Raw genomic sequence first — 63,062 nt, forward strand, 5'->3', positions numbered from 1 at the left:
TATTATGTATTGAATATGAAGGCAAATAACATTAATTATTCGATAACCAGACTTATTTTATTTTTTTTGAGGGGGGGAATAACCTGACTCTTGTGGGGCAATAGTATTTTATTAATAAATTAATGGGCAAAGTAATGTTTAATTTTTATAAAACATTTATATTGGAGGGACATTATTAATTGTTCATTTTTTACGGCGAGCGGTCAATATTAATTAATTTATTATGTAAGCACTATTTATATTACCATCATAAAAAAAACTTCTTAAATAATAGATATTGCTTCATTAATAAAATAATAATGCTCATTAAGAAAAATAATTATATTGGCCCCCTTTTTTAACGAATAATGCTTGTTCACATTATTTGCATTGTGACTCCTCACATTCTGAATGGCAGATACATTATATGCTGCGGCTGTAAGGCAGTTTTGTGGCATTTTACTCCATTGGTTTTGACCCATTTATCAGCTTTTTTTTCCATTTGTAAACCAATAGGCATCACCAGTGGTTTGAGAATGAGCCTCTTAACCAATGAATAATAATTTCAGAGCCGATGTGCGGGTGATTCAGACAAAGCCTCTGTTTGTTAAATTTATAAAAAGAAATCCACTCCGAGGGGAGAAGCGCTTCTGTGGTATTCAGAAATGTATTATTATGTTATTAATACATCAATAAACATAAAATAATTTGTTATAACATAAACAAAAGAGCATAATAAAAACAATAACAGATAATTACCAGCTGGTAAAAAGTCCCAATAGTGTTCTGAAGATATTAATAAGCCATTATTGAGGAATAAGGAGCAGCTTTAGATAATAATAATCAGATGTTTAGAAACATTTATCCATCCGACGTTAGTAAAGCCACAAATAAAGCATAAAGCATATAGGTGACATGCATTTATTACCCATCAGCGGTATTCACAGGTTACTTAGACCTCCCGGCCACTGATTCTTTATTCCAAAGTTGTAGCCTTATCCAGAGGACTGTTGGCATAACGCAGGACTGATGGTAGCGCTCACCTTTCCTTCTCCGGACAAGCGTTTTTACAGATGCCCCTAACAATCTCATTTATCAGAGAAAATTACTTTACCCCAGTCCTCTGCAGTCCAATCCCTGTACTGTTTGCAGAATATCAGTTTGTCCCTGATGTTTTTCCTGGAGAGAAGTGGCTTCTTTACTGCCATTGTCCAGAGGAAGAAAGGTGAGCGCTACCATCAGTCCTGTGTCATGCCAACAGTAAAGCATCCTGAGACCATTCATGTGTGGGGTGGCTTCTCAGCCAAGAGAGTGGCCTCACTGACAATTTCACCTAAGAACACAGCCATGTATAAAGAATGGCACCAAAACTTTCTCCAAGATTAACTTCTACCAACCATCCAAGATCAGTTTGATGAGGAACAATGCCTTCTCCGGCATGATGGAGCACCTTGCCATAAGGATAAAAGTGATACCCAAATGGCTCAAGGAACAAAACACTTTTGAATTTTGGGCCCATGGCCAGAAAACACACCAGACCTTAATCCCATGGAGAACTTGTCGTCAAATCTCTAGAGTCGGGTGGACAAACAAAAACTAGTGATGAGCGGGTTCGGTCAGTGGTGGGATTCAAATAAATTAACAACAGGTTCTATGTCCTAATGACCATTTTAACTATACCAAAAGATATACCGAAAGGTAGTTTAATAATTCACGCATTAAATACTGCAATAAGAACAGTAAAAGAGGTACAGACAACTAGATTATGTTTAAAGGAAGATTTTTAATATTAAATACCTGACAAACAGTTATTGAAGATATTTCCATATTGCTGTTTGATTGGCGTCCTCACTTGCAATTTTCTTTGCTTTTATCCGAGCATCATCAGCTGTGTGATTTACCCTTAACCATCTTTGCACGGTAGGAGTAGGATTCCATTCCTTTAGCGGTAGGCCGATTAGACTGATAATCATTATGTTTGATATATTGGAAACAGTTAGGCGACTTCTCTTCTCAGAACATATAATGTTCATCTTTGAAAAACCCCTTTCTGCTTCAGCTGAACTTACAGCAATTGTTCTGACAATATTTTTAGCTCTTTGAACACTTTCAGGAATTGAATAGTTCTGGTAGTTTTTTAAAACATTTTCCACAAAATCTCGATACTCATTAATATCAATTTGGTAATTGAAATATGTATTAAATACATGCAATTGCTCTTCAGCTGCTTTCCATGGAACTATTACTTCTTCAATATTCCAGTAATCTGGCTCCAAAAAAGTGAGAAATTTAAATGTATTACTATCATTAAATTGGCTACAACTTGCTTTTAAATGTCCACAATCCATTAATATTTTTTTCAAATTCGTTACAATGCCTTCTAAAAGTGTTTCCCGAGGAAGGCCAACAAATCGATGATTTTCTACAAAATCTATATTTTTGTAGCTTTCTGAAGTAATTAATTCATGAACTTTTTTTTCGTATGGACCCTTTTCTTTTTCAAGCATTTCAAATGCTTTAATAGATCGTATCACAAGTTTTTCAGCCTTAATTATGTCTGTATTTCTTGCTTGCAGTGCATTGGAAAGTAGAGAAATTTCGTTTAAAATATCAATCATCAATGCCAAATCAGTGAAAAAAAATATATTTTTAAGACGGGTAGCCATACCCAAGTACTTTGCATTTGAAGAAAAATAGTGATGTAGCGCAGGATAAGCGCGCCACACAGCTAGGGTTGACCTTAAACTACAGGCAGCCCATCTTGGTCCCAAAACTCTACCAATCTTTATAATTTCAATTCCGAGTTGTTCGGATATTTTGTTAAGTTCAATCTGGTTCTTATTGGATTGATGAAAAATAGTATATATCTTATCAATGAATATTTTGAAATGATTTACTTGCTTTATTTCCTTTATTGAGTCATCTAAAACAAGTTGGAGGCGATGGTTTAAACAGTGCCATAATATTATGTTTGGAAAGTCTTTTGCTATCCAAGTGCTCACTCCACATTTTCTCCCAAGCATAACACTTGCACCATCAGAGCAAAATCCTATTAAATGTTTTTGTAAGTAGTTCTTAGTAAGCCCAACTTTATTTAAACTTTCCATAACTGAAGAACATATTGTCTCTGCATCTTGTTTTTCCAATTCAACTAGCTCAACAAAAATTTTTGGAGATGAAACTGAGTCCTCAACTTTTAAGAAAAGTATAATAACTGGTTTGCAAGATATCGTTGAAGCTTCGTCAATAATCAAACATATTTTCTTATCATTTTCAGTAATTTTAGTAAATATTTCTTTTTTAATTTCCTTTACAATAAAATCAACTATTTTCACAGCAGTTTTACGTGAATGCAATCCTATTCCCATATCTAATCCATTTTTCATTTGCAGTTCAATCTCATCTTCTATGTCTGAAAATGGTTTACATCTTTTTGACAGGCTGTAAACTGTATTAAATACTCTACAAGTAGTACTGAAATATTTTTTATTCATTGTATCTACTACGTTTGTTATAGTATCCTGCTCACGTATTTTGAAGTTGTCTTTACAAATGTTATGAGCCTTTGATGAAAAATGTTCTTTCATTTTTTTCCTTAGAGAAGCTTGTTGTACCACTCTGTTTTTCCCTGATGCCTCAATCTGAAAACCTTTCCACTCTTTTGACGTATGAACACTTTTCTCTTTTATGAAATCATATTTTGCACAATACTCACAACCTAACTTTTTGTTAGAAATTCCCAGCCCTTCAAATTTTACTTTATATTGTTGCACTGACGAGCATTTAGGAAGACTATTTACAATACTGGAGTTGTTGTGATTTTCTATTTCAATTGACGTGCTGCTTTCTTCAGGCTGGATTGGTTGTGCTAGTGACTGTGTTGAACCTTCCAAGGCCAATTCTGATACAACAGAAGAATCTGACTTTGTTTTCTTATTGAAAAAATCTGTCAAACTGTGTTGCCTTTTCATCCTTAGTTTCAAGGGCTAGGTAAAAAAAAATCTTTTAAAATATAATTATAACATTTATTTATGGACATGTAAGTAGAAGCATACATCTCAGTCTCACCCTAAGTACAGAAATCATGGTCCCATGGCAGCATGAAGAATGGTATTGTACATCCATACAACAAGGATACAAACAATGTGGCAGATGTATTAAGCACGGTGATGACATAAAGTGGTGATAAAGTGTAAGGAGATAATTCAACAGCTAATCAGCTGTGTTTGAAAAATGACAGTTGGGAGCTGATTGGCTGGTGCTTTATCTACTTCCATTTTATCTCACTTTTTGTCCACTTTATCTCTTCACCAGGCTTAATACATCAATCTGCTCCAATGTGAATGCTCAAATATTCTCTGTAAAGCGCCATTATCAAAATGCAGCCTCTCTGACCACTCCCATCTCCCTCAGCACCTCAGTCAGGGGCCCTTCCTGGCAGTCTTCCCTCCTTCATACTGCACCATTTTGATGCCCCCCTCCCTCCTCCACCACTGCAGGCTAATAATGGCTCCTCTCCTCTCTGGCCAGCCCACAGCCAGCCCAGCAACCGAGTCCAGCCATACTGGCTACTCTCTCAGTCTCTCCCCAACAGCATTGTGCTGCTGCCTGGCAGCCCCTGAGCTACTCATCCTCGGCAAGCTAGCAGCAGCCTCCCTCCCCTCGTTCATCATACTGCAAGCATAACTGCGCCATTTTGATGCCCCCAGCGGGCCCGCCCGGCCCCTCCCTTGCCACATTAAACACTGCATTGACAGGCTCAGCACAGCAGCATAACTCACCCAGATGCCGACGGTCGGTGACCCAGTACTGTCCGTACTCCCGGGCTGCCTGTCTCTGCTCTGCTCTTCTGGCTGCGCCACAGTCTCAGCCTCAGACGCTGATGTGATGTCACAGACGCGGCCGCCGGGCCAATAGGAACTGGCTGAACAGTGTTGTGCCCGTGCCGTGCGTCTGTCTGTCCCCGCTCTGGCAATCCCGAGTCACGACTCCGTACCGACTTGTTGTAAGTTGTTGTCTTCCAGGCTGCCCTTCTGTGCACCGTCCGCTGCCGCGTGATGGCTGATGGTTGCTCCGCCTCTGAGTCCTCTCCTCTGCACAGTCTGCACAGAAGTTCAAAACACGTGTGCAGGGGGATCCAATCCTTGCCAACAACAAGGGAGGCAGGGTGGGGCTTACACAGGCTGACTGACAGCCTGGCCAGCCCTGCCCAGCCCAGAAGAGCAGAGCCAGGCAGGCAGCCATTATATTAATTTATAATCATTGTCCCGGCCAGGGCAAGCTGCGGTGGACAAAAAAAGTAATAAAAAATAACAGCAGGCGCCCGGGTTGTATCAGTGGGTCAGTGGTGGAATTCAGCAGGCCAGCAAACGGTTCTGCAGAACCGATAGTACATTAGGTATCGGTTCTGTAGAACCGGTGCGAACCGGCTGATTCCCACCACTGGGTTCGGTTCCTCGGAATCCGAACCCCCCATGAACTTCACCCATTTTACACAGGTCCGAGGCAGACTCGGATCCTCCCGCCTTGCTCGGTTAACCTGAGCGCGCCCGAACGTCATCATCCCACTATCGGATTCTCGCGAGATTCGTATTCTATATAAGGAGCCGCGCGTCACCGCCATTTTCACTCGTGCATTGGAGATGATAGGGAGAGAACGTGTGCAGCGTTCTCTTAGTTGTGTTCAGTGTGCTGCAAATATCTGTGCTCAGTGTGCTGCAAATATCTGTGCTCAGCGTGCTGAAAATATCTACGTTCTCTGCCTGAAAAACGCTCCATATCTGTGCTCAGTGTGCTGCAAATATCTGTGCTCAGAGTGCTTTATTGTGGGGACTGGGGACCACCAGTATTATATAGTAGAAGGACAGTGCAGAGTTTTGCTGACCAGTGACCACCAGTATTATACTTTCTCTGCCTGAAAAACGCTCCATATCTGTGCTCAGTGTGCTGCAAATATCTGTGCTCAGTGTGCTTTATTGTGGGGACTGGGGACCACCAGTATTATATAGGAGGAGTACAGTGCAGAGTTTTGCTGACCAGTGACCACCAGTATTATACGTTCTCTGCCTGAAAAAATGCTCCATATCTGTGCTGCATTGTAGTATATAGTAGGAGGACAGCGCAGAATTTTGCTGACCAGTGACCACCAGTATTATATCAGTACGGTACAGTAGTCCACTGCTCTACCTACCTCTGTGTCATCCATCCATACCTGTGGTGCATTTTAGTTGTTTTGCGCAGTATATATAGTAGGAGTACAGTGCATAATTTTGCTGACCACCAGTATATAATATATAGCAGTACGGTACAGTAGGCCACTGCTCTACCTACCTCTGTGTCGTCAAGTATACTATCCATCCATACCTGTGGTGCATTTTAGTTGTTGTGCGCAGTATATATAGTAGGAGGACAGTGCATAATTTTGCTGACCACCAGTATATAATATATAGCAGTACGGTACAGTAGGCCACTGCTCTACCTACCTCTGTGTCGTCAAGTATACTATCCATCTATACCTGTGGTGCATTTTAGTTGTTGTGCACAGTATATATAGTAGGAGGACAGTGCAGAATTTTGCTGACCACCAGTATATAATATATAGCATTACGGTACAGTAGGCCACTGCTCTACCTACCTCTGTGTTGTCAAGTATACTCTCCATCCATACCTGTGGTGCATTTTAGTTGTTGTGCACGGTATATATAGTAGGAGGACAGTGCAGAATTTTTCTTACCACCAGTATATACTATATAGCAGTACGGTACAGTAGGCCACTGCTCTACCTACCTCTGTGTCATCAAGTATACTATCCATCCATACCTGTGGTGCATTTTAGTTGTTGTGCGCAATATATATAGTAGGAGGACAGTGCAGAATTTTGCTGACCACCAGTATATAATATATAGCAGTACGGTACAGTAGTCCACTGCTCTACCTCTGTGTCGTCAAGTATACTACAAAAGTTCAGTAAAATGACCCAAAAAGCAAAATTAAAAGCGTCTGATGAGAAGAGTAAACTTGCCAATATGCCATTTACGACACAGAGTGGCAAGGAACGGCTGAGGCACTGGCCTATGTTCATGGCTAGTGGTTCAGATTCACATGAGGATGGAAGCACTCATCCTCTTGAGAGAAAACTGCAGTGCCACTCCTAGATGGGCCAGGTGTTTGTGTCGGCCACTTGGGTCGCTTAGCTTAGTCACACAGCTACCTCATTGCACCTCTTTTTTTTTTGCATTATGTTATGTTTGGGGAATATTTTTTTAATCTGCCATCCTGTCTGATACTACAGTGCCACTTCTAGATGGGCTAGGTGTTTGTGTCGGCCACTTGGGTCGCTTAGCTAAGTCACACAGCTACCTCATTGCTCCTCTTGTTTTCTTTGCATCATGTGCTGTTTGGGGACTACTTTTTAAATCTGCAATCCTGTCTGACACTGCAGTGCCACTCCTAGATGGGCCAGGTGTTTGTGTTGGCCACTTGGGTCGCTTAGCTTAGTCACACAGCTACCTCATTGCACCTCTTTTTTTCTTTGCATCATGTGCTGTTTGGGGACTATTTTATAAATCTTCCATCCTGTTTGACACTGCAGTGCCACTCCAAGATGGGTCAGGTGTTTGTGTCGGCCACTTGGGTCGCTTAGCTTAGTCACACAGCTACCTCATTGCACCTCTTTTTTTCTTTGCATCATGTGCTGTTTGGGGACAATTTTTTTAATCTGCCATCCTGTCTGACACTGCAGTGACACTCTTAGATGGCCTAGGTGTTTGTGTCGGCCACTTGGGTCGCTTAGCTTAGTCACACAGCGACCTTGGTGCACCTCTTTTTTTCTTTGCATCATGTGCTGTTTGGGGACTATTTTTTAAATCTGCCATCCTGTCTGACACTGCAGTGCCACTCCTAGATGGGCCAGGTGTTTGTGTCGGCCACTTGGTTCGCTTAGCTTAGCCATCCAGCGACCTCGGTGCAAATTTTAGGACTAAAAATAATATTGTGAGGTGTGAGGTGTTCAGAATAGACTGGATATGAGTGGAAATTATGGTTATTGAGGTTAATAATACTATGGGATCAAAATGACCCCCAAATTCTATGATTTAAGCTGTTTTTGAGGGGTTTTTGTAAAAAAAACATTCAAATCCAGAACACACCTGAATCTGACAAAAAAATTTCAGGGCGGTTTTGGCAAAACGCGTACGAATCCAAAACACGGCCGCGGAACTGAATCCAAAACCAAAACACAAAACCCGAAAAATTTCCAGTGCACATCTCTAATTATGACACACACCGCAATGTCCGTGATACATTATGCCACACACTGCAATGTCCGTGATACATTATGCCACACACTGCAATGACCCTGAGACATTATACCACATACCACAATGCCCGTGATATAGTATACAACACACCGTAATGCCTGTGACACATACCGCAATGGCCTGTGACACATACCGCAATGCCCGTTATACATTATGCCACACACTGCAATGCCCCTGAGACATTATACCACATACCACAATGCCCATGATATAGTATGCCTCACACTGTAATGCCTGTGACACATTATGACACACACCGCAATGTCCGTGATACATTAAGCCACACACCGCAATGCCCAGTACACATTAAGTTCTACAGTAAGGCTTCTAATTACTTTTAAATTACCTGCTCATTGCCAGGATTTTCATGCTCTTGGTTCCATACACGGTGCCAGGGGTTTTCATGCTCAGGGTGTCATGCTCGTTGCCAGGGGTTTCATGTGCTGGGTTTCAAGCTTGTTGCCAGGTGGTAATATTCGTTGCCAGGGGTTTCATGCAGTGGGTGTCATGCTCTCTGCTAGGGGGTAATGCTCCCAGTGCCACATATGCCCCCAGTGCAAGATATTCCCCCACAGTGCCAGGTACACATATGCCCCCCCCCCGTGCCAAATATGCCCCTCCAGTGCCAAATATGCTCCCCCAGGGCCAAATATGCTCCCCCAAGTGCCAAATATGCTCCCCCAATGCCAAACATGCCCCCCAAGTATCAAATATGTCCCCCCATGCCAAATATGCTCCCCCAGTGCCAAACATGCCCCCCCAAGTGCCAAATATGTTCCCCCAGTGCCAAATATGCCCTCCCCAGTGCCAAACATGCCCCCCAAGTGCCAAATATGCTCCCCCAGAGCCAAATATGCCCCCCCCAGTGCCAAATACGCCTTCCCCCAGTGCCAAATATTCTCCCCCAGTGCCAGGTAGCCCCCCTCCCCCCCCCCGGCTCCCCCGCTGCTGTTCTGTTTTCGGGAAGAGGACACGGAGGGCACAGCGCGCGCCTCTCCTGTGTGTCCTTCCTGCGTCTCCGGCGGCAGCGGCGTGTCAGTGAAATAAATTGCCCGTTCGTGAGCTCTGATTGGCACTTCATTTAACAGACATGCCGCTACTACCGGAGACCCAGGAGGGACACACAGGAGAGGGGCGTGCTGTGTCCTCCGTGTCCCTTCTTACCAAAACAATCAGTGGCGACGGCTAGGGCACCCCGCAGCCCTGCATGCCTATAAGCGATCGCAGGGGCTGCGGGGCCCCTGGTTACGTTACTGGCTGGAGCATGAAACCTGGGCATGCTGGTCCTGGCTGTTGCTAGGTGCTCCTTGCAGTTAGGAGCTGATTGGCTAGTACTTTGGGGGTCATTCCGAGTTGTTTGCTTGTTGACGATTTTCGCAACGGAGCGATTAAGCCAAAAATGTGCATGCGCATGGTACGTAGGGGGTAATTCCAAGTTGATCGCAGCAGGACATTTTTTAGCAGTTGGGCAAAACCATGTGCACTGCAGGGGAGGCAGATATAACATTTGCAGAGAGAGTTAGATTTGGGTGGGTTATTTTGTTTCTGTGCAGGGTAAATACTGGCTGCTTTATTTTTAAACTGCAATTAGATTGCAGATTGAATTCACCACACCCAAATTTAACTCTCTCTGCACATGTTACATCTGCCTCCCCTGCAGTGCACATGGTTTTGCCCAACTGCTAAAAAAATTCCTGCTGCGGTCAACTCAGAATTACCCCCGTAGTGCGCATGCGGTAAGTATTTTAGCACAAAACTTAGTAGATTTACTCACATCCGAAAGAAGAATTTTCATCGTTGAAGTGATTGGAGTGTGATTGACAGGAAGTGGGTGTTTCTAGGCGGAAACTGGCCTTTTTCTGGGAATGTGCAGAAAAACGCAGGCGTGCCAGGAAAAAATGCGGGAGTGTCTAGAGAAACGGGGGAGTGGCTGGCCAAATGCAGGGCGTGTTTGTGACATCAAACCAGGAACGAAACGGCCTGAGCTGATCGCAATCTGTAAGTAGGTCTGGATCTACTCAGAAACTGATAAGAATTTTCTATTCGCAATTCTGCTAATCTTTCGTTCGCTATTCTGCTAATCTAAAATACACTCCCAGAAGGCGGCGGCCTAGCGTGTGCAATGCTGCTAAAATCTGCTAGCGAGTGAACAACTCGGAATGACCCCCTTTATCTCCGTCCAGTTTATCTCCATTGTAGGCTTAGTAAATAGACCCCAAAGGGTCTTACGCATTTTGCCAGGTGTTCCATAACAGTCCCGCAGAGTTTTTCTTTTTATGATCTAATATGTTTCTTTTATCTTAGACCATCTATACAGCTAATAGCAGTTAGCTTTATTCTTAAAGAGGCCTCATTTCTTCTTTTGCACCATTATGAAGTCTCTGAGTGCCGCTTCCTCTCATTTGCTATACATGTCGTGGTGCTGACCCCTGTAAGAGGGCACCGGAGCAAGCATAATTTTCTATTCTTGGAGTGACGGATCTAAAGCATGGATAGATATATATATATATATATATATACTTCAATAAACAACTTAACTTGTTAAGTAGATAGGCTTTTAATGTCTCAGGACTACCGCTGATGTGTACACTCACTCTGCAATATCACCAACACCTGTACACAGATAGGTTGTGGGCCCAGGCACACAAACCACAGTTGCACAGGTCCCAATCTAATAAAATGCCCAACAGATGCCATCTTAGACACATGTAATGCACATACAGTACTGTACTGCTATTAGACACATGGATATATGTACTAAGCCTCAAAGAAAGATAAAATGGAGAGAGATAAAGTACCAAACAATCATCTCCTATCCAACATTTAAACACAGCATGTAACATGTTTAGGAGCTGATTGGCTGGTATTTTATCTCTCTCTCTATTTTACCCTTTCCAAGGTTTAGTACATCTGTCCCACAGAGCAAAGACAGCACACAGTGGTTCCAGCGCAGTACAGAAGCTGCATAACTAAGTCATTGTGAAACAAGCACACAGGAGTAACAGCAAAACTGCAAAAGATCACAGATAGCTACAGAAAATGTTGTTGGTGTATCGATTCAGGTCCTTCAAGGCATTTCTGTTGCAAAGAAGAGGAGCAGTCCATTGTATCAGTTAGAGAATTTGATTAGTAACCATATCTGAAAATAAACTCTCAGTTTTGCCACTCATCTGAAATCCCCCCCCCCCCCCCCCCCCCCAACTTGCCACTTCAGGGCCAATTGCAGAATTGAAGGTGCGCCAGCTGCATAGCACATCTTTCAGTGAATTTGCACTGCTCATACTCAGAAATCAATTGTGCACATCGGGGCTGATTCAGGTTGGATTGCAGAACGTGATCCAACTGCAAAAATTACTTAAAAGACGCGGGTGCATGCACAGCACCCATTCTATGCATGCACCCACATTTTCTGCAGGCGAGTCACAGAAAATGCGATCGCCTCTGCCTGGGGGGCAACACTCCGTTTCCTATGCGGAGACGGAGTATTGCAAGGGCGGAGGCAGCCAAACGGGGACAGTGTCGTTGAAATGAGGGTGTGGTCTGGGCGTGATTGTGGCGGCTGCATGACGTCATACACAGCTGCTGCAACAGAAAGTTGGTGGTGGGTCTCCTGCAGGTGCAGCTGAGCTGCGCCGGCAGGAGGCAACCCTAATTTCTAGGAAAAGGCAGAAATTGTGATGCAATCGCAATTTCTTTTTCATCAAGGGGGGAGGCGGTGGTCAGCATGCTGGATGACCTTGCCCTGCGATGGACTGCCCCCAGCATGCGATCTCATGAATTGCAATCTGCAGAATATGCAATCCAGCCTGAATCAGGTCTATTTGCAGCTATGCAGACCGACGTGTATTTTACAGGTATCAAGACTTACTGCAAGACAGGTGTAATGAGGGCGGAAGCATAATGATGATGATGATGATGATGATTACAATAAATGCCGTAGTAATTATCAGTCATGCTGTGGCTACATAGTAAATATCAGTGGTGAGTTTGATCAATGTGCAAATATAAAGTATAAAAAGCAATTGCATAGTACATGCAAATACGTCTGATATCTTGTTTCACTTACAGCATTAGAAATGTTTCCATGTAAAATGATCCTTAACCCCTCAATGACCATAAGACTTTCTTTCCTTCTCAGCCAGACACATTGGGGGTCATTCCGAGTTGATCGCACGCAGCATATTTTTGCTGCTCGTGCGATCAACTAGCTGCCGCCTATGGGGGGAGTGTATTTTAGCATAGCAGTGCTGTGATCGCTTGTCCACCGTGTTATGCTTAAAAAGTTTCATGCAATACAAGACCAGCCCTGCAGCTATTTACCCAGTGCGACAGATCCAGCGATGAAGATCCCAGCTCTGACGTCAGACATCCACCCCCCCCAAATGCCTGGACACACCTGCATTCACCTTACCACGCCCAGGAAACGGTGACAAGACGCACTGATCCTCCTTCTCGCTGTGCTTGCGATCGCACCTGTAATCGCTTTCATTGGACCTGGCGTCATTGCTCGGCAACGGCCGTAGCTGGGCAACGACGCGGGTGCGCAATGCAGGCGCCATGCAGCTGCAGTTCCGAACCGTTCACGCCGCAGCGAAAAACCACTGCGTCCGAACGGGTCGGAATGACCCCTTTTGTATTGTTCTGTAAAGGATTTGTTGGGAAAAGGACTTTCAGGCAAAATATCACAACTCAGAACTCTGACACAGAATGTAGCGCGCTGGTTGTCATGAGATATACTGTATATATTGTATAAATATATTTCCCATGTTTATGATTCAATGTTCTTTTCTAACACTGTACAGTGCTACATGATTGATGTGGATGCATAGAATGATTGGCTGTGTAATTATCAGTAATGTCCTGCCGGCATCCCTCCCTGCTAATGGCTCCACCATGGAGACGGCTGGAAGAGAATTGCTGTTCAGGATGTTTTACTGACTTGTTATCATTCATATCCATTGAAGTGGGAGCAAAACACCCACAATGCCAACACTATTGCAATGATACACACGAATCACAGTCATTTTCTTGTCTATCTGTGCAGGGAATGGTGAGGTTTAATGTTACATGTTTAGGTTTTTATTAGTAGTATGTGTTTTGAGATAAAGGAAAATTGCCAAGTAGAATTCTCAGGGAACAGGAAGCTTAATAGACTCTCTATGTTGTACTGTGTGTAACCATAGTGTCACATATGTTCTTCTGCGCAATGCATCTCTTTTATCCTCATCATTAATACTCTTTCCGGTGTCTTCCTTCTTCTTCTCAAACTCAACTATGTCAGCTGTTAGAAGCCGACTTCCAGGTCCCAGTCATTGCTAGAAGACCGGGATGCTGGAGCCAGTGGCGTAACTAAAAATTAATAGAGAAAAAAGAAAAAAGAAGCATTTTCCTGGACGCACTCTACCACTAATTGTTTACTTTAAAATGTCAATTCTTTATTAGATATGCATTAAAAAAAAAATTCAGGAATTTGGTGAAATATTAAAATATAGTGTGAATAAGAAATACAGTGTGATATTAAAAACTACTCGTTTCCGAATGGTGATCCCTCAAAGTCTTGACTTAATAAAGGCTATATTGCATATGACATAATATCCGTGTCTTTTATTGGTGTTGTCCTATAAACTGCTTTTGTGAATACAGTAGGCTGCCTGTATTGTTGCTTATCCCTTTGCAACAATTTAGAATATTCTCATACAATGTAGCTACTGTTTCCTGTTCTTATAAATTGTTGCTTCTAAAGGGCCCTACTCACTGGCCGACCCGCCGCCGAGCTGCCCGACGGCGGATACGTCCGACGAGCTACCCGGCGGCGGGGGGGCAGTGACGGGGGGAGTGAAGTTTCTTCACTCCCCCCGTCACCCGGCTGCATTGAAGTGCAGGCTAATATGGACGAGATCGTTCATATCTTTCAGTATATCGGCCAGTGTGTAGGGCCTATAAGTGTGCTAGCTTTATTTCAAGGATATGTCTCTTTAGTCTTTCACATAAGGAAATTGCTGCCTTCAGTAATTATCCTTGATAATCACATGCAAATATGTTCTTATATAATGCAGCTGCTTAAATAGCTTGATTCTATTTCTTGTTGTCTAGTTGTCTGTGATTAACACACTGTCCTTTACAGGTTATAAATAATCCATTAGCCTGTATCTAATAATCATCACATTTCCATCATATCCCATCAAAGTGATTACATATGTTTGAACAGCCGTGCACAATGCTATTATTGCATTATACTCTCACAGTATCAATATTTTCCGTTTGTCTATTGTATTGTATGATGGTACTATTTATTTCTTAAATTTAATATACTACGATCACAGCACTATGTACCTTATAGGCTGTGATCGTAATTGACACGTGTGAGCACTGTATACCGGCCGCCCGTCTCTATACCGCTGGCCGTACTGAGCTCAGCGTGTGTGCGGGCTGACGCCGGGACTCCCCGCTCTCTCTCTCCGTCTGACGGCTTCAATCACTTACGGGTGGTGTAAAAACTCAAAGTCAAACCTCAAATAATGTGTCTAGATATTTAATATAACTGTGTTGTCCTCCATCAGTGAAAAACAATAGAGAACAGACCTATATCGCTCCCTCTCACGATCTCCGCTGCCGGCAGCGGCTTTGTGATTGAAGCCGTCAGACGGAGAGAGAGAGCGGGGAGTCCCGGCGTCAGCCCGCACACACGCTGAGCTCAGTACGGCCAGCGGCATAGAGACGGGCGGCCGGTATACAGTGCTCACACGTGTCAATTACGATCACAGCCTATAAGGTACATAGTGCTGTGATCGTAGTATATTAAATTTAAGAAATAAATAGTACCATCATACAATACAATAGACAAACGGAAAATATTGATACTGTGAGAGTATAATGCAATAATAGCATTGTGCACGGCTGTTCAAACATATGTAATCACTTTGATGGGATATGATGGAAATGTGATGATTATTAGATACAGGCTAATGGATTATTTATAACCTGTAAAGGACAGTGTGTTAATCACAGACAACTAGACAACAAGAAATAGAATCAAGCTATTTAAGCAGCTGCATTATATAAGAACATATTTGCGTGTGATTATCAAGGATAATTACTGAAGGCAGCAATTTCCTTATGTGAAAGACTAAAGAGACATATCCTTGAAATAAAGCTAGCACACTTAGAAGCAACAATTTATAAGAACAGGAAACAGTAGCTACATTGTATGAGAATATACTAAATTGTTGCAAAGGGATAAGCAACAATACAGGCAGCCTACTGTATTCACAAAAGCAGTTTATAGGACAACACCAATAAAAGACACGGATATTATGTCATATGCAATATAGCCTTTATTAAGTCAAGACTTTGAGGGATCACCATTCGGAAACGAGTAGTTTTAAATATCACACTGTATTACTTATTCACACTATATTTTAATATTTCACCAAATTCCTGATTTTTTTTTTTAACGCATATCTAATAAAGAATAGACATTTTAAGTAAACAATTAGTGGTAATGTGCGTCCAGGAAAATGCTTCTTTTTTCTTTTTTCTCTATTAGTTTCATATGAGTCTATGACTCAAAAGCATTTGGAGAGCACCTGCATATAGAGTTATATAGGGTCGAGAAAACCCAAAATATTCTAAGCAACGCAGAAGGTACCACAGCACAATCAAACAACATACAATAGAAAATTATAAAAAACTGGTGCGGGATTACACAAACTATATGTACGTGCGTAACTAGAAATGTTTCTCCCCCAACCCAAAAAATTCTCTGGCGCCCCCCCCCCCCCCCCATAATTGGCACAATTAAAGCGATGAATCTGCACGTGCCGAAGGCACGCAATGCAAAAAGGGCTGTGGCCTTGCTGAAATGGGTGTGGGCGTGGCTTTGAATAATGGGGTGTGGTTATGCAGGAAAAGACTACCTTATACCCCAGTTTTGCAGCCTGCACACCTAGACGTTGGCCACCACAGAAAAAAAAATTATACTGATTCATGCCCCTCACATTTTTTGTCATTTTTCTTCTGTATAGTAATGCCCAGTATACAATATCCCACAAACTGCAATGGCCCTTAGACATTATGCCACACACAATAATGCCCATGACACAATATGCCACACACTGTAATGCCTGTGACACATTATGACAGGCATCGCAATGCCCTTTATTCATTATGCTACACACTGCAATGCCCCTGAGACATTATAGCACATACAATGCCTGTGACACATTATGACACACACCGCAATGTCCTTGATACATTGTGACACACACCGCAATGTCCTTGATACATTATGCCACACACTGCAATGTCCATGATACATTATGACACACACTGCAATGACCCTGAGACATATACCACATACCACAATGCCCGTGATATAGTATACCACACACCATAATGCCTGTGATACATACCACAATGACAGTTATACCCTATGCCACACATCACAATACCTGTTATACATTATGCCACACACTACATTGCCCCTGAGACATTATACCACATACCACAATGCCCGTGATATAGTATGCCACACACCGTAATGCCTGTGACACATTATGACACACACCACAATGTCCGTGACACATTAAGTCCTAAAGTAAGGCATCTAATTACTTTTAAATTACCTGCTCATTGCCAGCGGTTTCATGCTCTTGGTTCCATGCACGCTGCCAGGAGTTTTCATGCTCAGGGTGTCATGCTTGTTGCCAGGGGTTTCATGTGCTGGGTTTCTAGCTCGTTGCCAGGTGATAATATTAGTTGCCACGGGTTTCATGCAGTGGGTGTTGTGCTTGTAACCAGGGGGTAATGTTTGTTGCTAGGGCTGTGCTACCAGTGCCATATATTCCCCCACAGTGCCAGGTACACATATGCCTCCAGTGCCAAATATGCCCCCCCCAGTGCCAAATATGCTCCCCAAGGCCAAATATGCTCCCCAAAGTGCCAAATATGCTCCCCTAAGTGCCAAATATGTTCCCCCAGTGCCAAATATGCTCCCCAGTGCCAAACATGCCCCCCCAAGTGCCAAATATGTTCCCCCAGTGCCAAATATGCCCTCCCTGGTGCCAAACATGCCCTCCCTAGTGCCAAATATGTTCCCCCAGTGCCAAATATGCCCTCCCTAGTGCCAAACATGCCCTCCCTAGTGCCAAATATGTTCCCCCAGTGCCAAATATGACCCCCCAGTGCCAAATATGCCTTCCCCCAGTGCCAAATATTCTCCCCCAGTGCCACGTAACCCCTTCTCCCCCATGCCCCCCCCCCCCCCCGCTGCTGTGCTGTTTTCGGAAGAAGGACACAGAGGCCATAGCAAGCACCTCTCTTGTGAGTCCTTTCTGCATCTCCGGCGGCGTGTCTTTTAAATGAAGTTCCCGTTCATGAGCCAATCAGAGCTCACGAATGGGCACTACATTTAACAGACACGCTGCTGCTGCTGGAGACTCAGGAGGGACACACAGGAGAGGCGCGCGTTGTGCTCTCTGTGTCTCTCCTTACCAAAACAATCAGAGGCGACGGCTAGGGCACCCCGCAGCCCTGCGTGCCTCTAAGCAATCGCAGGGGCTGCGGGGCCCTAGTTACGCCACTGGCTGGAGCATGAGCCCTGAGCATGCTGGTCCTGACTGTTGCTAGGTGCTCCTTGCAGGTAGTAGCTGATTGGCTCGCACTTTATCTCCGTCCAGTTTATCTCCATTGTTGGCTTAGTAAATAGACCCCAAAGGGTCTTACGCATTTTGCCAGGTGTTCCATAACTTTCCCGCAGAGTTTTTCTTCTTATGATCTAATATGTTTCTTTTATCTTAGACCATCTATACAGCTAATAGCAGTTCGCTTTATTCTTAAAGAGGCCTCGTTTCCTCCTAGTGTCCATCATTTCTTAATGTATCAGAAGAACAGTTTTCTGTTACTGCTGTATGATAAGTCTCAAAAGATCAAAGGAGCCCTGAACACAATAGAATTTGGTCGATTTATTACATGAATAGACAGGTAATACAAGGTGTAAAAATAATGAGTAATTATGTAAAAATAGCAGAGGAATACAGTACAGTATATACACACAAGGCATGTAACCAACTGATGGGAATAATATATTTTATTACTTTAATGTTAATTCTATAACACAGGTATCCCTATTGGATACTACTGGACAAGGGGATGTGATTGCCTGGAGTGGGATGTAGATAAGTATGTATTAGTGTGTAAGTGTGTTTGAATAAAATTATACTTTCAAGGTGTGTGTGTGTGTATTGTTTTTATTTGGGTATTTTTTTGTTGTAGAACTACAGGTTCCAGCGGTCCTGTTATTTGCCCACATGCTGGTACCGCCCAGGGATGGGTGGGGACAGCTTCGGGTTTCACACCTGGTCCTTGGGTGCCTGAAGGGGGTACCCCTTGATTTAAGGGGTCCACACTCCTCCAGGGAACCCCGTCCAGTGGTGACTCTATGGCGGGTAATGCCACGGCCGCAGGGACCAGTATAAAAGTGTTCCCCGGCTGTGGCATTATCTCTCTGTCTATTGGAGCCCGGTCCTGGTTTTAAAACTATGGGGGGCCAATACATCTTTAGTCCCCCATATTTTTGGAACCAGAACCGGCCCTAGAGCCCGGTGCTGGTTGACTAAATACGGGGGAACCCCAGGCAATTTTGCCCCCTGGTATTTAAACAACCAGTGCTGGCTCAAAGAGCCCGAGGCTGGTTATGCCTAGGAGGGGGGACCTGATTTAACTCTTTTCATACTGTACACAATGAAGCCCTGCACAGATCTCACTGATCCGGCCAGGCTTCATTGTGTTATGTCAGGCAGTGTTTTACTCATCACTCTCGTAAAACACTGCCCAAAAATACAAAAAGCATCGACATCGGAAAATCTAAAAATCTAAAACTCGGCAGCTTAGTAAATTCCAGTTAATGATTAGAAAAAGTTGCAAAAAATATGTTCAATAAAATTTGAGTTCAAACTCCCACCAATTCGTCAGAAACATGAATCTTAGTAAATAAAGCCCTGTGTCTGAGGTTTAGGGATGAAATACATGTGAGCTTGCCCCACCTCTATTGCTGCATTGTTTAGTAATGATTTTCAGGAATTTGACAGGAATAGATAGTGGAGGCTGTGAAAGGAGCTAATACTGTATATGTAAAGAAATTCACCAGGTGTTTATTAACTGATATGCTTGGGTGTGGTTCCTGTCTCTTTAAAAGAGTGAGACAGGGCCAACTGCAGGTGTCCTCAGATCCGCTGGCTGTATCCAAAGACACAGCATTGGATCCAACTGCATGAACATTGGACATCTGAGAAGGGTCGTTCTAAAGCACAGGGGCACAGGGGAAATCAACGGTGGGCCCCACTGCCCGAAGACTCCATCCCTTCCTCTAGTGTCAGGTTCCAGACTTTATATACAGATTATACATTGGTACTCTATTAGAGGGTCACTTACATGGCCTCTAATGTCTTCACAAACCTTAGTCTGGGCTAGAAACACTCCTTAATCATGCTTTCCCCCTGGTGGGCCCTCCAAGCCCCAGTCCAACAATGCATCTGAGTATCGCTCAGGTTACCAAGGATGCAGCCACTGGCTTCATCATGCCCAGATATTGTGTCTCCGTTTTCTGAAACATTGCCTGTTGCCGCCCCCAAACACCAGCAGCATATCAATCAAATTGAGAATTTGGGGCACTGCGAGCGACTCACAGAAACAGATCTGAGGCTCCAGCACATGTGCAGATCTTACAACATTGGAGATTTACATAAATATCACATTTACATAAATCTCTCAATTACAGTAGACCCATGGAACATGTCAACAAGTTCATAACGTCAACATTTCCATGTCAACATTCATCATGTCAAGACAGATGTAATATTGACATTATTGAAATATTGACCATGTGCTTACCCTATCGCTAATGGCAAGACTAATGCTAAACCTAACCCTAATGGTAACCCTATACCGAATGCTAGCCCTAAGCCTACATTAAGTCTAACTCCACCACTAACCATAACCGTAACCTTAACCCTACTGCTAACCCTAATGGTAACCCTATACCGAATGCTAGCCATAACCCTACATCAAGTCTAACTCCACCACTAACCATAACCGTAACCTTAACCCTACTGCTAACCCTAATGGTAACCCTATACCGAATGCTAGCCCTAAGCCTACATTAAGTCTAACTCCACCACTAACCATAACCGTAACCTTAACCCTACTGCTAACCCTAATGGTAACCCTATACTAAGCCTAACTCCACCACTAACCATAACCGTAACCTTAACCCTACTGCTAACCCTAATGGTAACCCTATACCGAATGCTAGCCCTAAGCCTACATTAAGTCTAACTCCACCACTAACCATAACCGTAACCTTAACCCTACTGCTAACCCTAATGGTAACCCTATACCGAATGCTAGCCCTAAGCCTACATTAAGTCTAACTCCACCACTAACCATAACCGTAACCTTAACCCTACTGCTAACCCTAATGGTAACCCTATACCGAATGCTAGCCCTAACCCTACATTAAGTCTAACTCCACCACTAACCATAACCGTAACCTTAACCCTACTGCTAACACTAATGGTAACCCTATACCGAATGCTAGCCCTAACCCTACAATAAGTCTAACTCCACCACTAACCATAACCGTAACCTTAACCCTACTGCTAACCCTAATGGTAACCCTATACCGAATGCTAGCCCTAACCCTACATTAAGTCTAACTCCACCACTAACCATAACCGTAACCTTAACCCTACTGCTAACCCTAATGGTAACCCTATACCATATGCTAGCCCTAACCCTACATTAAGCCTAACTCCACCACTAACCATAACCGTAACCTTAACCCTACTGCTAACCCTAATGGTAACCCTATACCAAATGCTAGCCCTAACCCTACATTAAGTCTAATTCCACCACTAACCATAACCGTAACCTTAACCCTACTGCTAACCCTAATGGTAACCCTATACCGAATGCTAGCCCTAAGCCTACATTAAGTCTAACTCCACCACTAACCATAACCGTAACCTTAACCCTACTGCTAACCCTAATGGTAACCCTATACCGAATGCTAGCCCTAAGCCTACATTAAGTCTAACTCCACCACTAACCATAACCGTAACCTTAACCCTACTGCTAACCCTAATGGTAACCCTATACCGAATGCTAGCCCTAACCCTACATTAAGTCTAACTCCACCACTAACCATAACCGTAACCTTAACCCTACTGCTAACCCTAATGGTAACCCTATACCAAATGCTAGCCCTAAGCCTACATTAAGTCTAACTCCATCACTAACCATAACCATACTGCTAACCCTAATGGTAACCCTATACCGCAAGCTAGCTCTAACCCTACATTAAGTCTAACTCCACCACTAATCCTAACCATAACCTTAACCCTACTGCTAACCCTATGGTAACCCTATACTGAATGCTAACCCTAACCCTACATTAAGTCTAATTCCACCACTAACCATAACCGTAAACTTAACCCTACTGCTAACCCTAATGGTAACCCTAGACTGCATGCTAGCCCTAACCCTACATTAAGTCTAACTCCACCACTAACCATAACCTTAACCCTACTGCTAACCCTAATGGTAACCCTATACCAAATGCTAGCCCTAACTCTACATTAATTCTAACTCCATCACTAACCATAACCGTAACCTTAACCCTACTGCTAACCCTAATGGTAACCCTATACCGTATGCTAGCCCTAACCCTACATTAAGTCTAACTCCACCACTAACCATAACCTTCACTTTAGCCCTAATGCTAACCCTAATGGTAATCCTATACCGAATGCTAGCCATAACCATACATTAAGCCTAACTCCACCACTAATCCTAACCATCACCTTAACCCTAATGCTAACTCTGACTCTTACGCTATTGGGAATTATGACATTACAGGTTAAGTATCCCATATCCAAATATTCCAAAATACGGAATATTCCGAAATACGGACTTTGATTGAGAGAGTGAGAAAGTGAAACCTTTGTTTTTTGATGGCTCAATGCACACAAACATTGTTTAATGCACAAAGTTATAAAAAATATTGGCTAAAATGACCTTCAGGTTGTGTGTATATGGTGTATATGTAACATAAATGCATTATGTGCTTAGATTTAGGTCCCATCAGCATGATACCTCATTATGGTATGCAATTATTCCAAAATACGGAAAAATCTGATATCCAAAATACCTCTGGTCCCAAGCATTTTGGATAAGGGATACTCAACCGGTATCACCATGTTGACATTGTTCTGCTTGGATAAGGGGGATCCATGCAGCTCTGTACACCAGTGCTTCTGGGTTTTGTTCCCTTTTGTGCTTCTGTGATTTTGATGGGCTCTTATGGTGAGTTTAGTTTAAAAAGTCAAACCACCACTTGTATATTTGTAATGGGTGCAGTGTACACAGAACACTTGGGCCCCTTCAATCCAGGAGGACCACACTGCACACCCTGCACCCATTAATTTAGAGCTCATCTCTCTTGAGTCCAGCATCCACCATGGCAGCCGTGCAAAATCACCAGGAAAATGGCACAGTGGCCATTTTCCCTGAGTGTTGAGCATGCGCATGAGACTCTAGCACAGCCTGAGTCTACTAGCACCCGGTGCAGGACACTGACTAAGCTACTCGGCAACCGGCTACAGAGAGAGTAGGGGGATAAAGTTGGAGACTTAGCAAGGGCCTCCAACTCTCTTAATACAGCTCTGCAAACCAACCTTTACAAATTCCAGTGTTTTGACGACACCCGCCTTGCAAACAGACACACTCCCATCCTCATATTTAGTCACCCACTAGACACATATGCTCAAAGACACATGCTGCAGGATGAAATGGCGCCCGAGATCACTGGAGGTGCGGGACGCCGGCTGATTCCAGACTTTTTTAAAGGGGTAATGACTTACAATGCAACACCATGCCTTGTAAGAGATTGCCCCTTTAAAAAGTCTGAGATTGGCCGGCATCCATCACCCCTGGCGATCTCAGACGCCATTACATCCCACCCATGGACAGACACTGTGATCAAGAATATCTCAGCAGTTGTACCACACAGTTAACTTCCAACCTGCTGCCGCTGAAATTCAACAGAGTAGGTGGGACATTGCAAATTGTAATGCTTATTGAAAATTGGGAAAATGTTACTGTATAATGCAAAGAAAAGATGCAAATAGGTGGAATTGTACAAACGTCATATATATATACACAGAAAAAACTAACCAATTTGCGCTATAGAAATCAGCCTTAGACACAATTGTCCTTGGGGAGAATCGGCTGCTATTCTCCAAAACAAGTCCTCCTGCCAGTCGAGAACCGGTGGTTAATAGTAAAGATGGTTGTTTGGAGATCTCTCAAATGTGTGTTAATATCACTTTTCAGTTCTTTCTATGGTGATCCTACGATTTAGAATTGACCATGGATCGTTGGATGATTCTGAAAAAGACCCTCTCACCAGATTCACCCAGACAGCAATATCACTCGTTAATCCGTAATCTCCATAAAATGTATTAAATTTTTTTATAAAAATAATATATGACTCTTACATTGATCTTAACATTCATGGGATATGATCTTTTTAGGACTTGCTGTCCACCCCAGGTGGGGAGGAGCTCATATGACAGCCTGTCCACCCACTATGTCTAATCACCAACGCATTTCGTCTAACAGACTTCCTCAGGGGTGTTTTTTACATGTAAGAGCGATGTCCTAGATGCAGAAATGTAAAAACTGGGATGGTGTCCCTAAATACACACAACAAAACATCTCAATGTTAGTTTCTTATACTTGGTAAAATAACCGGTACAAGATATTCCAAAATTCTTATAACCAGTGTACAGGAACGTTCAGATTCTTTATAAACAGCTTTTGTTTTTTGGTAGCTGCAATCTGAAGCTGCTATCATCAATGCTTTCCTCACTCATTCAGAGGGAGGACAGCATTGAGGACAGCAGCTTCAGATTGAAGCTACCAAAAAACAAAAGCTGTTTATTAAGAATCTGAATGAGTGAGGACAGCATTGAGGACAGCAGCTTCAGATTGCAGCTACCAAAAAAACTGTTCTAGTAAATGCTTTAATTGCTGAATTAGTAGAATATGGATCAAAAGATGACTTCATCGGTAGGACCAGGGGTTAAAGTGGGCCGGAATGGAGCAGAACTGCGTTCCGGCACTTGCAATTGGAGGCGGAACGCAGTTCCGCCGCCGTCCCGCCCACTTTTTTCAAGTTGTTAGTTAGGCTATCTACAGCACAGCACTATTGTCTGTCTGTACATGTACAGTCAATGTTCTGCCGCGCCCCCAGCCCACACAGTGTGAGCAATGAACAGCATTGAAGTCACGGAAGCGATTCACTGACCCGTCTAGCACCCGCCCCCTGTCACCGTCTTACTGGCTGACAACGTGCCCGACTCCGCCCCCTTCTCTCGCTGCTTACTTTGTTGCTGGAGGCGCTGATAGCAGCCATAAGCAGATGTATAGTCTCGGTCATAAGCACAGAGAGATGGGGGCGGAGTCGGTCACTTCGGCAGCCAGTAATGCGGATGGGGGGCGGAGTATTACGGAAGGGGGGGATGGAGTTGGGCACTTCGGCAGCCAGTAATTTGGATGGGGGGCGGAGTAATACGGAGGGGGGCAGAGTCAGGCACTTCGGCAGCCAGTAAGACTGGGGGGGGGGGCGGCCGCCTGGTCAATGAGGTCAGTGAATCGCATTCGTGATGGTGAGCACTGCAGCCCTGACAGAGTGACTGTGACTGCTCAGCTCACTGTGTCAGGCTGACACAGCAGCTGAGCTGTATATAGTGTTTTAGAGTGTTTATCTTTGTGCAGGCTGTCAGGCTGAGACTGGCTTCTTCTGGGCGGGCTCTACTGCTATGGCTGTGCTGTGTCACTGGACGTAGTGAGAGGGAGGTGGGCAGTGCTAAATATTAACCCGCCCATTTCTGGCAGCGGGAAAGAGTGATGTCGTCACATCACCTCCTCCTCACGTGTCCTTGTCTCCTGATGTGAGGAGGGAGAAAAAGCCACCGCTCTGACAGAGTGCCCATGCGGATGCTGAAAGAAGGGAGACTGACTGGGAGAGAGACTGGTAAAAGTTAAAACTGAGTAACTTTCTCCTTCCTAGCTATTTCAGCTATATCATGGAGTCCAAATATAAAAAAATAGGAATGTGCTATAATAATGTATTATAAGGTTCCCCTTCCCACCTCCACTGCATATTATACTATATTACCCTGCTCTGCTTCCAGTGTATCTCCCCTCCACCTTAAGCTGCTTCAGTCTACTCTGTCCCCTATGAGTATTATATTATTACATTGCTGTTACCAGTGTACCCCCCCCCCCCTTCTGTTTCCTCAGTCTGTCCCCTTATGAGTAGTGATTAGCGGATTCGGTTCCTCGGAATCCGAACCCGCCCGAACTTCACCTTTTTTTTACACGGGTCCGAGCGACTCGGATCCTCCCACCTTGCTCGGTTAACCCAAGCGCGCCCGAATGTCATTATCCTGCTGTCGGATTCTCGCGAGACTCGGATTCTATATTAGGAGCCGCGCGTTGCCGCCATTTTCACACGTGCATTGAGATTGATAGGGAGAGGACGTGGCTGGCGTCCTCTCCGTAATATAAAAGACTAAGAGTGACATTGTTATAATTGTGGGGAGGATTGGGACGGGGAGCAGCTGTTAGGGAGTACAGTGCAGGGTTTTGATTATACCACCACCACCAGTGCGTTTAATCCTTTGTTTCTCTGCCTGAAAAAAACGCTCCACCATATCTGTGTTCACTCAGTGTGCTGCACTGCTGCATGATATATCTGTGCTGAGTGCACTGCTCACACTGCCTAATTGTGGAGACTGGGGAGCAGTTATAGCAGGAGTACAGTGCACAGTTTTGCTGACAGTGACCACCAGTACAGTATACGTTTGTCTGCCTGAAAAACACTCCTGTGTATTTTCTTTTTCTTCATACTAGTTTGTTTAGCAGTCTGCTGACAGTGTCCACCAGGTCCGTTATACAGTATATTATATATATAAGCACTAAGCAGCAGTACGGTAGGCCACGGCTGTACCTACCTCTGTGTCGTCACTCGTCGTCCATAAGTAATATAATACTATACTATCCATCCATCTACATTGTATACCTGTGGTGTTTTTTTTTCTTTCTTCATACTAGTTTAGCAGTCTGCTGACAGTGTCCACCAGGTCCGTTATACAGTATATTATATAAGCAGCAGTACGGTAGGCCACGGCTGTACCTACCTCTGTGTCATCACTCGTCGTCCATAAGTATAAGTAATACTATACTATCCATCCATCTACATTGTATACCTGTGGTGTTTTTTCTTTCTTCATACTAGTTTAGCAGTCTGCTGACAGTGTCCACCAGGTCCGTTATACAGTATATTATTATATATATATATAAGCAGCAGTACGGTAGGCCACGGCTGTATCTACCTTTGTGTCGTCACTCGTCGTCCATAAGTATAAGTAATAATAGTATACTATTCACCCATCTACATTGTATACCTGTGGTGGCTTTTAGTTGTGCGCAAAATATGGAGAACAAAAATGTGGAGGTTAAAAAAATAGGGAAAGATCAAGATCCACTTCCACCTCGTGCTGAAGCTGCTGCCACTAGTCATGGCCAAGACAATGAAATGCCATCAACGTCGTCTGCCAAGGCCGATGCCCAATGTCATAGTGCAGAGCATGTAAAATCCAAAACACAGAAGATCAGTAAAAAAATTACCCAAAAATCAAAATTAAAAGCATCTGAGGAGAAGCGTAAACTTGCCAATATGCCATTTACGACACGGAGTGGCAAGGAACGGCTGAGGCCCTGGTCTATGTTAATGGCTAGTGGTTCAGCTTCACATGAGGATGGAAGCACTCATCCTCTCGCTAGAAAAAAGAAAAGACTTGCGGCAAAAGCACAGCAAAGAACTGTGCATTCTTCGAAATCCCAAATCCCAAAGGAGAGTCCAATTGTGTCGGTTGCGATGCCTGACCTTCCCAACACTGGACGGGAAGAGCTTGCGCCTTACACCATTTGCACGCCCCCTGCAAGTGTTGAAAGGAGCACCCGCAGTCCAGTTCCTGATAGTGAAATTGAAGATGTCAGTGTTGAAGTACACCAGGATGAGGATATGGGTGTTGCTGGCTTTGAGGATATTGGGTTCAAAATCACTCAGTCACGGTGGTAGATGAAAAACCAACAGTGGTTTATTGAACAGATTGGGTTACAAACAGCTCAGCACACTTCTGTGATCCAATTCTACACGACAATTCCCTCCTGGAACACCTGACAGAACATTTCTTCTTAGTCAGTCTCCTGCCACTCTCTCTCCTTCTGTCCCTCTTTGCTCTTCTCAAACCTTTGTCTTTCCTACAATAAGGCGACACCCCCAGACAGTTTCAAAGCAAACCTACTTTCACATGTCCAGGCATGTCCCGTAGGCCACAATAGACGTTAACTAAAGTAAGCTTACTTAATCTGATTGTGGGGCCTGGATTCCATTGTGTGGGGAAGAATGAGGGGGGGGGGGGGGTTGTATGGCCTGACATCTGAGACTGGCTGTATCTACACAACAGCAAACACACAGGTTATCTGCACAGTCATATGGGGGGGAACATTTGTTTACAAACTATAACCAATACATTAATATATATACATCGAAAACATTACTGTACCCTTGTAACAATAACATCATACAATATAATACAATATTGCCTAACATATAACTAATAATTGGTGAAGTCCATGTGTAGGACTAGGGCTAGGAAAGTAACCACGTGTCTTTTATCACTGAGTGACACGATGCGCCAGCTGTGTCATCACATGTCGTCACACTGGCGCTGGGGAGGAAATTGACAAGGAGGATTCTGATGGTGAGGTGGTTTGTTTAAGTCAGGCACCCGGGGAGACACCTGTTGTCCGTGGGAGGAATTTAGCCATTGACATGCCAGGTGAAAATACAAAAAAAATCAGCTCTTCAGTGTGGAAGTATTTCAACAGAAATGCGGACAACAGGTGTCAAGCCGTGTGTTGCCTTTGTCAAGCTGTAATAAGTAGGGGTAAGGACGTTAACCACCTCGGAACATCCTCCCTTATACGTCACCTGCAGCGCATTCATAATAAGTCTGTGACAAGTTCAAAAACTTTGGGCGACAGCGGAAGCAGTCCACTGACCAGTAAATCCCTTCCTCTTGTAACCAAGCTCGCGCAAATCACACCACCAACTCCCTCAGTGTCAATTTCCTCCTTACCCAGGAAAGCTAATAGTCCTGCAGGCCATGTCACTGGCAAGTCTGACGAGTCCTCTCCTGCCTGGGATTCCTCCGATGCATCCTTGAGTGTAATGCCTACTGCTGCTGGCGCTGCTGTTGTTGCTGCTGGGAGTCGATCGTCATCCCAGAGGGGAAGTCGGAAGACCACTTGTACTACTTCTAGTAAGCAATTGACTATCCAACAGTCCTTTGCGAGGAAGATGAAATATCACAGCAGTCATCCTGTTGCAAAGCGGATAGCTGAGGCCTTGACAACTATGTTGGTGTTAGACGTGCGTCCGGTATCCGCCGTTATTTCACAGGGATCTAGACAATTTCTTGAGGTAGTGTGCCCCCGTTACCAAATACCATCTAGGCAGGCGATACCGAGAATGTACAAGGACGTCAGAAAAAAACTCACCAGTGTCCTAAAAAATGCAGTTGTACCCAATGTCCACTTAACCATGGACATGTGGACAAGTGGAGCAGGGCAGACTCAGGACTACATGACTGTGACAGCCCACTGGGTAGATGTAATGCCTCCCGCAGCAAGAACAGCAGCGGCGGCACCAGTAGCAGCATCTCGCAAACGCCAACTCTTTCCTAGGCAGGCTACGCTTTGTATCACCGCTTTCCAGAATACGCACACAGCTGAAAACCTCTTACGGCAACTGAGGAAGATCATCGCAGAATGGCTTACCCCATTTAAACTCTCCTGGGGATTTGTGGCATCGGACAACGCCAGCAATATTGTGCGTGCATTACATCTGGGCAAATTCCAGCACGTCCCATGTTTTGCACCTACCTTGAATTTAGTGGTGAAGAAATATTTAAAAAACGACAGGGGCGTGCAAGAGATGCTGTCGTGGCCAGAAGAATTGTGGGCCACTTTCGGCGTACAGGCACTGCGTACAGAAGACTGGAGCACCACCAAAAAAAACTGTACCTGCCCCGCCATCATCTGAAGCAAGAGGTGGTAACGAGGTGGAATTCAACCCTCTATATGCTTCAGAGGATGGAGGAGCAGCAAAAGGCCATTCAAGCCTATACATCTGGCCACGATATAGGCAAAGGAGGTGGAATGCACCTGTCTCAAGCGCAGTGGAGAATGATTTCAACGTTGTGCAAGGTTCTGCAACCCTTTGAACTTGCCACACGTGAAGTCAGTTCAGACACTGCCAGCCTGAGTCAGGTCATTCCCCTCATCAGGCTTTTGCAGAAGAAGCTGGAGGCATTGAAGGAGGAGCTAAAACAGAGCGATTCCACTAGGCATGTGGGACTTGTGGATGGAGCCCTTAATTCGCTTAACAAGGATTCACGGGTGGTCAATCTGTTGAAATCAGAGCACTACATTTTGGCCACCGTGCTCGATCCTAGATTTAAAACCTACGTTGGATCTCTCTTTCCGGCAGACACAAGTCTGCAGGGGTTCAAAGAACTGCTGGTGAGAAAATTGTCAAGTCAAGCGGAACGCGACCTGTCAACATCTCCTCCTTCACATTCTCCCGCAACTTGGGCTGCGAGGAAAAGGCTTCGAATTCCGAGCCCACCCACTGGCGGTGATGCAGGGCAGTCTGGAGCGACTGCTGATGCTGACATCTGGTCCGGACTGAAGGACCTGCCAACGATTACTGACATGTCGTCTACTGTCACTGCATATGATTCTCTCACCATTGAAAGAATGGTGGAGGATTATATGAGTGACCACATCCAAGTAGGCACGTCAGACAGTCCGTACGTATACTGGCAGGAAAATGAGGCAATTTGGAGGCCCTTGCAGAAACTGGCTTTATTCTACCTAAGTTGCCCTCCCTCCAGTGTGTACTCCGAAAGAGTGTTTAGTGCCGCCGCTCACCTTGTCAGCAATAGGCGTACAAGGTTACTTCCAGAAAATGTGGAGAAGATGATGTTCATTAAAATGAATTATAATCAATTCCTCCATGGAGACATTCACCAGCAGCAATTGCCTCCAGAAAGTACACGGGGATCTTAGATGGTGGATTCCAGTGGGGACGAATTAATAATCTGTGAGGAGGGGGATGTACACAGTGAAAGGGGTGATGAATCGTACGATGATGATGAGGTGGACCTCTTGCCTCTGTAGAGCCAGTTTGTGCAAGGAGAGATTGCTTCTTTTTTGGTGGGGGCCCAAACCAACCAGTCATTTCAGTCACAGTCGTGTGGCAGACCCTGTCGCTGAAATGATGGGTTGGTTAAAGTGTGCATGTCCTGTTTATACAACATAAGGGTGGGTGGGAGGGCCCAAGGACAATTCAATCTTGCACCTCTTTTTTCTTTCATTTTTCTTTGCGTCATGTGCTGTTTGGGGAGTATTTTTTGGAAGGGCCATCCTGCGTGACACAGCAGTGCCACTCCTAGATGGGCCAGGTGTTTGTGTCGGCCACTAGGGTCGCTTAGCTTAGTCGTCACACAGCTACCTCATTGCGCCTCTTTTTTTCTTTGCGTCATGTGCTGTTTGGGGAGTATTTTTTGGAAGGGCCATCCTGCCTGACACTGCAGTGCCACTCCTAGATGGGCCAGGTGTTTGTGTTGGCCACTAGGGTCGCTTAGCTTATTCACACAGCTACCTCATTGCGCCTCTTTATTTCTTTGCATCATGTGCTGTTTGGGGAGTATTTTTTGGAAGGGCCATCCTGCGTGACACTGCAGTGCCACTCCTAGATGGGCCAGGTGTTTGTGTCGGCCACTAGGGTCGCTTAGCTTACTCACACAGCTACCTCATTGCGCCTCTTTTTTTCTTTGCGTCATGTGCTGTTTGGGGAGTATTTTTTGGAAGGGCCATCCTGCCTGACACTGCAGTGCCACTCCTAGATGGGCCAGGTGTTTGTGTCAGCCACTTGGGTCGCTGAGCTTAGTCATCCAGCGACCTCGGTGCAAATTTTAGGACTAAAAATAATATTGTGAGGTGTTCAGAATAGACTGAAAATGAGTGTAAATTATGGTTATTGAGGTTAATAATACTATGGGATCAAAATGACCCCCAAATTCAATGATTTAAGCTGTTTCTTAGGGTTTTTTAAAAAAAACACCCGAATCCGACAAAAAAAATTCGGTGAGGTTTTGCCAAAACGCGTTCGAACCCAAAAAACGGCCGCGGAGCCGAACCCAAAACCAAAACACAAAACCCGAAAAGTTTCTGGTGCACATCACTACTTATAAGTGAACTCCTTGTAACAGCTGCACTGTCTCTGTGTCCACTTGTATATAAGGGGAATTGTGGACAGACAGTACACTCTGTATCCAGTTAGTGAATGTGAACGTTCCAGACCTACTCCTTCCTTGCGATCAGTTCAGTCAGTTTAGTTCCTGGTTTGACGTCACAAACACGCCCTGCGTTCGGCCAGACACTCCCCCATTTCTCCAGCCGCTCCTGCGTTTTTCCCTGGCAAGCCTGCGTTTTTCAGCACACTCCCTGAAAACGCCGAGATTTTGCCCAGAAACACCCACTTCCTGTCAATCATACACTTGAGCGACTGAAAAACATCGCTCGAGCTTGGGTAAAAATACAAACTTTTGTGTGAAAGTACTTAGCGCATACGCGCTGCGTACCATGTGCATAAATGCCAATTTTTTACCTAATCGCTGCGCTGCGAAAAACGGCAACGAGCGATCAATTCGGAATGACCACCTTCGAGAGCTCACGGGGACATAAATGTTAAATGGCTCAAGGGGTGCCCGTTTACCACTGTTTGCATTTTCAATGCAATCTGTGTGTGACAATAGCACCCAGGATCGCACTGTGGAATGCTATCACATCGGTCGACTCAAATATATCATCCAATGCATACAGGGGGTCATTCTGAGTTGTTCACTCGCTAGCAGTTTTAGCAGCTGTGCAAACGCTATGCTGTCGCCCTATGGGAGTGTATTTTAGCTTAGCAGAAGTGCGAATGAAAGGATCGCAGAGCGGATACAAAATATTTTTGTGCAGGTTCAGAGTAGCTTCAGCGCTTGCAATCACTTCAGACTGTTCAGTTCCTGTTTTGATGTCACAAACACGCCCTGTGTTTTTCCTGGTACGCCCTGCGTTTTTACGAACACTCCCTGAAAACGGTCAGTTGACACCCAGAAACCTTCCTGTCAATCACTCTGCGGTCAGCAGTGCGACTGAAATGCTTCGCTAGACCTTGTGTGAAACTACATAGTTCGTTGTAATAGTAAGACGCGCGTGTGCATTGCGCCGTATGCGCAAAAGTGCCATTTTTTTGCCTGATCGCTGCGCAGCGAACCAAAGCAGCTAGCGATCAACTCTGATTGACCCCCACAGATACAGGGGCTCCGAAGGGAGCCAGCAATGTGCTGAGTGTGCTGCTGGGGTTACTGCATGTGTGGTAATCGGGGAATCCTGCTGGAACTACATGCCCTAAGTGTAGGCCATAAGCTACAATGGACTACCACAGTCTGAAGATTGTAGTAGCAGCAGAGATCACTATCAGGAATGCATTTCATTCCTGTTATCTATACATCTGGCAGCATGGTATCTCCAATAGAAACCTATGGGGGATGCGGATGCCGGCAGGAAATGAGATTGCAGCAGGTATCTGATATACCTGCTGCAATTCCTCTGTCTGACATACGGAGGATACTTAAAATTACGACTAATCCCCAAAAATGGGTGTTTTGGGGGACTTAGCTGCAAATATTTTTTAGATTGTAAGTTCATAAGAACAGGACCTTCTCCCCTCATGTGCCTTTCCTTCTCTTCCTTACACTACAGTATCTTTTACTCAGTACTGCCTTTGAGTGCACCAAACATCTGGTTTTCTGTATATACCTTGTAGTTTTCCTATATTGTCTCAAACTAAAAGTGCTTTTTTCTTGTTTTACTCATTTATGTACCCTGTAATGGGCGCTGCAGAACCCCTGTTGTGCCATCTAAATAAAAGATAATAATTAAAATAAATATTGTTTGATAAATGGGACTTTCTGGCACTGAGTGAAATAAGCATTGGGCTGTCTGCTGGTAGAGAGGTCACAGGAACAGAGCATGTGGTAAATTTACTAAGATGGGACTTCTATTTAAGATGGCATGTTGCCCATTGCAACCAATCAGATTTCTAGAAGGTGCTAGATAAATGAAAAGTAGAATCGGATTGGTTGGTACATCTTAGTAAATTTTAGAGATGGCACCGGAAATTTTTCGGGTTTGGGTTCGGTTCCGCGGCCGTGTTTTGGGTTCAAACGCGTTTTGGCAAAACCTCACCGAATTTTTTTTGTCGGATTCGGGTGTTTTTTTTCAAAAAACCCTAAAAAACAGCTTAAATCATAGAATTTGGGGGTCATTTTGATCCCAAAGTATTATTAACCTCAATAACCCTAATTTCCACTCATTTTCAGTCTATTCTGAACACCTCACACCTCACAATATTATTTTTAGTCCTAAAATTTGCACCGAGGTCGCTGGATGGCTAAGCTAAGCGACACAAGTGGCCGACACAAACACCTGGCCCATCTAGGAGTGGCACTGCAGTGTCACGCAGGATGGCCCTTCCAAAAAATACTCCCCAAACAGCACATGATGCAAAGAAGAAAAAAAGAGGCGCAATGAGGTAGCTGTGTGAGCGACCCTAGTGGCCGACACAAACACCTGGCCCATCTAGGAGTGGCACTGCAGTGTCAGTCAGGATGGCCCTTCCAAAAAATACTCCCCAAACAGCACATGACGCAAAGAAGAAAAAAAAAGAGGCGCAATGAGGTAGCTGTGTGAGTAAGCTAAGTGACCCTAGTGGCCGACACAAACACCTGGCCCATCTAGGAGTGGCACTGCAGTGCCATGCAGGATGGCCCTTCCAAAAAATACTCCCCAAACAGCACATGACGCAAAGAAGAAAAAAAAGTGGCGCAATGAGGTAGCTGTGTGAGTAAGCTAAGCGATCCTAGTAGCCGACACAAACACCTGGCCCATCTAGGAGTGGCACTGCAGTGTCACGCAGGATGGCCCTTCCAAAAAATACTCCCCAAACAGCACATGACGCAAAGAAGAAAAAAAAGAGGCGCAATGAAGTAGCTGTGTGAGTAAGCTAAGCGACCCTAGTGGCCGACACAAACACCTGGCCCATCTAGGAGTGGCACTGCAGTGCCATGCAGGATGGCCCTTCCAAAAAATACTCCCCAAACAGCACATGACGCAAAGAAGAAAAAAAAGAGGCGCAATGAGGTAGCTGTGTGAGTAAGCTAAGCGACCCTAGTGGCCGACACAAACACCTGGCCCAACTAGGAGTGGCACTGCAGTGTCACGCAGGATGGCCCTATCAAAAAACACTCCCCAAACAGAACATGACGCAAAGAAGAAAAAAAAGAGGCGCAATGAGGTAGCTGTGAGACTAAGCTCAGCGACCCAAGTGGCCGACACAAACACCTGGCCCATCTAGGAGTGGCACTGCAGTGTCACGCAGGATGGCCCTTCCAAAAAATACTCCCCAAACAGCACATGACGCAAAGAAGAAAAAAAAGTGGCGCAATGAGGTAGCTGTGTGAGTAAGCTAAGCGATCCTAGTGGCCGACACAAACACCTGGCCCATCTAGGAGTGGCACTGCAGTGTCACGCAGGATGGCCCTTCCAAAAAATACTCCCCAAACAGCACATGACGCAAAGAAGAAAAAAAAGAGGCGCAATGAAGTAGCTGTGTGAGTAAGCTAAGCGACCCTAGTGGCCGACACAAACACCTGGCCCATCTAGGAGTGGCACTGCAGTGCCATGCAGGATGGCCCTTCCAAAAAATACTCCCCAAACAGCACATGACGCAAAGAAGAAAAAAAAGAGGCGCAATGAGGTAGCTGTGTGAGTAAGCTAAGCGACCCTAGTGGCCGACACAAACACCTGGCCCAACTAGGAGTGGCACTGCAGTGTCACGCAGGATGGCCCTATCAAAAAACACTCCCCAAACAGAACATGACGCAAAGAAGAAAAAAAAGAGGCGCAATGAGGTAGCTGTGAGACTAAGCTCAGCGACCCAAGTGGCCGACACAAACACCTGGCCCATCTAGGAGTGGCACTGCAGTGTCACGCAGGATGGCCCTTCCAAAAAACACTCCCCAAACAGCACAAGACACAAAGAAAAATGAAAGAAAAAAGAGGTGCAAGATGGAATTGTCCTTGGGCCCTCCCACCCACCCTTATGTTGTATAAACAGGACATGCACACTTTAACCAACCCATCATTTCAGTGACAGGGTCTGCCACACGACTGTGACTGAAATGACGGGTTGGTTTGGACCCCCACCAAAAAAGAAGCAATTAATCTCTCCTTGCACAAACTGGCTCTACAGAGGCAAGATGTCCACCTCATCATCATCCTCCGATTCATCACCGTGTACATCCCCCTCCTCACAGATTATCAATTCGTCCCCACTGGAATCCACAATCTCAGCTCCCTGTGTACTTTCTGGAGGCAATTGCTGCTGGTCAATGTCTCCACGGAGGAATTGATTATAATTCATTTTAATGAACATCATCTTCTCCACATTTTCTGGAAGTAACCTCGTACGCCGATGGCTGACAAGGTGAGCGGCGGCACTAAACACTCTTTCGGAGTACACACTTGTGGGAGGGCAACTTAGGTAGAATAAAGCCAGTTTCTGCAATGGCCTCCAAATTGCCTCTTTTTCCTGCCAGTATACGTACGGACTGTCTGACGTGCCTACTTGGATGCGGTCACTCATATAATCCTCCACCATTCTTTCAATGGAGAGAGAATCATATGCAGTGCCAGTTGACGACATGTCCGTAATTGTTGGCAGGTCCTTCAGTCCTGACCAGATGTCAGCATCAGCAGTCGCTCCAGACTGCCCTGCATCACCGCCAGTGGGTGAGCTTGGAATTCTGAATTTCCTCGCACCCCCAATTGCGGGAGAATGTGAAGGAGGAGCTGTTGACCGATCAAGTTCCACTTGACTTGATAATTTTCCCACCAGCAGGTCTTTGTACCCCTGCAGACTTGTGTCTGCCAGAAAGAGAGATCCAACGTAAGTTTTAAATCTAGGATCGAGCACGGTGGCCAAAATGTGGTGCTCTGATTTCAACAGATTGACCACCCGTGAATCCTGGTTAAGCGAATTAAGGGCTCCATCCACAAGTCCCACATGCCTAGCGGAATCGCTATGTCTTAGCTCCTCCTTCAATGTCTCCAGCTTTTTCTGCAAAAGCCTGATGAGGGGAATGACCTGACTCAGGCTGGCAGTGTCTAAACTGACTTCACGTGTGGCAAGTTCAAAAGGTTGCAGAACCTTGCACAACGTTGAAATCATTCTCCACTGCGCTTGAGACAGGTGCATTCCACCTCCTATATCGTGGTCAGATGTATAGGCTTGAATGGCCTTTTGCTTCTCCTCCATCCTCTGAAGCATATAGAGGGTTGAATTCCACCTCGTTACCACTTCTTGCTTCAGATGATGGCAGGGCAGGTTCAGGCGTTTTTGGTGTTGCTCCAGTCTTCTGTACATGGTGCCTGTACGCCGAAAGTGTCCCGCAATTCTTCTGGCCACCGACAGCATCTCTTGCACGCCCCTGTCGTTTTTTAAATAATTCTGCACCACCAAATTCAAGGTATGTGCAAAACATGGGACGTGCTGGAATTTGCCCAGATATAATGCACGCACAATATTGCTGGCGTTGTCCGATGCCACAAATTCACATGAGTGTCCAATTGGGGTAAGCCATTCTGCGATGATCTTCCTCAGTTGCCGTAAGAGGTTTTCAGCTGTGTGTGTATTCTGGAAAGCGGTGATACAAAGCGTAGCCTGCCTAGGAAAGAGTTGGCGTTTGCGAGATGCTGCTACTGGTGCCGCCGCTGCTGTTCTTGCGGCGGGAGTCAATACATCTACCCAGTGGGCTGTCACAGTCATATAGTCCTGAGTCTGCCCTGCTCCACTTGTCCACATGTCCGTGGTTAAGTGGACAATGGACATTGGGTACAACTTCATTTTTTAGGACACTGGTGAGTATTTTTCTGAGGTCTGTGTACATTTTCGGTATCGCCTGCCTAGAGAAATGGAACCTAGATGGTATTTGGTACCTGGGACACAGTACCTCAATCAAGTCTATAGTTGGCTCTGAAGTAATGATGGATACCGGAACCACGTTTCTCACCGCCCAGGATGCCAAGGCCTCAGTTATCTGCTTTACAGCAGGATGACTGCTGTGATATTTCATCTTCCTCGCAAAGGACTGTTGGACAGTCAATTGCTTGGTGGAAGTAGTAAAAGTGGTCTTACGACTTCCCCTCTGGGATGACCATCGACTCCCAGCAGCAACAACAGCAGCAGCGCCAGCAGCAGTAGGCGTTACACTCAAGGATGCAGCGGAGGAATCCCAGGCAGGAGAGGACTCGTCAGAATTGCCAGTGACATGGCCTGCAGGACTATTGGCATTCCTGGGGAAGGAGGAAATTGACACTGAGGGAGTTGGTGGGGTGGTTTGCGTGAGCTTGGTTACAAGAGGAAGGGATTTACTGGTCAGTGGACTGCTTCCGCTGTCGCCCAAAGTTTTTGAACTTGTCACTGACTTATGATGAATGCGCTGCAGGTGACGTATAAGGGAGGATGTTCCGAGGTGGTTAACGTCCTAACCCCTACTTATTACAGCTTGACAAAGGCAACACATGGCTTAACACCTGTTGTCCGCATTTCTGTTGAAATACTTCCACACCGAAGAGCTGATTTTTTTTGTATTTTCACCAGGCATGTCAATGGCCATATTCCTCCCACAGACAACAGGTGTCTCCCCGGGTGCCTGACTTAAACAAACAACCTCACCATCAGAATCCTCCTTGTCAATTTCCTCCCCAGCGCCAGCAACACCCATATCCTCCTCATCCTGGTGTACTTCAACACTGACATCTTCAATCTGACTATCAGCAACTGGACTGCGGGTGCTCCTTCCAGCACTTGCAGGGGGCGTGCAAATGGTAGAAGGCTCATGCTCTTCACGTCCAGTGTTGGAAAGGTCAGGCATCGCAACCGACACAATTGGACTCTCCTTGTGGATTTGTGATTTCGAAGAACGCACAGTTCTTTGCTGTGCTTTTGCCAGCTTAAGTCTTTTCATTTTTCTAGCGAGAGGCTGAGTGCTTCCATCCTCATGTGAAGCTGAACCACTAGCCATGAACATAGGCCAGGGCCTCAGCCGTTCCTTGCCACTCCGTGTGGTAAATGGCATATTGGCAAGTTTACGCTTCTCCTCAGACGATTTTATTTTAGATTTTTGAGTCCTTTTTTTACTGATATTTTGTGTTTTGGATTTTACATGCTCTGTACTATGACATTGGGCATCGGCCTTGGCAGACGACGTTGATGGAATTTCATCGTCTCGGCCATGACTAGTGGCAGCAGCTTCAGCACGAGGTGGAAGTGGATCTTCATCTTTCCCTATTTTTGGAACCACAACATTTTTGTTTTCCCTATTTTAATAGGCACAACTAAAAGGCACCTCAGGTAAACAATGGAGATGGATGGATACTAGTATACTTATGGATGATGAGTGACTGACGACACAGAGGTAGCTACAGCCGTGGACTACCATACTGCGTCTGCTAGTATAGAGATGATAATTAATGATATGAAAAAAATATATATATAACTACTGTAGGTATATATAATATAATGACGGACCTGGTGGACACTGTCAGCAGACTCCTAAACTACTAGTATGAAGAAGATAGAAACAAAAAACCCCACCACAGGTAGGTAGGTATAAAATTATGGACGAGCACTGATGACACAGAGATAGCCATAGCCGTGGACTACCGTACTGCATCTGCTAGTATAGATAATATACTAAATAAATTACTACTGTAGGTATATAATATAATGACAGACCTGGTGGACACTGTCAGCAGACTCCTAAACTACTAGTATGAAGAAGATAGAAAAAAAAACCACCACAGGTAGGTAGGTAGGTATACAATTATGGACGAGCACTGACGACACAGAGATAGCCACAGCCGTGGACTACCGTACTGCGTCTGCTAGTATAGATAATATACTAAATATATATTTTACTGTAGGTATATAATATAATGACGGACCTGGTGGACACTGTCAGCAGACTCCTAAACTACTAGTATGAAGAAGATAGAAAAAAAAACCCACCACGGGTAGGTAGGTATACAATTATGGACGAGCACTGACGACACAGAGATAGCCACAGCCGTGGACTACCGTACTGCGTCTGCTAGTATAGATAATATACTAAATATATATTTTACTGTAGGTATATAATATAATGACGGACCTGGTGGACACTGTCAGCAGACTCCTAAACTACTAGTATGAAGAAGATAGAAAAAAAAAACCCACCACAGGTAGGTAGGTATACAATTATGGACGAGCACTGACGACACAGAGATAGCCACAGCCGTGGACTACCGTACTGCGTCTGCTAATATAGAGATGATAAAGATGATAGAGATGTAGGTAAATATTTATATAATATAATGAATGACGGACCTGCTGGACACTGTCAGGAGAATGCGTTTATAGAATTTAAAAAAAAACACCACAGGAGTGTTTAACTTTTTCAGGCAGACAATATACTGGTGGTCACTGGCAGCAAAAGTGTGCACTGTACTCCTGCTATAACTGCTCCCCAGTCTCCCCCACAATTAAGCTGTGTTAGCAGTGAGCACTCAGCACAGTCAGATATACATAGATGATATATCATGCAGCACACTGAGGCTGAGCACAGATATGGTATGTGACTGTGTATCGTTTTTTTTCAGGCAGAGAACGGATTATAAATAAAACTGGTGGTCACTATCAGCAAAACTCTGCACTGAGTACTCCTAATGCTCCCCAAAATTAGTAGTAAATCAATCAACTCAAGTGTCTCTCTAATCTAATCTAAATGGGGAGGACGCCAGCCACGTCCTCTCCCTATCAATCTCAATGCACGTGTGAAAATGGCGGCGACGCCCGGCTCCTTATATAGAATCCAAGTCTCGCAAGAATCCGACAGCGGGATGATGACGTTCGGGCGCACTCGAGTTAACCGAGCAAGACGGGAGGATCCGAGTCTGCTCGGACCCGTGCAAAAAAGGCTGAAGTTCGGGCAGGTTCGGATTCCGAGGAACCGAACCCGCTCATCTCTAGTAAATAGACCCCCGTGTGTGTGTGTGTGTGTGTGTGTGTGTGTGTGTGTGTCTGGTAGAGAGAGCTCTTGTCTCACCTCCATTTGTCTTGTTTAAGGCGCATGTGGGGTGAATTTTATACCAGCGTGGATAGTGTAAGGCAGGCATGTCCAAACTGCGGCCCTCCAGCTGTTAAGAATACACACATCCCAGCATGACACAGCTTTAGTATTCTCTGACAGCAAAACTGTGTCATGGCATGCTGGGATATGTAGTTTCACAACAGCTGGAGAGCCGCAGTTTGGACATGCCTGGTGTAAGGGATATGGAATTAATCTGCAATCACTGAAAAATCACTTTAGTAACATTTTTCTGTACTGCAAATTGCTGAAAAGGTTATTAATTTGCTTGGTAAAAAACTTTCTAGTTGTCATTTTCCAACATTAAAAAATATATTTTTAATACCATTTTTAATACCATTTTAATAACCTACAGTACTTTCTTTATGGCCACTAATATACTACCATATGGTCCTGCAACAGTATCTCAATTGCTTCTTCTTCGGGGTTCAGTATAATTTACCCACTTTCTCATACACTTCTATGTCGTGTATTGAAGAAAAGTCATGTGTACTCAGCCAGTGTCACAAAACATGTATTCTAATAGCTTGCAGTTTTTAGGTGCACGCATTTTTGCAATGTATTAAAAAATGCAGATTTGCTTTAGCAAATTTGCATTATTGAGCACTTTCTATTTTTTCATTTTATATCTGCTTTTTATATTTAACTATCACTGAATTGCAAATGCAATTTTCTCTATAAAAATTTTTTTAGTTTTTCTTGTGCTTATGGCTTAGTTTTTTCTATGAGCAAATAGTTTACTCTTGATTTATGTCACTCTTCGATATTTTTTTAAAATCTGTAATTATATTGTACAAAGTGGTAATAAAACTGTATATTTATGGACCTCGAAGAAAGAGATAACAAAGGTAAGTTTTTCCATAAAAAACATCACACCAGGTGATCTCTGCTTCTCCATACAGTGGAACTGACTGCCCATTTGCCTGCCGTTGGATGGAAGCAGATCTTTGCGTCATGGTAGAGTAGAACTCGCTGCCCATTTGCCTGCCGTTGGATGGAAGCAGATCTTTGCATCTCCATACAGTGGAACTCGCTACCCATTTGCCTGCCGTTCACAGACTGAAGCATGGTAAATCACTCTCCTAACGATCCCTTTTTTTTTTTTTTAAATGTGCAATTAGTGTACAAGGTGGTAGTAAAAATGTATATTCTTTTTCATAGGACCTGTGTACAGAATGACATCACACCTGCCAATCTTTGCATCTCCATACAGTGGAACTCGCTGCCCATTTGCCTGCCATTTATGGATGGAAGCACAGTAAGTCACACTCCTGAAGAAATGTTTTTTTTTTTTTTAAGTAATTGTAATATACAAAGTGGTAATAAAACTATATATTTTTGTCCCAGGCTAGGACCTGTGTACAATAAAGACAGTCTTTGGAATAATAAGTAATCGCATGCTAATTCACAGATACATAATGAAAAGAAATTTGCTAAGTTATTTCAAGCCAAAAAATAAGGAAGTCATCAAAATAGAAAGTGTTGAAATTAGTGACAGTGACGAGTCATGGTGCTTCAGAGGATGCGAGTGGGAGTACCATAGACCCAAGTGTTGAACAGATAAATGCAGATTGTGAACAGCGTAAGAAAAGAGTACGAGATGAAAATGAGAGTTCCATACCCGACTGCTGGACAGTTGAACAGGCATCTCAGTTTAAAGATAAATATGCCTGGCTAAAAATATCCAAAGGAAAAATTGGGTGTGATATTTGTGCTAGAGTTCAGACACTAGGATCTGGGGCTGAAACATTACGTGGATGTAGTAAAACATTATCCGTAGAATGGGCAACAAGCAATGTAGGTCCATATGGTGACACAAAATCAAAGGAGCAATTATCGCTGCGTAAAAGAATTCATGACCACCGTTATTCAAAAGCACATGAGGCAGCAGTTAAGATGTTACAGGAAAAAAACAATAATGTTTTACCACAGTTAGTTGCCCAACAATACAACGAACATATTCAAACAACTGTAAGAGTTTTCAGAACCGCTTACCATGTTGCTAAAAATAACCGTCCATTCACAGATCATCCACAGTTAATTGACCTACAGGAAGCCAATGGATGTGATCTAGGAAAAATATTGCAGAGCAACGTTGTATGCACAGATATAGTTACTCATATTTCATCAGAAATGAGAAAGCGACTCATTCAGAATATAGTAACCTTAAAACCAAAAGTCAGCATTCAAGTTGATGAAAGCACAAGTGTCTCTAAAAAAACCACACTGATCTTATATGTGCGAGCAATTATGGTGGCAATGGCAGGTGGAAGTTCTGAAGATTGCCAACCCACAACTTTTTTTCTTGATTTAGTTGAGCTTGAAAGTACAACAGCCCAGGGCATTTATGATTCCATACTATCCACTCTGAGCAAACATGGCTTATCAAAAAGTCTTTTGTCAGAAATTCTAATTGGTTTTGGAAGTGACGGAGCAGCAGTAATGCTTGGTTCTAAGTCTGGAGTTGCCACAATTCTACGTAAGGAGTTTCCAAACCTCATCAGTTGGCACTGCCTAAACCACCGCCTAGAGCTAGCTGTTTCAGATACAGTGAAGGATCTCACAGAAATATTTCACTTTCAGTCTTTTGTAGATAGTCTGTATACACTATACAGCCGTTGTCCAAAGAATTTGAGAGAGTTACAGAAGTGTTCAGCAGAACTCCATGACATTGTTTTAAGTATAGGTCGTGTACTTGATACCAGATGGGTTGCCTCAAGTTTCAGAACAGTATATGCTATATGGCGTTCATATCCTGTGTTGTTCAAGAATTTTCAAGAACAGGTGCAATGCAAAGGTAAAGAAAGCACAAAGTTTTACTCATTGAGTAGGCAATTGCAAAGTGAGGAGTTCCTTATGAATTTAGCCTTAATGTGTGATGCTCTGTCAGAACTTCGTGACCTTTCATTAGCTATACAAGACCGAAATATACACTTAGTAAAAGCTCAAAGGCTATTAGTGAGGCAGGTTCATGTTTTTGAGTCACGCATTGACAATGTAACAGGAATGTTCTCAAATGAGGCTTCTGAATCTATCTCGACAGGACATTTCAAAGGAGTAGAACTTATTAAAAATTTGAAAGTAAAAACCATCAGACGTGGACAGTTTTATGCTAGCCTAAAATCTAATATAGAAAATCGCTGTCTGTCATCAGAAGACAAAAAGTTTTACGAAGTTGTTAAAGTTACTTACAAAGACTTCTGGCCTGATGTCTTGCCAATGGAGTTTGGTGAAAAAGAGTTGAAAACCTTATGTGACCGTTTCCAAATTAATTTTGGAAAAACAAAGATGGCTTTCTGAGACTTCAAACACAACGGAGGCAAAAGTGTACCATCAGATTTGTTGCCACTTCTCCACTGCATACAAACGGTGCCATTTAGCAATGCAGAATGTGAAAGAGGTTTCAGTGTGATGAAAATAATAGCTACCAAGATAAGGAGTTCTCTTTCCATTCCTCACCTAGCAGAACTTATGATGATTAGCAAATGTGGTCCTCCACTTCACTTATGGAATCCAGTGCCTTATGTGAAATCTTGGTTAGCAAAAGGCAGACGAAGTGCTCTTCAAGATGTCTGCCTAACACGACGGAGAAAAGAGGATAGCTCCAGTTTCCAGCACTTGTGGCGTTTGTTATAGGTGAGTCAAACATTATTGCTAATTCTTGCTTTGTCTTAATCATTATATACATTGATCTCACTCGCTAAAGTGCATCTTTTACATGCTATAGGGTCCCCTGAATGCGGTTGTTTCCATTAGGGTTAGGCAGTGTAATGACTGGACCAATAGCTGCCATACAGTATCTTCATATAGAATGGCTTGGTCTTCAGGTTGCTCAGTATAAGAGAAGAGGCTAAGGCTAAGGCACCTTTCTTAAACCATCCATATTTAAGGGGCATTTAATGAGGGGAATCAGATTGATATTTTAGGGTTCTGTGGGTAATTTTCAAATAATATGTAATTGTATGACATGTACAATCCTCCCTAATGTTTACTCTCCTTTAGGAACAGGACAATGTTATAAAAGCACTGGGGCAGGCAAATCCCTGCAACCCGAATTGACACCTCATCTCCTACTTCCTCTGCGGGATGAACCTTCCAAAGACCACCACCTTGTTAGGATTCAGTCACCTGGGAATGGCAATGACCACCATCAAAAGACTTCGTCACCAGGGAATCAAAGACTCAATGTGGTAAGTATCACTAGTGGTGTTCTGTGTGTAACCTCCCCCACCAAGCCTTAAAAGTTTATATAAAACACACTTTTCTCTTCATGTTCAGCTCCATCCACAGTGCCAACATAACAGCCTGACCACTCATCTCCTACTTCCTCTGCGGGGTGAACTTTCCAAAGACGACCACTGTATTAAGACTCCGTCACCTTGCAATGGCAACGACCACCATCAAAAGACTTCGTCTCCAGGGAATCAAAGACTCAATGTGGTAAGTATCACTAGTGGTGTTCTGTGTGTAACTTCCTTAAAAAGTTTTTCTAAAATACCATATTCTCCATTTTCAGCTCATAAGGTTTTGAAACTCCTTACGTAGAATTGTGGAAAATCCAGACTTAACAAATTGACCCCTCATCTCCTACTTCCTCTGCGGGATGAACCTTCCAAAGACCACCACCTTTTTAGGATTCAGTCACCTGGGAATGGCAATGACGACCATCAAAAGACTTCGTCACCAGGGAATCACAGACTCAATGTGGTAAGTATCACTTGTAGTGTTCTGTGTGTAACTTCCCCCACCAAGCCTTAAAAGTTTATATAAAACACACTATTCTCTTCATGGTAAGCTCCATCCACAGTGCCAACATAACAGCCTGACCACTCATCTCCTACTTCCTCTGTGAGGTGAACTTTCCAAAGACGACCACTGTATTAAGACTCCGTCACCTTGCAATGGCAACGACCACCATCAAAAGACTTCGTCTCCAGGGAATCAAAGACTCAATGTGGTAAGTATCACTAGTGGTGTTCTGTGTGTAACTTCCTTAAAAAGTTTTTCTAAAATACCATATTCTCCATTTTCAGCTCATAAGGTTTTGAAACTCCTTACGTAGAATTGTGGAAAATCCAGACTTAACAAATTGACCCCTCATCTCCTACTTCCTCTGCGGGATGAACCTTCCAAAGACCACCACCTTTTTAGGATTCAGTCACCTGGGAATGGCAATGACGACCATCAAAAGACTTCGTCACCAGGGAATCACAGACTCAATGTGGTAAGTATCACTTGTAGTGTTCTGTGTGTAACTTCCCCCACCAAGCCTTAAAAGTTTATATAAAACACACTATTCTCTTCATGGTAAGCTCCATCCACAGTGCCAACATAACAGCCTGACCACTCATCTCCTACTTCCTCTGTGAGGTGAACTTTCCAAAGACGACCACTGTATTAAGACTCCGTCACCTGGCAATGGCAACGACCACCATCAAAAGACTTCGTCTCCAGGGAATCAAATACTCAATGTGGTAAGTATCACTAGTGGTGATCTGTGTGTAACTTCCTTTAAAAGTTTTTCTAAAATACCATATTCTCCATTTTCAGCTCATAAGGTTTTGAAACTCCTTACGTAGAATTGTGGAAAATCCAGACTTAACAAATTGACCCCTCATCTCCTACTTCCTCTGCGGGATGAACCTTCCAAAGACCACCACCTTGTTATAATTCAGTCACCTGGGAATGGCAATGACCACCATCAAAAGACTTCGTCACCAGGGAATCACAGACTCAATGTGGTAAGTATCACTAGTGGTGTTCTATGTGTAACCTCCCCCACCAAGCCTTAAAAGTTTATAAAAAACACACTTTTCTCTTCAAGTTCAGCTCCATCCACAGTGCCAACATAACAGCCTGACCACTCATCTACTACTTCCTCTGCGGGGTGAACTTTCCAAAGACGACCACTGTATTAAGACTCCGTCACCTTGCAATGGCAACGACCACCATCAAAAGACTTTGTCTCCAGGGAATCAAAGACTCAATGTGGTAAGTATCACTAGTGGTGTTCTGTGTGTAACTTCCTTAAAAGTTTTTCTAAAATACCATATTCTCCATTTTCAGCTCATAAGGTTTTGAAACTCCTTACGTAGAATTGTGGAAAATCCAGACTTAACAAATTGACCCCTCATCTCCTACTTCTTCTGCGGGATGAACCTTCCAAAGACAACCGCCTTGTTAGGATTCAGTCACCTGGGAATGGCAATGACCACCATCAAAAGACTTCGTCACCAGGGAATCACAGACTCAATGTGGTAAGTATCACTAGTAGTGTTCTGTGTGTAACCTCCCCCACCAAGCCTTAAAAGTTTATATAAAACACACTATTCTCTTCATGGTAAGCTCCATCCACAGTGCCAACATAACAGCCTGACCACTCATCTCCTACTTCCTCTGTGAGGTGAACTTTCCAAAGACGACCACTGTATTAAGACTCCGTCACCTGGCAATGGCAACAACCACCATCAAAAGATTTTGTCAACTGGCAATGGCAACGACCACCATAAGAGGACTCTGTCACCTGGTAATTAGACTAATTGTGATTTGCATTAAACCTTTATTTTATATCATTACATTAAAAAAACACTAACACCAGAATGTGACCTATTAAAAGTTCATAAGATCCTGTTTAGCACAGGATCAAATGTACTGATGAGAAAAATGTTTTAGTAACGCTGCAATGGGAGTGTTTGTAAATACAAATTTTGTGAAAATACAATGATTTTCTATATTATATCTTTTAAGGATAAAAAAATCTTGTGATTTGTAAAATTAAAAAATAAAAGAACAGCTGATTAACATATACTGTATGGCTTTATAATTTAACGTCCAACATCAAATGCAAAAACAATGGATATACTTGAAGGGGAGGGGCAGGGGTGTGTGGCATCTGACAGGTGGGAGGAGTTATGGTGTGGTATATGCCAGGTGGGAGGGGTCGGGGGTGTGGCAAACAAGGATAGGGCAAGGGGGGGTGAGTTCCACCACCTCTCTAGGACCACTTTGAGCACTAGGTAGGACCACTATGCACATCAACTCTAGAGTTGAAAAACTCTTTAAGACGTGTCTGTTAAATCTACAGAGATCAATTCTGCTGTTGAAGTCACTGTGCAGATTGGTAGGTACAAAGTTAAGTCCTTCGGATAATATACTAATTTCATCATCAGTGAGGGACCTAGATGACAAATTATATATTACTTATATATATATATATATATACTGTATATACACTAGGGAGCATTAGATTAGATTGTATTAGTACAATATTTAATCTAATTGGTTGACACCAGCATATGGTACTTTTTGTCCCTCTAATATAATGCAATAATATTATGTATCCATAATAAAACTACAGACACAGACATCACACTTGTAAGTTAAGAGCGATAATGTATATTTATAACATTTTAAGATGTAAAAGCAGAACATAATTATACTCCTACAGAAAATATAGATTGATATATGCTAAAACTGTTACAAAGTTTAAATTGTTTCAAATATTTAAAATGTAATGATTTGTATTTGTGATTATAAACTAAATTATAACAGACAACATATTTTATAGGATTTTATATGCATCCAGCCTGAATCTAATGATCCTAGATAATGATATTCATATTTACAGAAAAACTCTAAGAAATCAGAAAAAAAAAATAGTTTCCATGATAACTGTACAGATTTTGGGGGAGATGTACTAAGTACCAGTCAATCAGCTCCAACTGTCATTTTTCAAATACAGCCTGTAACATGGCAGTTATGAGCTGGTACTTTATCTCTCTCTACTTTATCGCTTTCCAAGGCTTAGTACATCTGCCTCTTTATGATCTGGCGGTGATGCTGGGACCACATAATCTATCCTTTAATCTGGGATTTCCATGCAGTAAAATAAGAGTTTTAGCAATGGGATAAAGCAGAATAAGTGACCAGAATGTAAATTGCAGAATGTCATCTATATAGTAAAATGGCATTATTACATTTGCCATTATCAGGTAGAAAGCAAAGTCAGTAATAACACGCACAATCAGTGACCGGACAGCTCGGACATGACCCTGGAGCTGGGCAGATGTTACATGAGAGTCTCCCTGCTTCACCCTGCAGACGTGTCTCAGCAAAGTCCTGACACTGACCCCGATACACAGACACGTCACACAGTACGGGAGGCCGAAGCCAAAAAATGAGGAAACGGTGAGGCAAACATAATCCCAAGTAAATGCATTAGAAGACATATATGAGCTGTCACTGTTATTTCTGGAAATGCCAATGTGCGTTGTCCATAAGATTGGCACATTAATGACAATGGAACATACCAGTGATCCCATTATCAGCTGCACAACAGAAGACGGGAACCTTGCCTTGACCCGATGGAAAAGCCAGTGGGGAACATTCAGCAATGTAACAGAGTAGAAGATGGAGAGCCAGGTGCTGTTCCAGACATCAAACTGAAGAAGAGCAATTTGTAGCATTAATATGAACAAAAATACATGTTTTCCCAGCACCCAGTATATCCCGAGGAAGTTGCAGATACCATGAACAGTCATATTGCTCTGGAAGAGGAGACTGGAAATCACTGTAACACACTGGATTTTATCACAAAACCCCGGATTACTGAGCTCTCTCCTGTGCCTGAGAAACATAAAGAAAATTGTACAGTTTATGATGATCCCAGATATCCAAATAATCATCATAGTAATCAGTATGGACAGGTTCAGTGCTGACCACATTGTCTGTCTGTGTGATCCAAGTAATGAGGAGTATACAGAAGTGAAGCCTTTATTTATATGATGACTGAGGAGGAGAGTCAGGTAAATATGAGCATCAGATGCAAATAATCTGAGTATCAGTATGACAGGTGTGCGCTGTGTATAATGGGCACCTGATTCATGTTTGTAAGCAAAGAAATGATAAGTAACTGTGCTAAAACACGTGCACTGCAGGTGGGGCTGATGTAACATGTGCAGAGAGGGTTAGACTTGGGTGGGTTATATTGTCTCTGTGCAGGTTAAATACTGGCTGCTTTATTATTACACTGCAATTTAGATTTCAGTGTGAACACACCCCACCCAAATCTAACTCTCTCTGCACATGTTACATCAGCCCAACCTGCAGTACAGCATGGTTTTGCATAGTTGCTCGATAATTTGCTTTACTTACAAATCTGAATCAGCCGCCTCTTAAATAAGGCAAAGGAGGGACCCTCTGGCTTCATCTGGGAGACGTTCATCAATCAGTATGGTTTGTAACGTATGCAACAGAATTGATGTGGCTGTTGCGCTGATTTACATTACGGTTACCACACAATACATTCTGGCTGAATAAAGATACAACACGTCATGAAAAATCAGCATCTTGATTTTTTTAAACTTTTTTTCCACATAAAAAGTTATTTTAAACACAATGGTCACACATAAATAAAAAAACAAGTAACTAGAATCACATTTAGAAGCACCCAATGTTATATTCCTTTAAAATGGGGGTAAACAACGTGTTCAGTATATAGAATGCAACCACGATTTTCCTTCTGACATCACCCTACAGTCAGGCATTACAGTCGAGGTCTTCAACATCACTCATTTGGTCTGGGCTTTGCCCCAGCTGTGTCAGCCAGGTCAAGATGCGTAACTCCTAATGTGGATAGCAACTCTGCATGATAAAGATGGTGGGCTGGGTGAAAGGTCAGTTCTACACTCGCTGCATACTCCAAATCTCTCTCTCTCTCTCTCTCTCTCTCTCTCTCTCTCTTACTGTATTTCTGTGTGTGTATGTGTGTGTGTGTGTGTGTGTCTCTGTCACTCTCTCTCTCTTTCTTTTTCTCTCTGTCTTTTTCTCTCTTCCTGTCTTTCTGTTTCTCTCTCTCCATAATCTCTCTCTCTCTCTCTCTTTCTGTCTTTCTCTTTCTGTGTGTGTGTCTTTCTCTCAGTCTCTCCCTCTATCTCTCTCTCTCAGTTGCTCTCTCTATCTCTCTTTCTGTCTTTCTCTTTCTGTGTGTGTCTCTCCCTCTTTTTGTCTTTCTATTTCTGTGTGTCTCTCCCTCTTTTTGTCTTTCTCTTTCTGTGTGTGTGTCTCTCTCTCTTTCTGTCTCTCCCTCTGTCTGTCTCTCTCTCTCTGTCTCTCCCTCTCTCTCTCTCTCTGTCCCTCTCTCTTTTTTCTGTATCTCTCTTTCTTTTTCTCTCTTTCGCTTTCTTTTTCTGTCTCTTCCTGTCTTTCTGTGTCTCTCCTTCTTTTTGTCTTTCTCTTTCTGTGTGTGTGTCTCTCTCTTTCTGTCTCTCCCTCTGTCTGTCTCTCTCTCTCTGTCTCTCCCTCTGTCTCTCTCTCTGTCCCTCTCTCTTTTTTTCTGTATCTCTCTTTCTTTTTGTCTCTTTCTCTGTCTTTTTCTGTCTCTTCCTGTCTTTCTGTTTCTCTCCCTCCATAATCTCTCTCTCTTTCTGTCTTTCTCTTTCTGTGTCTCTTTCCCTTTCTGTGTGTCTCTCTCTCCCTCATTTTGTCTTTCTGTGTGTGTGTATATTTGTGTGTGTGTGTGTGTGTGTGTGTGTGTGTGTGTGCGTCTCTCTCTCTCTGTCTCTCCCTCGGTCCCTCTGTCTGTCCCTCTCTTTCTCTCTTTCTGTCTCTCTCTTTCTTTTTCTATTTCTCTCTCTCTGTCGTTTTCTGTCTCTTCCTGTCTTTCTGTTTCTCTCCCTCCATAATCTCTCTCTCTTTCTCTCACACTCTCTCTTAATTCTGCTACTGCTGTGGCTGCTCTGTAACATGACATTTCATTACACCGCTGAGTGCTGTCGGTGACTTTACGTCTTCCATAGACTACCATAATGTAACCTACTAGCTCTGCGTATTGCAGCACTTCCTTAATTTTCATGAAACTAGTGTGATGCGTTGATAATTGCCGCCAGTAGTTTGTCCTGTGGTTGGAGAAATTGTACAAACTGTATTTCATCTTCAACTTTTGATGCCCTTAATGATCGTTCACAAAATTAAATCAGCGTCTGCAGGCAAGATCCCTAAGTTTGTTTCCTGATAAAGCATCCCTCCTGGTACATGCTTTGAATAAAAGGACCTGACTCCTCCAAAGAAATTTGGGTAATACAGAGATTGGCTCTGACCACAATATCTCTCAATGATGTAGCGACATTAACTGTGGCAATGATTGCATTCTCTTACAGCTTTCCTCAGGTTTGACAGCTAGTCACTCAAGATTTACTTGTCCTCCCTTGTCATTTGGAACATATCCAATTGGAATTATCTGCCAATTCTAATTTACAGGCCTATGTTAAAACCTCCTCTGATTTTCATGATAACATCAGATCTCCACTGGGATAGGAAGATTTCCCCCCACAAATAGCCATATGGGGAGAATGGTCAGTGGAAGAAAATGGCGCTTATATAAGTACTTTAGAACTGAGCGCTAAAAAAATTACTTCTCCAATCTCTTTAGCTTCCCAAGAAGACACAATGCTCTTGTTCTACTCTGGACAATATGACAGCTTTCTCCTGCATCAACAGAATGGGGAACATCTTTTCATGTTACCTTGCATGGCAGCTTTGGACATTTGGCAGAAGACCATAGAAAGGAACATTGGCCCTCATTCCAAGTTGATCGCTAGCTGCTTTCATTCGCAGTGCAGCGATCAGGCAAAAAACCCGCAAGTTTGCGCATGCGTATGGGGTGCACTGCACAGCGTGTCGTAATTTCACAAAAGCCACTGCAGTTTTACACAAGGTCTAGCAACGCTTTTCAGTCGCACTGCTGGCTGCAGAGTGATTGACAGGAAGTGGGTGTTTCTGGGTGGTAACTAACCGTTTTCGGGGAGTGTGTGAAAAAATGCAGGCGTGTCAGATGTAAACGCAGGAGTGGCTTGAAAAACGTAGGCGTAGCTGGGCGAACGCAGGGCGTGTTTGTTACGTCAAAACAGGAACTAAATAGTCTTAAGTGATTGCAAGCTAGAAGTAGGCCTGGAGCTACTCTGAAATTGCGCAATCTTTTTTCTGTAGCAGCAAGATCCTTACGTTCGCACTTCTGCTAAGCTAAGATACACTCCCAGAGGGCGGCGGCTTAGCATTTGCACTGCTGCTAAAAGCAGCTAACGAGCGAACAACTCGTAATGAGGGCCATAATTCTAAAAGCAATAACCTGCCTGTACATATAAACCTACTGGCAGATTCAATTTCCTCTCCCTGACTACCTTGACTTCCTTATTATATATTATGTTTGTTTCAAGACGATGGATTCCCTCTTAGCTTTTGCATTTGCAGTGAGAGGAGTTGGGCTTACCTTATTAATTATCTCATATCCGTGATTTCCCATCCCCAGAAGACTGCCAAATTATTCACAAGGGTCACGCCAAAACCCTCTTATGTATAATGTTTTAGTAGAATTTGACAACGTAAAGATGATAAAGAACCAATGGGGTAATACCAAGTTGGTCGCAGCAGGAATTTTGTTAGCAGTTGGGCAAAAACATGTGCAGAGAGAGTTAGATTTGGGTGTGGTGAGTTCAATCTGCAATCTTATTTGCAGTGTAAAAATAAAGCAGCCAGTATTTACCCTGCACAGAAACAATATAACCCACCCAAATCTAACTCTCTCTGCACATGTTATATCTGCCCCACCTGCACTGCACATGTTATACCTGCCACACCTGCAGTGCACATGGTTTTGCCCAACTGCTAAAAAATGTGCTGCTGCGATCAACTCAGAATTAGGCCCCAAGTTGTTACATTGTCTCCGGTTTATCTACTTACCTTGTGCTTATCCCAATTATTAGAATATACAGCACTGATTTATTACCTGTACAAAACCTTTCCATACAGCTGAATCCTCCACCCTTACAGGATATATTGTTTGTTACATGACACTTGCTGGTATTGATATTTCTCATTTGAAGGGCATCTTTATACTGGGTGATACAGCATTTAAATCTGCCTCATAGTGTTGTCTCTTCAAGCTATCATGTAAGCTGCAAACTGGTCATCTGCACGTGCATTGGAAAAATACTTTGGAGACTTGCAGGGTTGGACTGGCCCACAGGGGTAGAGAGGAAACCTCTGGTAGGCCCCACTGCTTGGGGACCCATCTACTCCTCTAGGGATCAGGTTCCAGACTGTGCATTTGAATCATACATGTGTTATTATATACTGAACAGGACTGTGGTATATTATCCACAGGGAGGTTTGGTTCTTAATCTGGTACATTATAATGCAAGTGCTATATATATTTATCAAGGGGCCCAGACCATGCTCTCTCTAATAGAAACATGGAAACTTAGAATTTGGCGGCAAATAAGAACCACTTGGCCCATCTAGTCTGCCCCTTTTTCTTATCCTTAGGTAATCTCAACCCTTGTTGACCCTTAATTCTTTGTAAGGATATCCTTATGTCTATCCCATGCATGTTTAAATTGCTCAACAGTCTTAGCCTCTACCACCTCTGATGGGAGGCTATTCCACTTATCCACTACCCTTTCTGTGAAATAATTTTTCCTTACATTTCCCCTGAACCTTCCCCCCTCCAGTCTCAGTATATGCCCTCGAATTCTAATACTTCTTTTCCTTTGAAGAATGTTTCCCTCCTGAACTTTGTTAAACCTTTGATATATTTGAAAGTTTCTATAATGTCCCCGATTTCCCTTCTCTCCTCCAAACTTTACATGTTAAGATCTTTTAGCCTTTCCGGGTAAGTTTTGTGATGTAGGCCATGCACCATTTTAGTTGCCCTTCTTTGTACACTCTCTAATGAATTTATATCCTTCTGGAGATATGGTCTCCAGAACTGGACACAGTATTCAAGATGAGGCCGTACCAATTACCTATACATTGGCATTATTACTTAATTTTTCCTGCTACTGATTCCTCTTCCTATGCAACCAAGCATCTGACTTGCCTTTCTCATTGCTTTTGTCACGATCCGGGTATCTGGACGCCATTTCTTACCCATCAGATGCCTCCTAAGGCTGGCTCAGCGCTCCAGGACCGGATCCCATCTGTTATCCTAATGTTCACATTCCTGCATCCTCTCCTGTCTTTCTGAGACGCTGTCACAGTAACGCCATAACACATCTGGCATGGCGTCTCCCGCGGCCTCCGCCGCCGTCCCTGAGCTTCTGCATGCAGAGTGTCAGAGTGGCGATTACGTCAGCCGCGGCCTCCGCTGTGTCCGCGTGGTTGGATGTGCACTTGTCAGCCTGGCGTCTCCTGTCTCCGGTGGCCGGCGCCGCCATTACTGTTTTCATTACCACATGGATTACAAACCAAACTTCCCTCCAAGTGTCTGCATGGGCGCAGCCATCTTGGATTCTGTCAGCTGATCATTTCCTCCAATCTGTTGTCAGTATTGTTAATCTGCATAATTGCCTAGCCAATCCCTTCCTTGCTGCAGGTATAAATACACTGTGCCTGAGCAAGGAAGGCGTCAGTGCTTCGGTTGTCTAACCTAGTTCCAGTTTGTCTCTCTCCTGTGACTGTTTTCCAGGTTCCAGCTCCTGTCTCAAGACTTCCACTACAGAGACCCGCACCAGCATTCCACCTGCGGTGTAGCCTGACTTTTCCATCCATTGGAATTCATCAGCTTCCAGCTACAGATCTACCTGCTTTCAGCATCCAGCTTCCAGCAGAGGTCAGCTCTTCTTAAAGTGCCGGTACCCTTTTCTGCAGATTATCATTTATCACCGGCATTATTATTTCACCGCTATCAATCTCCAAACATCATTCCGTATTTCATCGCTCTCAAGTTGCATTTATTATTTAACTGGTTCCAGACAGTATCCACTCCGTGTTAACATCAGTCTGGTTTCAGCCAGTATCCACAGCAGCCGTTTTATCCACAGCAGCCCAGCTTTTCCTAGAACACCAGCTGGTACGATCCTGGGCTATTTCCATTGCTACAGTCGGGCCTGGTAAGGACTTTCCACCTAGAAGATTATTACAACTACCTCATACTACCAGAGCCCTGTGGTCCCTGCCACCCTGTAGTACCCAGGAACTGTATTATTTCCCTGCTGACTTTTATGTTTTCTATTTGCTGCTGCGTTACGGAGTTTGTCATAATAAACATCATTGACTTTTATCCTGGTTGTCGTGGTCACGCCTTCGGGCAGTTATTCTACATGTTACTTACATGTCTAGGGGTCTGATACAACCTCCCAGGTTCCGTTACATCTCAGCCCCTACAACTGAGGCTGCCTCCCGTCAGCTCAGGCCCTCAGTTGTGACAGTAAGCACTGACCTAATGAATCCAGCCGGAGACCAGGATCAAGCGGCCAGGCCGATGCAAGAACTGGCAGCCTGACTTGAACATCAGGAGGCTGCACAGGGCCACATCATCCGCTGTCTCCAGGATCTCTCTACTCGGCTGGATGGGATTCAGACAACCCTCCGTGGATCAGACGCGTCCGGTGCGTCATCCACAGTGACTCCAGCTATAACCCCACCCACCTTACCCATTCCTGCTCCGCGTCTTCATCTTCCAACGCCAGCAAAATTTGACGGATCTCCAAGATTCTGCAGGGGATTTCTCAACCAGTGTGAGATTCAGTTTGAGCTACAACATGGCAATTTTCCCAGTGACCGTACAAAAATTGCCTACATTATCTCTCTTCTCAGTGGCTCAGCCCTTGATTGGGCATCACCGTTATGGGAGAGGTCCGACACCCTGCTATCCTCCTACACTGCATTCGTGTCAACATTCAGGCGTATCTTCGACGAGCCAGGCCGGGTAACTTCAGCTTCATCTGAGATTCTCCGTTTACGCCAGGGATCACGTACTGTAGGACAATATCTTATACAGTTCCAGATCCTGGCATCCGAACTGGCATGGAACGACGAGGCCCTGTATGCTGCATTCTGGCATGGCTTGTCTGGGCGTATTAAAGATGAGTTAGCTACCAGAGACTTACCTTCCAAGTTAGATGAGCTAATCTCACTCTGCACGAAAGTTGATTTACGTTTCAGAGAGAGAGCAACTGAGAGTGGAAGATCATCTGCTCTAAAATCTTCTGCTCCTCCTCCTCGCCAACTGTCACCATCTAAAGATGAGCCCATGCAAATTGGTCGTTCCCGTTTAACTCCTGCTGAGCGCCGAAGACGTCTCTCCGAGTTTCTCTGTCTTTATTGTGCAGCTCCGTCTCACACCATTAATGCCTGTCCCAAACGTCCAGGACTCCAGACCCTAGCTCGCCAAGGAGAGGGCCGGCTAGGAGTAATGATCTCCTCTCCATCTCCTCAAGATTGTAATCTCCCAGTCTCGCTTCAAGTTGCTCAACGTTATCGGAACGTCATTGCCCTCCTTGATTCCGGAGCAGCTGGGAACTTTATTACCGAAGCCTATGCTACCCACCGAGAGACTTCCTTCGTCCATCTCCTTAACTGCCGTGGATGGCAGCAAGATTTTTGATGTAGTTATTTCTTTAATGACTCTACCAGTTCGTCTGAGAGTGGGAGTTCTTCATTCCGAACTTATTTCTTTTTTAGTGATTCCAAGAGCCACACATCCTGTGGTCCTGGGCTATCCATGGCTCCGTCTTCACAATCCTACAATTGATTGGACGACTACGCAAATCCTGGCATGGGGTTCCTCCTGTGCTGAGACATGTTTGTTCAAAGTATTGCCTGTCTGTTCTTCCTCCCCCAGGTCGTCTGATGTTCCACCTCCTCCATATCAAGATTTCACGGATGTGTTCAGTAAAGCTTCTGCTGATATCCTTCCTCCTCATAGAGAATGGGACTGTCCGATTGATCTCGTTCCAGGGAAGGTTCCACCTCGAGGCCGAACTTATCCGTTGTCTCTGCCTGAGACGCATTCTATGGAGGAATTGATAAAGCTAAATATTTATCGTATATAAAACGCTTTAATGTACGCTATCTACGTAAGAAGTACCGTATGGGTACGCTATCTGCGTAACGATCGCTAAGCCGTAGGCGAGACGCTCAAGCGTCACGTTCGCTCACGGCCCAGTGATCACAGGACACGTTATTGGTTATGTCTAGGGGAATGATTCGCTGTAGCGTAGCCTACGCTCGAGACCACGAGGAGGTCACCAGCGATGCAGACGCTCACAACACTATACCTTTATGTTAAAACCTTATACCAATGAAATACACTGAATACCTTAATGTGAGTACAGGGTGTAAGTGCAACCTTGTGTAACCTGACTAACTACAAAGCTGCTTGAGCGTCACCGACGCTCAAGTGAACACTTAACACTATAGAAAATACACAGATACTGGTTTAGGTTCCAAAGCCTATTAACTATGTATTATAACTAATATACTTGCAAAAAGGAATCACAGTACAAATGATACACTACAGTATAACATAAACCACCTAACCAGATAACTATACAGGAAACACACTACAATACAATACAGTTAAGTTTAAGGAGAAATAAGAGAAGATGAGAAGACAAGAGAGAGAGAGAGATTTGAGAGAGATTGGCTCACAATAACATTAAAAGACAATATGGTTGCAGCGAAGCTTACACATGTGAGGAACAATCGCTGCGCAGTTAATCAATGCTGAGAATCTTTGTTTAGAAAGTACTTGAGCTTACCCATGCTGCCTGTCCCTATATACACAACACCCAGCTACACAATCGTCCCTACAATGCCGCATGGGGCAGAAGCTAGACTCCATTTTATTCCAAAATGTCCAAGCCTCAAAACAATGCATATGTTCTGATTTTACAATTCCAAACAATCTAAATCACCTTTCACAATTTCAAGCAAACACAGTATCTCTATAACCAGAGCATATGAGTTATCACAAGACCAGACCACCAGGTACTCACAAGTATCAGCCTGCCATTGCTACCAGCACATATTCAAAAGTACTGCATGGTGGTATTTATGATTAACAAGATCCCAGCTACCATCACAGATTCCACAGGGCACCAACACTAACACCCAACAATCATCACAGCCAAGTTACAATATCCTATTTAAACCAGAAAGCAATATGTCTATATTTCCTTCTATAGCCATGTGATTCTATACTTAGCCTTTGGGAAGGAATTCTGTCCTGGGGATGTAGCCGCCATGCTGCTTGATGCTAGCTTAGTTCTGAGTGTCAGTCAGCCCTGTGATCTCCAGTGGGTATATCATACCTGCATTCCAGCTGTGGGGGTGTGTCAACCACAGGAAGTGTGTGTCCCTCCCAGCATGTGAGCCAGCTGCATCAGTGGCCTTGGTTATGTAACACAATGGGTGATGACCAACACATTCCTGTCTAGTGAGAAGCTATTGTTTGGCGAATACAAAACAGAATCCTGTCTGGGTTTTGTTCTATATTCATGATGTCCACTTTCAGTTGAGACAATGACATCTCAGCCCTCATTCTCCTGTATACAAATCCAGCCCCATTTGTAAACACAGGTGTTGGCCCTCCTTATTGAGTCTCAAAAGCTCAGTGTAATTAAAGGCTATTGTACTCCGTCTGCGGGAAAGATACTGATTTGGAGTACAATTGATCTTCAATTACTATTCCTGTGTTTACCTTATGCATGTGTAGATATGAGGCCCTCTTAACATGCAAACTATTGTTTGGGGGATCTCTGAGGTCAAAGAGACATTTGAGACCTACTGATGCCTGTCTCCAACTGTTCAGATGCATGACTAAGTAAGAACAAATAATAATAAATAAATGGACATAACTTCTTATGTCCATAACTATTCGCACGAGCAATTAATACGCTCCAAACCAACACCGGAATATTGCTAATTAAATACTCTTCCGATGGGTACCAAACACTGCTGTATGATTCCTGTTAGACCCTTCGTACGATGCAAAGAGGGACTCCTCAGCTCAGGGACATTCTATTTTAACCAAACTTTCAGAATCTATCAAAGGGACCATGATCTATAAACTACATTAATTGTGAACATTTGTAACGAATGAGTCGCACGCTACGGCTACATAAACTCTACCGTAAATACGCATACCGCGCCTGCGAGTGCACGCTATTGCGGGTATGCGCCTCCACGGGAGAGCGCACGCATGTGTAGCACGGACCAGTGTGCGGTGCAAATATGGCAACGTGCATAGAGACATTTTTCTGACTTCGACAGTCCACCCTTTGGCAGTCAATAATAACTGCCACAAAACGTTTAAGGAGAAAAATGTAAGTCAGGGGTTAATTGATTTCCATGGTGGGGTAAGGAAGAAGAGAGGAGTAGGTGTGAAAAGGGTATGACCTAGTGAGAGAGTAGAAGCATGTGTGTATGAGTCCATGTTTGGAGGGTCATGTATCATCGTGCCGTACGTGTGGTAAATCAAGCTTCGAGGTATTGCGAAGTATACATTTGAATTCCTTCTTATCCTGTGGTACAGGTCTGTGGATGGGCTGTCAAACTCTACCGAGCTCATTTCGGCTGTGGTTGTAACAAAATGGGGATGCACATTTTAGTTGATGATACATGAATGGGGGAGGTATGTGGTTGCTGATATCTGTGCCTGTATTCCCTGTCGACTATGTGTGTTATTACCTGAGGGTTGTAGAGATGAAGATAAAGAACACTTATGGAGAATGCAATGATATTCTATGTCAGGGAAATGTACATCTGTCGTTGAGGTTGTGTTCGGTATCTGTTGAGAGTCGTCTTCTTTGCGCTGTATTGCTCCTTAGGCATGAGCAAATAGCTTTGTCTGAGCCATCAGATTTACAAAAAATGTTGGGCTAGCGTGAGTTTAAAAGTACTAGGGAAACTGGGGATCCATGGCAAAGTTCATCAAGTGTCCATATCATAGGTTGTCAAAACTTCATCTTTGGTGCTTGTCTGTTGTCTGTATAGCGTCTCGTCAACTTCCACGTCCAAGGGGGTCTTTGCATCTTGGAGAAAAGCAGAAAAACAGGTGAAAGAAACGGACCGTATAATCGCATTTTTCATCACATTCTGGTTTCTATCATTGGGTCATAAATCAAATCCAGGTTAATTACAGTTTCCTCACTCCTCAAGCTCATCACTTTTGTACTTTGTTTGCACCTCATTAAAGCCTGCCCGCATCTAAATATCAATCCAATCGATATAACGACACCCAAGATACATAGTAGAAACTTTCCAACATCCATTATGACTCCTTGAGCCCAGTCTCCCAAACCGGAGAACCAATTTCGCGGGTTCAACCATGACACCCAACCAGTCAGCTCATTATCTACAGCAGCAAGGGTGAGATTGTGTTTTCGACGAAATTCCCACTTCAATTGGAGAATATCGTCCATCTTTTGGTCTATGACCTCTACCGGATCCTCGGTGCTATTTGTGATATACGTGCAACACTTTATGCCGTACTGTGTTGCCAATGTAACACAATATCCGCCTGTTACTGCTGTAAGATAATTAAGAACCATCCTATGCTGAACTAGTTCTGTTTTGTAAGCTTGAAGTTCTCTTCCAGTGTATCTAAACGTGTCATCATACATTTCAGTGATATTATCTAACAAATTGGCGAGTGCGGAAATGTATCTATAATTCATCACTCCTCGAGCGGTACGAGTGAAATCTAACGCTACCAGAACCTGAATCCCGGTGGATTCATGGATAAGATCGGAGGCCGGATGCTCTAACCTTTCTGACAGTTGTCTTTTAACTCGGTGCTCGTAATGAGTGTGAGTATAAGGAGCTTGGGCACCACGGTGTATGTCCTTCATTTTGTCATGTGTAACAGTCATCACTTCAGGCAATACTTTTCCAATATAACACAATCCTTCAGAGTTTGGGGCAAGCCACTTGTACGCCTTTCTCCCGCATATGAAATATGCATCATCGGGTAGAACATATGGGACGGAGAAGGACATGACCATGTTACAAACCTTCCAGGTGAAATCTCCTGACCCTAATTCTTCCATCTGCCTAATGCACGTATCAGTTTGTATGATATGTGCACAGTATCCTGGTGATACCTCTCCAACTCTAGTAATCCTATTTCCTAAGGTATATCGATACCGGAAAGATTTTCCTCTACTGGCTATGTGGCGTACCAGCTCTGTATCTGTAGGCATTCTATCTGCTCTGTGTGAAAAGGTCATGGTAAGGTTGCTCCATGACACTTCCCAATTTCCCGGTTTTCTGGGATTGGAGATGTTAAAACATATGAGGGACCTATCCACATGGTATTGGTGGAGCTTCAAACTAGGAGGGCTGGAGATATTAAACCTCCGGTCCACCGGTCTCCCACCACTTAGCTCAAGTACCTCCCCTAACGTTAAAGGAAATGGTACTAGCCCTGATTTGCTGTGACCCTGAGGTACTTGAGAGCATACCCAACAATCTGTTTGGTTTAACACGTTACCCACTAGAGAGTGATAGTCACTCAATGGATGCCGGTCCATATGGATATTAAAACTGGATTGGCATTTCTTTGTTACAGAGCCTACAGATACAACTTTCTTTTTGAACTAACATTCCTTCACAGTTGTTTACAAATAACATGGTTGTTAGATCGTGCCCGGTACTCGCCTTTGCTTGGTGATTGGGTTGCTATTGGAAATTTACACCTCCGTCTCAGTCATCAGGACCTTTCTGGATCCTTTCTCGACCTCACTGGTACTCTCACCGAAACAGACTGCTCTGGTCAACATCATGGTTAACGGGAAAAATCCATATCACAGTCTCTTGGGGCAAGTCCATCTTACAGGAGGAGAAAAGAAGAAATTTGTAAATGGGGTATAAGAAAATCAGTTTGAGGGGGAGAGAACTCGTTACGATAATAAGTTCTCTCGTCTTGTTGTTCTTCTTGTTCTGCTGTCCTCTCAAAGGTGTTGTCTCTCAGTCTTCAAAAACGATCATTCTGGTGATGCAATATTCCTTCCTAACCGACGATCTTTCTGTAAGGAGCAAAAATCTGGCATTACCATTGGTCCAACTGAGGGGTGACATAGCATCTTTAAACCATGGAAACATGAGTGAGAAGAGAGAGAAAATAAAAAAAAACAAAAGAGATAGAGAACAATTCATGTGCATATATACATTACATAACTCGACAATAACCATCAATAAGAAAAGAGAAACAAAGCATTTTTAAACATTGTAAGAAAACATTGTTAGCATTAGAAAAACATTGTCAGACTTATTAGGCTGTCATATCTATGTGTCTACTGGTCTCCTTGAGCAGTCCCTCCCCACCAGCACCTGCATTACTCCACTGTCTGTATCTGGCCAGAAATACATTGTGGCGGAGGTCATGCTGGGGTTTGGTAGACTTCTGCAAGGACCAAGTGGATATGCAATGTGTGAATTCTTACCACTACTAGTCAGAGATGGGGATAGAGAGAGGGAGAGAAAAACATTT

General features: G+C 43.8%; 3 protein-coding genes across 3 annotated transcripts; 1 reads left to right on the forward strand and 2 right to left on the reverse strand.

The window, feature by feature from the left end:
- Positions 1–1,787: 1,787 nt before the first annotated feature.
- Positions 1,788–3,950, reverse strand: LOC134944354 (E3 SUMO-protein ligase KIAA1586-like). The gene has a single exon (XM_063932934.1). It carries the CDS (start codon positions 3,948–3,950, stop codon positions 1,788–1,790), a length of 2,163 nt encoding a protein of 720 aa, XP_063789004.1.
- A 37,662-nt stretch (positions 3,951–41,612) lies between these two features.
- LOC134944355 (E3 SUMO-protein ligase KIAA1586-like) lies at positions 41,613–44,092 on the forward strand. The gene is made up of 2 exons (XM_063932935.1): positions 41,613–41,640; positions 42,312–44,092. The coding sequence occupies exons 1-2, from the start codon at positions 41,613–41,615 to the stop codon at positions 44,090–44,092; spliced, it is 1,809 nt and encodes a 602-aa protein (XP_063789005.1).
- Positions 44,093–50,609: 6,517 nt separating this feature from the next.
- Positions 50,610–51,537, reverse strand: LOC134944356 (octapeptide-repeat protein T2-like; the record flags this gene model as incomplete). The annotated part of the gene is made up of 3 exons (XM_063932936.1): positions 51,343–51,537; positions 50,742–51,260; positions 50,610–50,648 (listed from the first exon to the last, which is right to left on the reverse strand). Coding segments are annotated over exons 1-3 (753 nt in total), but the record flags the coding sequence as incomplete, so codon positions are not given.
- Positions 51,538–63,062: the final 11,525 nt, after the last annotated feature.

Source organism: Pseudophryne corroboree, chromosome 7 (genome assembly GCF_028390025.1).
Source record: "Pseudophryne corroboree isolate aPseCor3 chromosome 7, aPseCor3.hap2, whole genome shotgun sequence".
NCBI lineage: Eukaryota > Metazoa > Chordata > Amphibia > Anura > Myobatrachidae > Pseudophryne > Pseudophryne corroboree.

What these genes read in the sequence shown, in the direction of transcription:
- LOC134944354 (XM_063932934.1), bottom strand. Translation starts at nt 3,950, where the DNA reads ATGAAAAGGCAACACAGTTTGACAGATTTTTTCAATAAGAAAACAAAG.
- LOC134944355 (XM_063932935.1), top strand. Translation starts at nt 41,613, where the DNA reads ATGGACCTCGAAGAAAGAGATAACAAAG. An exon ending in CGAAGAAAGAGATAACAAAG is followed by an intron (nt 41,641 to 42,311) that starts GTAAGTTTTTCC and finishes ATGGTGCTTCAG; the next exon opens with AGGATGCGAGTGGGAGTACC.